General features: G+C 47.8%; 3 protein-coding genes across 4 annotated transcripts; 1 reads left to right on the top strand and 2 right to left on the bottom strand.

The window, feature by feature from the left end:
• Positions 1 to 12,856: 12,856 nt before the first annotated feature.
• On the bottom strand, positions 12,857 to 14,725 carry LOC123413306 (aurachin C monooxygenase/isomerase). Its single transcript, XM_045106249.1, has 4 exons — positions 14,393 to 14,725; positions 13,963 to 14,288; positions 13,592 to 13,802; positions 12,857 to 13,493 (listed from the first exon to the last, which is right to left on the bottom strand). Exons 1-4 carry the CDS (start codon positions 14,624 to 14,626, stop codon positions 12,957 to 12,959), a joined length of 1,308 nt encoding a protein of 435 aa, XP_044962184.1. The 5' UTR covers positions 14,627 to 14,725; the 3' UTR covers positions 12,857 to 12,956.
• A 44-nt stretch (positions 14,726 to 14,769) lies between these two features.
• Positions 14,770 to 16,542, top strand: LOC123413305 (pentatricopeptide repeat-containing protein At1g31430-like). The gene has a single exon (XM_045106248.1). It carries the CDS (start codon positions 14,770 to 14,772, stop codon positions 16,351 to 16,353), a length of 1,584 nt encoding a protein of 527 aa, XP_044962183.1. The 3' UTR covers positions 16,354 to 16,542.
• A 1,936-nt stretch (positions 16,543 to 18,478) lies between these two features.
• Positions 18,479 to 33,269, bottom strand: LOC123413304 (protein argonaute PNH1). Of its 2 annotated transcripts, XM_045106247.1 has the most exons (23): positions 33,119 to 33,269; positions 24,713 to 25,192; positions 24,414 to 24,625; positions 24,167 to 24,313; positions 23,888 to 24,021; positions 23,664 to 23,773; positions 23,431 to 23,537; positions 23,056 to 23,194; positions 22,803 to 22,919; positions 22,394 to 22,501; positions 22,231 to 22,302; positions 22,007 to 22,129; positions 21,729 to 21,888; positions 21,516 to 21,637; positions 21,271 to 21,408; positions 21,040 to 21,182; positions 20,895 to 20,957; positions 20,674 to 20,737; positions 20,461 to 20,596; positions 19,575 to 19,648; positions 19,102 to 19,196; positions 18,972 to 19,003; positions 18,479 to 18,860 (listed from the first exon to the last, which is right to left on the bottom strand). In XM_045106247.1, the coding sequence occupies exons 2-23, from the start codon at positions 25,112 to 25,114 to the stop codon at positions 18,691 to 18,693; spliced, it is 2,868 nt and encodes a 955-aa protein (XP_044962182.1). In that variant the 5' UTR covers positions 25,115 to 25,192; positions 33,119 to 33,269; the 3' UTR covers positions 18,479 to 18,690. The 2 variants fall into 2 exon arrangements, with proteins under 2 accessions (XP_044962182.1, XP_044962181.1); XM_045106246.1 differs by lacking the exon at positions 33,119 to 33,269 and having other exon boundaries at positions 24,713 to 25,484.
• Between the last annotated feature and the right edge of the window lie 38,332 nt (positions 33,270 to 71,601).

Below are 71,601 nucleotides of genomic sequence, written 5' to 3' on the forward strand. Positions count from 1 at the left end.
AACGGAGATGTGCAAATTGCTATTTAACCTCTCCAAGGACCGCCTCGGTCAAAACCAATTCAACTAAAGTTGAAGAAACCGACACCCTCCAGTACACTTTATGCAACGAGGTTGCATGTCAAGCGATGAAACTAGTCTTTCGTAAGCATACGAATAATGTCGGTCCGGGCCGCTTCAATCCAACAATACCGCCGAATCGAGAAAATACTAAGGAGGGCAGCAAATCGAACATCATCGTCCACACAAAACCCTTTGTGTTCTACTCGAGATTACATCTATGCATGAACCTAGCTCGTGATGCCACTGTTGGGGAATGTTGCATGGGAAACAAAAAATTTCCTACGTGCACGAAGACCTATCATGGTGACGTCCATCTACGAGAGGAGATTAGGATCTACGTACCCTTGTAGATCGCAAAGCAGGAAGCGTTAAGAAACGCACTTGATGTAGTGGAACGTCCTCACGTCCCTTGATCCGCCCCGCAAACCCTCCCACGAACCGTCCTGCGATCCGTCCCACAAACCGTCCCGCGATCCGTTGCATGAACCGTCTTGCGATCCGTCTCACGATCCGTTCCGATCTAGTGCCGAACGGACGGCACCTCCGCGTTCAACACACATACAGCTCGACGATGATCTCGGCCTTCTTGATCCAGCAAGCAAGACGGAGAAGTAGATGAGTTATCCGGAAGCGTGATGATGCTCCGGTGGTGGTGAAGGATCTACTCCTGCAGGGCTCCGCCCGAGCTCCGCGGAAATACGATCTAGAGGTAAAACTATAGTGTCTAGATCTGAGTTGCACGTGGCAAAAGTTGTCTCAAATGAGCCCTAAATCACCAGTATATACAGGAGGGAGGGGGAGGAGACTTTCCTTGAGGATCAAGTCCTCAAGGTGCGCCGGCCAAGAGGGAGAGTAGGACTCCTACTCCAATCCTACCCAAAATAGGATTGGAAAGTGGAGTCCTTCTCTTCCTTCCCACCTTTTCTTTTTTTCATTCTTTGGTTTTTCTCTTATGGCGCATAGGCCTTATTGGGCTGTCCCACCAGCCCACTAAGGGCTGGTGCGCCACCCATAAGTCCTTTTGGCTTCCCCCGGGAGGGTTGCCCCCCTCCCGGTGAACTTCCGGAACCGGTACATTCCCGGTAATGCCCGAAAACTTTCCGGTAACCAAATGAAGTCATCCTATATATCAATCTTCGTCTCCGGACCATTCCAGAAACCCTCGTGACGTTTGTGATCTCATCCGGGACTCCGAACAACATTTGGTAACCACGCATATAACTCAACTATAGTAAAACATCGTCGAACCTTAAGTGTGCAGACCCTGTGGGTTCGAGAACTATGTAGACATGCCCCGAGGTACTCCTCGGTCAATATCCAATAGCGGGACCTGGATGCCCATATTGGATCCTACATATTCTCCGAAGATCTTATCGGTTGAACCTCAGTGTCAAGGATTCATATAATCCCGTATGCCATTCCCTTTGTCCTTCGGTATGTTACTTGCCCGAGATTCTGTCGTCGGTGTCCGCATACCTATTTCAATCTCGTTACCGACAAGTCTCTTTACTTGTTCTGTAATACAAGATCCCGTGACTTACACTTAGTCCCATTGCTTGCAAGGCTTGTGTGTGATGTTGTATTACCGAGTGGGCCCCGAGATACCTGTCCGTCACATGGAGTGACAAATCCCAGTCTTGATCCATACTAACTCAACGGACACCTTCGGAGATACCTGTAGAGCACGTTTATAGTCACCCAGTTACGTTGTGACGTTTGATGCACACAAGGTATTCCTCCGGTGCCAGTGAGTTATATGATCTCATGGTCATAGGAACAAATACTTGACACGCAGGAAACAATAGCAATAAAACGACACGGTCAATATGCTACGTTCATAGTTTGGGTCTTGTCCATCACATGATTCTCCTAATGATGTGATCCCGTTATCAAGTGACAACACTTGCCTATGGTCAGGAAACCTTGACCATCTTTGATCGACGAACTAGTCAACTAGAGGCTCACTAGGGACAGTGTGTTGTCTATGTATCCACACATGTATTTGAGTTTCCAATCAATACAATTCTAGCATGGATAATAAACGATTATTATGAACAAGAAAATATAATAATAACTAATTTATTTTTGCCTCTAGGGCATATTTCCTACAAATTCACCATACTTGGTCCTAAAGGAATACATTTTGGAGTAATAAGTAGATGATGGGTTGCTAGAGTAACAGAAGCTTAAACCCTACTTTATGCATTATTTTGTAAGAGGCTGATTTGGATCCACATGTTTCATGCTATGGTTAGATTTTTCTTAAATTTTATTTCGTAGTTGTGGATGCTTTGGAGATGGGGTAATCATACGCGGGTTGCTTGTTCGAGTAAGAACATCTAGCACCCAAGCACCGGTCCACCCACATATCAAATTATCAAAGTAACGAACGTGAATCAACTCAACATGATCAACGTGACTAGATGCCAATTCCCATGTGTCCTTGAGAGCACCTTGCTTGACATAAGAGAACTTCCAGGCTTGTCCTTTGATATAAATAGGATTGGGCCACCTTGTTACATCTTCGTTACTATTGTTACTTGTTACGAATTATCTTGCTACAAAACTATCTATCATTGTTACTTACCGCACTTGCACAGAATACCTTGGTAAAAACCTCTTGTCATTTACTTCTGCTCCTTGTTGGGTTCGACACTCTTACTTATCAAAAGGACTACGATTGATACCCTATACTTGTCGGTCATCTAGACTCTTTTCTCGCACCGTTTTCAAGGAGTGAAGCGCCTTTTGTAAGTGAAATTTGGTAAGGAAACATTTTTCTTACGTGCTAAAATTTACTATTGCTTGTTACTATGGAAGATATTCCTTTGATGGGCTTGTTAGGGGTATCTTCACCTCAACCAGAAGTGGAAAACTATGCTCCTCAACCTAGTGAGCCTACTAAAAATATTTATTATAAGATTTGTTCGGATATGCTAGAGAAACTCCTAGCTGATCCTTATATATATAGGGTGGGTCTATTTTGACATCATCCCTTAAGACCTTATTCTAACACCAAAGCGTCTTATTTTGACACCACTTCTGTACTGCGAAAAACATCGAAACCAATCACCCACCCACCCCAAACCAAACCGTAGCAATCAAACAAAAAATGGGTTGGCTTCTTCCTCCCCACTCCGGCCCGCACGGACCCTAGCTCTCTCCACCTTCCCTCCTGATCCACTCCTAAGAGCATCTCCAGTCGCGTCCCCAACAAGCCGTGACGAGGCCAATTTTTTCTGTCGGTGGGCGAAAATGGCCTAGTCACGCCCCCATGAGGCCATTTTTCGCCGGTTATGGCCAAATTTGGCCCCGACGGTCCCAGCCCGAACCGAGCACGCTGGTTGTCGCCCGGGGGCGCTGACGGAAACTTTTTTGGCACAAAAAAAAACCTGGGCCCACCGAGTGAGCGACTCGGCGCGCGGTCGTCGTTCTCGCCGCCTAGTTTCCTGCGGGAATCAATGTGAAGGTTGCTTCGTCGGTCAGCCTTCCATTGATTCTTCACGGGGGCGCAGTGAAGGCGCGCGGCGATGCACGTCCCGTCGGTTCCTGCCACGTGTTCACACAGCGTGGCACCCCATGCCCGCCTGCCCGCGGCTATATAAGCTGCCCTCTCCCCGTTGTTGGCCGCACACACTTCTCTCGCCGACGCCTCTCCTCCCCTTCTTCGCCAACGCCTCTCCTCTCCATCTTCACCACCGGCGCCTCCTCCCCCTCTTCCCCAATGGTCGAACTCTACCCCGGTGATGGGGCAGCAGCCATTGGGTTCGGTCGCCGCCACCTCCACGAGGACGAGGTCTTCCTCCTCTACGAGGCGGACTACCCGGCGCCATCGGACATGCGAGTGTCAGGGTCCTGGAGGCTGAGTGCCGCCGGCATCCCGGTGCAGCCGCCACCCACTGGTGTTGAATGACGGGTGGAGATTGCGCGCATTCAGTCTGGGCTGCTGGAGAACGGGCGCAACCTCCCGTGCTACGCCCCCGACAGCAACACGCTATGGGAGACGTAGTTCGAACGCCGGCACGCCGACCAACTCGTCGCCACCAACAGGGTCGACCCACACGGACGCTTCATCTCCGAGGGCCGTCGGCAATGGTGGGGCACCCCTGGCCGCACATTGGATGCCGTCCTCGAGCACATCGAGGGCGGCAACTCCCCGAGGTACGAGTACCCGCCGCCACGAGCCTTCTCCCGTCGTCGCGGCAGCTCCTGGATGCCGAGGAGGATGGAATATATGTGTGCCCCCTTTAATCATGTAATATATGTGTGCAACTGAATCAACTTTTTTTCTGCCGTGTTCCCAACATGCATGTCCCCTTTAATCATGTAATATATGTGTGCAACTAAATCTGTTAGGTATAACAACTACTACTTATGTTTCTTGTGTTGTCACGGTACTAATGTTTGAAAGGGTATGGTTGCTCGTATCGTTCATGCGCTAGTCCGTAATGGGTTTTGAAATTCTTCTGCCATTTTTTAGCTTGTTCATGGGTTTTTTGGACGTGGCACTTGGTTCGAAACTCTAACAACCAAGTTGTGTACATTCTTGAACTTCTTATCTTCAGAACTCGGTAAACTGTGGACAGCTCACTAAGTCGATCTAGTATTTTTCAAAAGTATGAGGACGTAAAAGGATTATGGGCTTTGTGCAATTCTTGTTATGCGTATGTTTATCTTTACCTAATAATAAAGAAGCTAACGCTTCCGTCGGAAAACCCACCGAGATGATTTTACAAAAAAGCCCTTACTGTTTATGACATTAAACTCGTATTATATATTAAATATTTTTTTAAATACTCATATCTTTTAAACCGTAACTCTAAATTTAACATATTATACATGGAATTTGATTAGAAAAATATGTAGAATTTAAATATGATATTATTTTATCTGTTAAACGTTTAATAAAAATACTATCTAGGGTGCAATCTTAATAAATAAGTCATTATTCGTCTTTCTTTCATACCGGTACTCATCCGGGTTGGGAATGAACGCGTCAACAAAATCAGGATTAGAGATGAAACTGAAGGTCACTTGACTGATTCTTTGTCCGTATTAAATCTGCATGCAAGCCGTGTTAAAATAGAAGACCTGTGAAATTTTGAACTGCATTTTTGTAAAATACTATCTAGGGTGCAATCTTAATAAATAAGTCATTATTCGTCTTTCTTTCATACCGGTACTCATCCGGATTGGGGATGAACACGTCAACAAAATCAGGATTAGAGATGAAACTGAAGGTCACTTGACTGATTCTTTGTACGTATTAAATCTACATGCAAGCCGTGTTAAGATAGAAGACTTGTGAAATTTTGAACTGCATTTTTGTAGGATAAGACTATCTTTATTTGTGTCGTAACTATAAATTCTCATATTATAGACCATTTTTTATAAATTAAGAGCGTGTGGTATTTCTTTCTCCCGTTGGTGAAGGTCACTTGACTGATTCTTTGTACGTATTAAATCTACATGCAAGCCGTGTTAAAATAGAAGACCTGTGAAATTTTGAACTGCATTTTTGTACGATAAGACCATCTTTATTTGTATTGTAACTATAAATTCTCAAATTATAGACATTTTTTATAAATTAAGAGCGTGTGCCGTGTGGTATTTCTTTCTCCCGTTGCAACGCATGGGTCCTTTTGCTAGTATGGCAAGTACCTTGTAGTCTCGAGTTGGTGCGTCGTGCGATTTTCTACCGGAAAACTGTACATGGCAATTGTAGTTTATATCACATGACGTTTATAATGCACGACACATGGAAATTATAGGTCAAACACACATGGCAGGTTTACCTACTTGAATTCGGCAAATACAGTGATGTACAGTCCACATGGCAACTGCAACACTTTTGAAAACTTGGCAAACTTGCAACTGACCACATTCCATTTCTAAATATGACCGTGTTTTAATTATTGCGCACTTAACACATCAAGTATATTACTTCATACATTTGCAAATGTGGTTCCTCTCCCACGACAATTTCAGCGGTACACAGCTGTCAGTTATTTTTTCCAACGATTCGTACGTGGCCAGTACAATAGCACTCACATGGGAGATAGTAGCTATATGGTAAAAAAATTCAAGAATGCATGCACTACAAATGGAGTAGCTATCCCATGGTAGTTTTAGTAGTAGATACATGTCATTTTTTATTTTCTGAAATCCAACACCAGTATTGTTGACATTTTCTAACCCATCATCATCCCTGTCGCAAAATAGTCACTAACCGCAAATCTAGCATCCCCCAAAGTTGCCTACGGGATGCCACCTCCTTTGCTTGATTTCTTGTGGTTTGCTTGAATACCTAACCCTTGTATCTCACCTCTTTTTGACGCTCTTTCGTGAAGGAGCGCGGCGGGTTCCTGACCTGCGTTTGTGTGTTTCATGCTCCAAACCCTACTTCTGAGTTTCCAGATGATTGATACGTCTTCAACGTATCGATAATTTATGAAGTATTCATGTCATGTTTGTCTATGTTTACAATATTTTTATATGATTTTTCAGCACTTTGTATGATTTATTTAAAACTAACGCGTAGTCGCACTATTTTCAGCAGAATTACCGTGGTGTTGTGTTTTTTGTGCAGAAATAAAAGTTCTCGGAATTGGACGAAACTTTTTGACGGTTTTTTTGGAGGAAAAGAGAAGTACCGGAGCAAAGAACCACCAGAAGGGGGCTGCTGCCCACTAGACAGCAGGCCGCGCCAGCCCCCCCCCCCTCTATTGGGCTGATGTCTAGAGGGCACCTCGTGGCCCATCTTGGCGTGATTCCAACGCCCAAAAATTATATAAAAGTAGAAACCTCTAGAAATAACCATATACGAGAAGTTCCGCCGCCGCAGGCCTCTGTAGCCACGAAAAACCAATCTTGAGATGTTCCAGTACCCTACCGGAGAGGGAAAATCATCTCTAGTGGCCATCTTCATCATCACGGTGGCCACCATCATGAGGAGGGAGTAGTCCACCCTCGGGGCTGAGGGTTTGTACCAGTAGCTATGTGTTTAATCTCTCTCTCTCTCTCTCTCGTGTTCTTGAGAAGTCAAGAACTTGATATATCACGGGCCTTGTTAATATAGTTGGATCATATGGTGTTTGTCCCATGCTATTGTTGTGATGAATTGAATCTTTCACTTTTAGATCTCGTTGTGATTGGATCGAATATTTAGGTTTGAGACAATGTAATATATGTCTTGCATGCGGATACACGTAGTGACATTGGGGTATTCAAGTGATTCACTTGATATATGTCGTGGCATCAACTTGCGGATTCCCGAGGTGACAATGGGGTAATCTAGGCATAGGGGTTGATTGCACGTTTTCATACTATGTTCTCCGATAGAAATTTTGGTGTGCTCCTTGAAGTTCTTTGTGTTGGATTGAGTATTATGAATCTGAATTTGTTATGGTGTCATGAACTCTTGATAGATCGATCGAAAAGGATAACTTGTTATCTTAGTACGAACTCTTGGAGAGATTGATTGAAAGAATAACTTTGTGGTGGTTTCGTACCCTACAAACAATTTCTTCTTATGTTCTCCGCTAGATAGGAACTTTGGAGTGATTCTTTATCGCACGTTGAGGGATTTTTATATGGTCTAACTATGTTAGTATTGTTCAGAGATTGCACTAGCGAAAGTACAGACCCTAGGCCTCATTTCCAAGCATTGCAATACCGTTTATACTCACGTTTGTTACTTTCTACCTTGTTGTTTTTATATTTTCAGATTACAAAAATCAATACCTATTATAATTACTACACTTGTATCACCATCACTTCGCCGAACTAGTGCACCTATACAATTTACCATTGTATTTGGCGTGTTGGGGACACAAGAGACTTTTTATTATTTGGTTGTAGAGTTGTTTGAGAGAGACCATCTTCATCCTACGCCTCCCACGGATTGATAAATCTTAGGTCATAAAGTTGAGGGAAATTTGCTACTGTCCTACAAAACTCCATGCTTGGAGGCCAAACACGAATCTATAAGAACAAGTTGTGTAGTAGACATCAATGATCGCCCCATGGATGTAGGTGCACTAGAACTGCGTGGGAATTTGTGTAAGGCCTCCTCGACCTTCCTTTTTTGATCTCATCGAGCTCTCTTTTGAGGCTCTTTCTGTGTTTGTCTCCTACCCTTGACTCTTATCGCTCTTGCATGCGTCGTCTATTATTTTAGCATAGTTCTTAGTCAAGACCATGTGTCTCACGGAGTCCATGGTAACCTCCGGTCTGTCCTCATGCACAGCCAAGACCATATTCGATGTTTTTGGCCCTAACGCCTCGTCAGCATCCCAAGTCCATCGTAGGCATATGAAATGGAGGGGGAAATGCTTTACCGTGTGCACATCTATAATTTTGAGTATGTGGCAGCACACAATCTCGTCCCGTTAATACTTGCTGCATTCACAATAGTACTCACCATCATTTATGTTGGCCTTCACAAAGTAGTTTCTTCATTTGTACGGATCTTCGGGTACTGAATTGGACATGTCCCTCTGATTACACACCTCAAATGTCCATTCGTCAATATGATAAGCGGCATATGAGGAGGACCGCTTTATTTCTTCCTAACCTCCTTGTTTTGTGCTCATTAATTTCTCATTTCTTTCTAGTAGTATTTGATTGTTTTATAGTAGGCCACAAATACCAACCATACTAAATTGAACATGACAAACAAAGCATACTACACATGGCATGTTTGATTGTTCCGACATGGCAACTATAGTTCATTTCATATGGCAATCAAAGTGTGACACACACGGTAATCATTATGTTTTCTTGCATCTTCTGCACATGTGAATCTAGCAGGGAAAACATTGCACTTATAGTGCATTCAAGATGGCAAACAAAGTGTAATACACATGTCAATTATGGTTGTTTTAATATGGCAACTGCATCTACTTTTCCCATGGCAAACATATGTTCATCCTATATGAAAACTACCTTGGATTCTACATGGCAATTACACTAAATTTCACATGGAAACTACATTACATTCAAGATGGCGATCACATTTGCAAAACACACGGCAACTATATAGTTCATTCTACATGGAAACTTCATTCCATTACCCATGGCAAATATATTTGTTATTTGTTTGTTACTTTTGCAACACATAGCATGCACCATGGTTCTTGCTTTTTCATACCCATTTTTTTAATAAGGATGATGGTGAATGCATTCTGCCATACACGTCAAATAAGCCCATACGAGCATACACTTACTTGAAAAAGATTTTGTTGGTGTATATTTTGCTCAACTGCCTCTCCATTGGTAAGTATGTGAACAATTTAGGCTGCTTAAGTGTCGTGTTTGCTTCTTTCTACAGCTCCGCACCCAGTATTTTCTGCTGCAAAGTTGTATGTTGCTTGGCAAACTATAGCAATGTGTTGACAAGGATCGTGTAACGCTTCAAAACATCATTGAAACCCTCACTGCGTTGTGTAGTTTGCATAAATGGATAGAAGCACTGCATAAAGTAGGCTGGCACCTAGTACATTCGTTTTTCCCACAGGTTTTGAAGGGTCTCATTGTCCTGAACTTGGTATTTTTCAATCATAGTCATCTATCTCCGTTCAAACTCTTCCACTATCCAGATTTGGTCCACGCACAACTCAAATGCCTTATGTAGATCTTGACGGTTAACAAATAATGGCCCCAGAGTCTCTTCTACCTTCCTTATAATATGCCACATGCAGTGCATGTGCAGTGCCATGGGGAATACATCATTTATGCCTCCACACATGCTAAAGTCGTGGTCTATTATTATGTTCATTGGAGCAAGTCCATTCATGCACTCTAAGAAGGTCTTAAACAACCACGTGTAGACATCGATATCTTCATTCGGCACAAGGCCGCAACCGAACTGCAAGGACTGGTTGTGGTTATTTATGCCTAAAAATGGAGCACGTGTCATCTTGTACATATTTGTGAGATATGTTGCGTCAAAATAAATGCAGTCACGAAAATGCTTATAGGCTCTCCTTGCTACACCATCGACCAAGTACATGTTTCTGATACGGTCCTCATCGTCGAGTCTTATTCTGTAGAAAAATCATGATCTTCTTTTGCTTTCCCTTCGAAGTAGGCAATGGTGTCGTCTATGTCAGCTAACTTGCTTTCTCTGTGGTACTTAGCCTTTAGGTTTGTGATGTCTGCTGGTAGGTAGGGCATGCTACCCGGTTTCCCATTTTTGCTGTGGATGAGGGACAATATATGGACAATTCTTGAAGTATTGACACTACAATCATACATCAATTTTATAATTTCTTCTCGTGGGAACTGAATCCTCGTTGGGCGCTCAGAAATTTTTACCAGGTCAAACTTCTTGACCATATCGTGGTTGTGTTCGTCGATAAACTCTATGTCACCAAGATCCATTTACATTTAGCCTCATTCTGGCAGTGCATTGTGTCTTGAGAATGATACCTCTTCTCCGTTCTCGGACGACTGGCACAACACCTTTAACTTTCTTGTTCTTTCGTGCCTTGTAGCATCTCAGCTCACCTGTGATGTACTCTCTAGTTTTTTCTAGTTTCCTATGGTACTCTGTGTTCACACGAAGCCATGGAACAACGTGTAACTCCGATAGTATTTCTTGGCATCTTCAAATAAACTAAATCTCTGTCCAAGGTAAGGTGGTTGAGTTGGCATGAATTCTGACGGACCCTCTTCTTCTTCCTCATCATTTCGTCATCAATTTCCTCATTCACTTATGTATTGGTGGATGTTTCTTCTATTTGTACGTTGCTTGTGATAGTGAGCACATGTGTGTTTGTCATCGTTGCTGCAACGATGGCAAGTTCTGACACTGACTCTGCATTGTTGGTGATAGGCTAGCTGACCGACTCGTGGAGGGATCCCTCTGTGTGCTGCGAGGTGCCCGTAGCAGATGTAGGTGGGACGCGGTTGAATGTAGTCAAAACTCCTGTATTTTTTATCAAGTACGTATGTAATCAATATTTTTGAGTGGCAACTTTTTATGATCTATATGGCAACTGAAGTTGACCATGCATGGGTGATGTACTAAATTAAGGCGTGGCAACTTAGTTGTTCACATATGGAAAATGCATCTTATAAATTATGGCAACTGTAGTTGACTAGGCATGGCAACTGTAGTTGACCACATATGTCCATCACAGCTATTAAGACATGGAAGCGCAACTAATAAATCATGTCAATTGAAGTTGACCAAGCATGGCAACTGCCGGTGGACAGTCTTGACAATTGTGATTCAACCAAGATAGCAACTGCAGTTGTCCATAGATGGAAAATGCAATTGACCATGCATGGGAAGTGTAGTTGATCACAAAATGCTAAACTAGAACTACATATTTTGTAATTGCGATACTAGTTTTCGATGCAAATTTAAGTTATTTCATTTGTCAACCCATGGTAATTGCTACATGCTTTCTTAGTTTCCTTTGATACATTGTGCGTGTGAGCAATTTTTTTATGCCTTGCATGCGTAAGATGTTGATGGTGGGTCTACCATTGCCAGTTGTTGCCACGCGCTACATGGCGTTCATGCGTTACGAAAAATTGTAAGTTTGATAGCTCATTGTCTATGTTGCTCTTTTTACTGTTTGTTGATTTCAGATTTTTGTTGTCCTGCTTCTTATTGTCACATTACTTTATTCGCATGATTTTCCTATACACAATACCTTGATTTGCCGTATGTGCTCCTTGTAGTTGGTCTCCTGCATGTGTAGTATCGGTAGCTCCTTGTGGTGCAACTTGCCACGGGACTCCCAACGGTGTGGTTGTATCGTAAGACCCTGCAAACATGTCAACATAAACATAAAACATATGCCATCTTATTTCTACAAACATGGCAAATTGGACTTTTTGTCTTCGTGTATCCTACTCTTGTTTGTGTATTGTTGTAATGATGGTAGCAATGGACCTGCTCAAATGAGTTCATTGTATCCTAGCGCATTCCAAGGGGGAGCTTGTGGCTGTCCGAAAAACCAAGGATTAGACCCATCTCCGGGATCCATTTGCTTCTTCCCATGTTTTTCAACTTCTATAGAATAATCAACCACGGTATGCATGAGTATGCATTATTGATCCCATACTCTTTTGTTAGTTCAACTAAAAGAGACATGACAACCTTTGTTGCCATATAAAACAGAGGTCGTTTATCTAAAAGAGACATGGCAATCATGGTATGAATGATCAATCCCATGTTTTTAACTCTTGTAGAATGATCAATCTCGTTTAACTAAAAGAGACATGGCATGCATCCCTAGCATAGAATGGCAATTAAAACAGTAAAGTCATCCATCTTTTGACAATGCAACCTTCTGCATACATACATAATTTTGTGGATGACCAGCATTGGTAGAGTGTCATGGCAACTCACATGAAGTATTGACGGCAATTTTCACTGTAATTACATGGCAAGTATTATTTTTATGCACTTGGTGGCAAGAACTTCTATAACCGTGCGGCAACTAACAGCAAAGATGGGCGGCAATTTTTTCCACGATCCCCTAATGAAAAACTATGCGTTCACTTTTCCCTCCCCATTACCCCCCCCCCCCCCTCCCCCTTCCCGACCTTCCCTTGATTCTCACTGCATCCGACCTCCCCGGCAAGTCCAAAGTTCCAAAGATGCAGATCATATACTTTTGTGGCTTGTCATATACTTTAGGGTGTAAACGACATGAATTTAGACTTGAGGGTTTGATTCGCCGAACCTTTATGAATTCAGGGTTTAAAATGAACTTTTTCCATTTTTTAGCCACACTTTGTGTGTGGCCTATACTTTTGTGGCTTGTCACATTCAAAATTAGTCACAAACAGCCTCTTAAACTTGTCATCTGTAACTTGGTACGATGAAAATACACAAATGGGATACAGATTTATGTCCGTTCACCAGCAGTCCAGCATCACAATTCGCAATTCACAAAACTACCGTCGTCTACAGTTGGCGCGCCGCCAAAATACGGCATGCCCCTCTGCCGCAGCTGCAAGGCCTCCTCCGCCGTCGCCGCCCTCCCGTCGAAAGCCCCCGCGTCACCATCCTCCACCGGCAGGCCCTGTTTCAGCCGCCCAAGCCTGCGGGCGTGCAGCACCTGCGCCGCCACGACCGGCAGCCGCGCGGCCTCGTACTCGGCCAGAGCGCGCGGCGGCGGCGTGTCCCCCCACCTCCCGAGGCACTCCCCGAGCACGCGGGCGTCGTGGACGGACATGTTGGTGCTCCGCAGCCCGTGCGGGGTGGTCGGGTGCGCAGCGTCGCCGACCAGCGCCACGCTGCCGCCCGCCCACGACAGCCGCGGCAGCGGGTCCGCGTCGTAGATCACGTTCACGAACGGTTCTGCCGTTTCCCTGATCAGCCGCGCCAGCTCCGGCGACCAGACGCGCTCGGCGTCGTCCTGCATCCCTGCCAGCGTGGCGTCGCTCACCTTCATCGTCACGGAGCTCCCCTGTTGATTAGCCACACCCCGACCGATCGCTCAGCCCGTCAGAGAAACACATCATCAGTGGTTCGCAACTGGAGAAGCAGACAAGCGATCGCCATTACCGTGAGCTCTGGCTCTGGGCCGTTGATGTACCATAGCCAGTTGAGCCTATTCCCTGGCAACTCGTAGAGCACGGCGTGAGTCTTTTCGGCCAGATCGAAGTACAGGCAGCTGCCGAGCTCTGGGTACGCTCTTCGGATGCCGGCGACGATATCAGAGCTTTCCTTCCCGGTGAAATCGAACACCCCTCGCCATGCGCAGTACCCGGAGTACCTGCACATTGGCCGCAAAAACAAGAAATGGTGTCGTCCGTGATGAACCAATGTCCTAAAAACGAGCTGATCAACTAGTGGAAATGTTCGATGCAAATGCTCATATGTGAGACATGTAAGTAACTGTCAGATCATAAGTGTCGAAGAGGTCTGTAACTCACCTGAGCTTGAGGTCAGGGAGGAAGCGCCGGCGGATCGAGGACGTGCAGCCATCCGCCGCGACCAGCAAATCCCCGGCGACCTCCACCGTTTCGCCGGTGCCGAGCACGCGAGCCGTCGCGAGGACCCCGCCGCGTTTGCCGCCATCGCCGTCCGAGCCACAAACCTCGAACGAAAGGAACTGGTGGCCCCAGCGCACGGTCACCGCGGCCGGCAGGGCATCGTGAAGCCGCCGGTGCAGCTCGCCCCAGTGCGCCGCGCGGAAGTTGAAGCCCTCGTCCCTCGTCAGCGCCCGCGCCGCCTTCGTCTCGCTGTCCGTTGCCCTGTTCTGCGGCAGCAACAGGGGCACTCAACCCATGCCCACAATAAATAAAATAAAACAAAGGAAGAAGCCAAGCTTTGCGATTTACTGGGGAGGACGGACGGGCTTACCAGGTCGACGGCGAGCGGCAGCGTGGCCGCGTCGAGACCCCACCGGGGGATCCAGCGGGCGAGGGTCTCCATAGACTGCGCATCCAAGCCGAGCCCGGCGCCCGTGCCGCCTCCGGCCGCCGGCCCCGCCGCCTTCTCCAACACCACCGCCTTCCACCCCGCCCCCGCCGCCGCGTGCGCGCAGGCCAGGCCCGCCACGCTCCCTCCCACCACGACGGCCACCCGCTCACCCATCTCACTAAAGGAGAGCCACCGTTTCTCCCGACTCCGCGAGGCTTCTTTCTTATCGCTCACTGCTATCGGCACACGGCACCTGGCTAAAAAACTATTCCATCTTGGCCGGCCCACGCGTCCCGCGTCGCCGCCACACGCCCAGGATGGCGCCGGCGTGCCACCGCGGCATGCCGCTGCGCGAGTGCAACCTGCTGATCAGGACCCTCGCGAGGCGCAGCAGCCACGCCGACGTCATGGCGGTCTACTATGACCTCCGCGAGCGCGGCCTCGTCGCCGACAGCTTCACCTACCCATTCGTGCTCAGGGCCATCGGTGCCCTCCAGATATCGGTCGAGGGACGCAAGGCGCACGCGGCGACCCTCAAGACCGGTTTCCGGTGGGACGCCTACACCGCGAGCTCGCTCATGGACATGTACACGATGCTGGGCCGTCTGGAAGCCGCGCGGAAGGTGTTCGACGAAATGCCGCAGAGGGCGGTGGTGGTGTGGAATATGATGCTCAGGTGCTATGTCAGGTGCGGCCGAAACACAGAAGCGGTTGCTTTGGCTGAGGAGATGGAAAGGGGCCGTCTCACACCGGATAGGGTCACGTTGTTGACCGCACTGACCGCGTGCTCCAGAGCCGGTGACCTGAGCTTAGGAAGGAAGATTCATGCCTATATGGATGGAGTCACTGGGTTCAGCCTCCCAGTTGCAAATGCACTGCTGGACATGTACGTCAAGAATGGTTGCTTGGAAGAGGCGGTGAACCTGTTCGAGAAAATGCCGTCGAGGAACGTCGTTTCTTGGACTACACTTGTGTCGGGTTATGCCTTTGCCGGACAGGTGGACAAGGCCAGACTACTCTTCCACCAGTGCACAGAGAAGGATCTAATTATGTGGACTGCTATGATCAACGCGTATGCACAACACGGATGCTTCATCGAGGCATTGTCGTTGTTTCGAGACATGCAGATGCATCAAATTGAGCCGGACAGGTTCACTGTGGTCACTCTCCTAACATGCTGTGCTAATCTTGGCGCGCTTGATCAAGGTCAATTGATCCACCAGTTTGCTGAAGGTAGGAACATGAAGCTTGATGCAGTTCTTGGCACGGCGTTGATTGACATGTATGCCAAGTGTGGGCATGTAGAGAAGTCGGTGGAGGTCTTTGAACGAATGGAAGGCAGAGATACTAAAGCCTGGACTGCCATTATCTGCGGCCTGGCCACAAATGGTCAGGCAGGTAGAGCCCTCGAATTGTTTGAGGATATGGAGAGGAGCGAAGCCAAGCCTGACAGTGTTACCTTCATTGGGGTGCTGAGTGCATGTTGCCATGGTGGCTTGGTTGATGAAGGGCGGAAACAGTTTCGTGCTATGAAGGAGGTTTATCGGATACGTCCAAGAGTTGAACATTATAGTTGCCTTGTCAATCTTTTAGGTCGTGCTGGTCAACTTGATGAAGCTGAGAAGTTGATCAAGAGTATACCAATTAACAAGGACGCTATGCCACTGTTTGGTGCACTCATCACTGCTTGCAAGGCTCAAGGCAATGTCAAGATGAGCGAAAGACTGACGAAACGTATAGGCAAGCAAGGCTACCAAATTCCTGATGTGAATTTGCTCATGTCTAATGTGTATGCAACTGCAAGTCGATGGGAGGATGTAGTAAGAGTAAGGAGTAAGATGGCACACCCCAGTGTCAAGAAAAATGCAGGGTGCAGCTTGATCGAGGTGAAGGGATACTGAAAATGGCAGTTAGCACTTGCACATCTAGTGCTTCAACATAGGAATGGCTAAAACATCAATTAGTCTGAGTAATTTTTCCTAGAGTTGACCACATTGATATAACCAAAATATTCTGATCAATTCAGTTGTGGTCACTCAGTTCATTAACAATTAAAAAGGTGCCCAAAATTCCACCTGTTTTTCACCTCCTAGAGACCTCCAGACTAAAATTTTCCGAACTGAGGTATTCAAATGTACGGTCTTCTGCAGTTAGTTGGTTTGATCATCGATAACGATCACTACTTAGTTCCAGGAACCGATCGCAGGTATGGTCCACACTACACAGTTTCAGGTTAGTGGAGCTAGTTTCTTCCTAGTGTTTTGTTCGCGAGCTACCTCTTCTAGCTGTTATTAATTTGTTTGAACATGTTCAGCGAGACTTGTCAAATTACTATTTATTTAACTCCTACAGTGAAACAATATACATTTCTGAAAACAAATAAATGAAGGTTAGTTACCAAGTCATTAGTATCTTTCACCTATTTCTGTTGCAGATGAATATACCTATGAGCTAATATGCACCTTGACACTAATAATAATGTATCAAATTCTAGTGTGACCATTTGTAATCTTATCATGAGACCGTATAACACTGGCCGTTTAATCGACTAGCTAATACTTGGCTTGCACTAGTTGATGGATTTCAGCCCGAACTGACCAACACTCGGAATTTCAGTGACCATGATCCAGTACATTATCTTCAGAAGGTTGTTCAGGATGTCACATAAGTTGGCTGCCTCACAACATGTTAAAACACCTCTTGTAAGTCTAATATCAATTCAAGCCACTGTTTGGGTTCGGTGAATTAACTAAACAAGAATTTAGTTTACCATACAAGGCAAAATTCAAGGCTTGTAGCTGATGACAATATAGCAATTTTCTGTCTGTATTTGCATTTTCAGTTGCTTTGTTCATTTCATACTTTTGGTTGTACCTATGTGGAAGAAAATCAGAATGACACTCCATAAACTGATAGCTTTCTTTCTTTTTCATGAAGGTAACCTGCTAGTATTGCCTATTGCCTTCATTCTGTATGGATATTTCAGTTACGGATAACTTTAATTACGATACAATAAAGAAAGCCCTGTTAAGTCCGTTGATAACAACACCTAGGAAATATTATGGTTCCAGCCCCAAAAATAGCAGTACAAATAGCCATAAAAAGGGTATTGTTTTGTTTCCAAAATATTGATACAAAATCAACCTATCATAGAGTAACCCATAAACAAAAAATGCAAACGTATGTGCAAAATTTCAGAGCATTATACATTTACATGTATCATGCAGAAAAAAGACAAATACACATTTTTAAATGGGCCTTTTATTTTTGTTGTTGGGCCAGAATTGTTTTTTGTACAGCCTACAAATCGCAACATTTTTAGACGAAATTTAACACGTTCTTGCGGAATACATGTATGTTTTCATGATTTTTTCAGATTCTTTTTAAACTTTAAAATATGCTTATCGTTATAATCTCATTATTCAGAATGATATTTCAGGGGTACTTTATTTTATCATACTCCCTTCATCCCATAATATAAGAGCATTTTTTACACTACATCCTATAGAGTAGGGCGTTTTGGAGCTCGGGCTCCATGGCACCGTTTATTTTTGAGAAAATTCAAAATTCATTTTTTTTGTTTTAAAAACATCTGAAAAAAATACGCAAGTACACAAGGATGAAATGTATATGTGTGCAAAAATTTAAGATGAAATACCTTAAGATGCGATATGTGCAAAAAAAACAAATTTATGGACTTTTGGGATGAATAGTATGATGTGTTAAAAAGCGACAAATTTGTCTTTTTTGCACAGACGTCGTTTCAACTTATTTTGTTCTAAAAATTTGCACACATTTGTATTATGCTTCCATGTATACTCTTTTGGGGGTTTCAAAAACAGGGTGCCATGGACCCCAGCTCCGATAGGCATTTTTGCATCCTACATCTATACTCTTTGATTATGTTTTATGGAGATGTTCGGTATTATTGTCATGGGAAAGCATCAGAGCAACCATATCAGAAGCAGTGGTCAGAAGCATGCAAGCCAGTTATGCTGGCGAATTTAAACGTTACTACTCAGGAACTGGATGGCATCTGGCCCAAGCAAGAACTACTATTATACATGCTTTCTGAGTACTTTACAGAGGCAGTCGAGAGATAGTTCAGGGGTCCAAAATGCAGAAATGTTCTTCTCTTCTCTTCTCTTCCTTTCCAGGAGAAATCTAACCTAACCCTCTACTGCTAAATTCTACAGTGTTAGGCACATAACTGTGAGTAGTTAAAACTAGTCCCTCTGTCAACAGTAGAACATCACCCTCTTCACCTTCTCTTTCACAGCGGGCAAAGGCTTCACGGAGGTACCATTCGTCCCACTGGAGCTCTTCGACGTGTGGTTCTCCGACAGCTCCGGCTCCATGTAGAACCGCGCCCGGAATGCAGCCAGATGCGCGTAATATGCAGGTGGGACTGTTGAAGCAGCAAACACAAAGGCACCACGGTTCAGATTTGAACTTATAATGTTTGTACATAAATTATGAAGTTGGAGAATGCTTATAATGTCAGCACAGAAGAACATACCGACGGAAACAGAGCGCGTGCACCGTGCGTAACTGCAAAATCAGCATAAGAGAATCAGATCAGGCACTTCTTAGAAGATCCAAGGGTGAAGAGCAAGAGACAAACATAACACAAAGCAGCCATGCCGTACGTGTAGCAAAGGTTGTTTGTCAACGTCTGCATTTCGTCTGCTGAGAAGTTGTTCTCATCCCAGAGGACATGGTAGTGAGCTGGCCTACTTGTACCCTGGTGAGAGAACTCACACATCAGTCATTTCGTCAATTTTCGTCAATCACAAGAGGGTGCAGAATCTGGGGCAAATGTTCCCATACTTCCACTATAACACTTTTGCAGGTACAGTACAAGCTTTTCGAAAAGATGTGGGAGTTTTCATGTGTTTGTACATTCACAGGATCTAATTTTTATTTTTTTGGCATACTATCAGTTAGTTTATTCTTTTTACCATGTCTCCTCTGCTAGGTAACTATGCACAGTGAGAGCTTTGTTGAAAAGAGAACACCAAGTCTATTCAAATACTTGACCACACAAGGCACGGGACCAGAGCAACGACAAATTCAGCATGTATATGTCAGCCTTCAGCAAGGACCAGTACAATATTCTTACCTGGATTCCAGCGTGACTACAGAGGTAGAAATCAAACTCCGTTGGGTGGCATATCTTCGAATCAACAACAGTTCCTGTATTATTTTTTTCCAAACAATTAGTCCTTGTATTATCAAGACAATGGAATGACATACTCTCTCCATTTTTTTATACAAGACCACAATTAAAATTACAATTTGCAGCTATACAAGGCCACTAACATCAATCGAGGTGAATTGATGAGGTTTGCCTCATACTAGCAACCAAGGACATTAATATCCCATGTATGCATGCGGATGTGAGAAGGTTGGTTTAAAGGAACACATTAATCAATCAATGAGTGAAAGAGTTGCCTAGTTGTGTGTTGAAGAGTAAAATACACATTAATTAACACGTCAAGGCAACATTGGCTCAAGTAGCCATTAATTTCTACCTTGATACCTGTAAAATGGGTTTGTCGTCTTGTATACAAAAATGAAGGGAGTGCTATTACATGCAGTATCCTATACCCCCAGAAAATACAGTATCCTACAACAATGGCAGACCCAAATTTTCTTTCTGAAAACTATTCCCTCCATCCCATAATATAAGACGAAACATCTTATATTATGGGACTGAGTAGTACTCCCTCCGTCCCAAAATAACTGACTCAACTTTGCACTAACTTTAGTACAAAGTTGAGTCATTTTTAAGTCACTTATTTTGGGACGGAGGGATTATTTAGCTTACCCAAATTGTGTTTCAATAGTTTCAACAAGCTGTAGTTATGAATGCACAGCATGAAAAAATGTGGTATCATATAAAAAATCAGTTAAGCACTAAAAAGTTCAGAACATGTTAGTTGGCGTAATAATGTGCAGTACACCCCATGGCTTAAAACATATAGAGGTCATGGATAGATGATTACCAGGTAAAATGTTTCCACTTTTGTCCATGCTACTTCTGTCTTTGTGATTGTTTGCAAACAGTCTTGTATGGTGACGCTTTTGAACGACGACAAACGTTACAGGAGGTTGGTAATTTGGTTCTAGGGATGCACAAGCCTAGAAGAAAGCATTTGTTAGACAAGTCTGCTGAAATGGTTAGAAGATCTACATAAGAAAATACAAGTGTATCCTACCTTACGGATAGCATCCAACTCATAAAGGAGAACTTGGTAGAATTGGCCTTCACTAACGCCATCCCTGGATGAAAGATAGTGTTAGTTAATATTTAATAGAATTGCCATAAAAACAAGCCTTGGAAATGTTTTTTTTTACTCTGCTCTGCAAAATATGTCAAACCTAAACATTATTGTGTTTGACTATCTATTAGTATCTATTAACTTTTGCACTAGCTTACCGGTAGAAAATTATCCTCAATGGTTTCTGTCCCGTGGCCTTCCTAAAGGATATTAAGAGTTCCCTGCACAGCAAAATAAACACATCAAGTATCTCATTGAAAAAGTTATTTTACTAGTTTTCAAAAGGTGTATCTTGCTAAATACCTGACCATGCCTCCTGTTACTGTGCCTCTCTGAGGGTCATGCCATGTTTTGTAAAGGTCCTGAATGAGCTCTTGTCGATGTGCCTGTGCACACACCAATCCAGCATATTTTGTAACTTCCGGCCAGTCTTGAGAAGCCACAACCTGCAAGCCGCTAATTAGAAAAGGGCCAAAGAATATGTATATATATATAGTGAATGTGGAATAAGCAGAACAAGTCTCCAAGACTTACTGCAGCAATGGATGGACTAGAGTCCTCCCCAGTTTCAGGATGTGTTACATCTGCCCCAAATATAATAGTTGGTATGTCACTGACCAAGGGAATCCTCCAACTTAGCGCATCCACGAGCACGGTGTTCCTTCCTCCCATCTGAATTCAATCATATCAAGATGTAATAAATTAGCATCATAGCAAATTACTAGATTACCAATCTATAGTAAGTTAGATGTAGATAAGGTGATAAAGTAAATAAGTACCTTAACATTGATTTTAAGCGAGACATTTGCCAAATACTGCTTGCTGATCTTAAAAACATGTTTCGTTAAGCAACACTGCGATATCAAGCCCAAATCGGTTTCGCAGATACGTTTGATGTCACCTGCAAAAATAGAGTTATGATTCAACACAATATAAGAGAGTTCAGATGAAAACAAAATACACGGGATAATTAGCATTAATGTGGCACTTACCATATAAAGCTCCATTATTGTCTGGGAGGATGGCCAAAAGAAGCTCAAGTTCTTTACCCTTGAGTTTGTGTAGTGCTACATTATAGACATGCTTTAGTGCCTTCGCTACTTGATCTGGTCTAGCTGAATATATTGGAAGCACCGGTTCACTGTTGAATTCCTGCAATAACAGCAGAGATCAAACTAAACAACATGCTACACGTGAAAATTTACAAAGGCTTATCGGCTGTGTCAAAAAAAAAAAAAAAAAAAAAAAAGAGAAATGAGGGTTACACTACCATGCCCGAAATTTGACACATTTGTGCCAACTCTTGGCAGAATCCGCGTGCGGTGGTTTCTTGAACACTCCTTGAGAAGTTTATACAAGCCCAGTGACTTACTTTGCCCCCATTAATCACTTTCTGAAAAGGCAAATTTATTATTCTATTAGTAAACAAAGTATGATCAGCATCATGATAAAGAGAACATGAGGAGTGCAACTGCTGCAAAAATAGAACCTAACCTTGTTCACCATGTTCCATTGACCAACCTGTGGCAGGCACTCCTTTTCCTTTCCAGCATCATGATATTTCAGCTGTAATCCACACAAGAAACATGTCCACATTATTAGCAAAGAGTATCAGCTAACTATAGACAGGAATAACACTGTACAGTCGTAGTTGTACCCAAGGTGCAGGAAGGACGCGCGCTTCAACGGATGTTAGCTTCTCACTTATGTTGATCCCAAATTCCTTTGCGTAAGGATCTTGGTCATATCCGTTTTGATGAACTGTCTGAAAACAAATTTATTTAGACACCTGAGCTGATTTAACAACAGCATTGATCAACATTCAACAAAATCCTTCCATGAAGAAAACCCTAGTAGCATGTATTGCATGGGAAGTTTGGACCACAGGCAAATAAAAACAAACACTTGAGGATAGCACAATTAATGAGCATGAGCATGCTGCATGCATGACCAGCAATGCACATGACTTGTTTAACAAGACCATCACTTCCGTTGGAACAAAAACCTAGCACAAACATGTAAATATGTATGCATAAATTCATGTGATTAGGAGAAAAAGTCTGGACCTGTAGAATATCCATTTCCTTTTCTCTAGGCCTTTGGCATGTAACCTTTAGCAGTGATGTGATCTGCTTTTCATTCAACCTCTTTGTGTATCTCTGACCCTCAACAATCTTGCAGGCCTGGCAAGAAAAGTCACAAAAACACAATCAATCTATTTACCACTGATACTAGCATTACAATTTGTACAGAGGAAGTAAAAAACATTACAATATACAAATTGGCCAGCTAACAGGATTTGTGATTTGCCGAGCTTACCTCCATCGGTAGATAGTTTGCCTTCTTTTGGTTTCCAACCATAAGGCAAGGAAGATGTGATTGCTGAATGGTAAACCCATACATTTCCTTGAAATATTCCACGACAGACTTCATATTCATTTGATCGTCAATTGGGAAGCTGTCAAAACAAGGAACAGTTGGGCACATTTTTAGCAATCAGACTCCCATGTATAGACATTTAGGTTCACCCTATTTACTGATTAGATCCAATCAATATACTGAGGTAGGCTTAGACTACGAATCAAGAGGGTGCGTTCTATTAGGTCTTTGTGTTTGCTGAAAAGCTTAGTGTAGGAATCTGCAAAACAATGGTACATTGGAGCAACGGAGTGAAGCGGTACAATCTAGACTTACATGAGTTCATGAGTTGGTTGCGCAGTCACCCCCGAAATGCGGTACTTCCGCCTTACATTTTCCCGGTGAGTAACTTCAACTTTCACCCCACGCAGCGCTTTCTTGATCTGCTTGGTATATTTAGGCAATTTCCTTCGTTAGCAGCTACCAATAACAAAGCAAATAGCAGCTGGTACATGGGCGCTGCAACAGTGTTATGCCAGATTCCTTGTTCCCCCACAGCGACAATTTACCTTGATCCTGTTTGCATCCGACAATGGCCTTGACATGACATCCTTCCCCAATATCTGGGCCACGAAGTCGATCACCGGCAGCGCCTCGATGAACGCGGTGGACGACATATCTGGCATCAACGTCAATCACCATGTAAGCAAGCAAGCGGCAAGCACAGGACAAGGGCAGGAGATCACATGCATGGGGGAGTCCGGGCACAAGATATTCGAGCATCTCGTCTCACCGATGTTGAGCGACAGGCCCATCTGTGTCGGCCGGAGGCTCTGGTAGAACCCGCACCACGACTGCAGGCCGTCGCCGAGCCGCTGCGGCTTCCTTATGTCCGGCGAGTAGAACGACCGCCCTATCGCCACGTACCTGCCATTCATTGCACGGGAGGCTCAGCTCCATCAAACACGGCGAGAACGGAGAAGGCCAAGCTTGGATGAAGGTGCAGCAATGGGTGATGCGTTGCGTGCGTCCTAATTTGAATGAATGCAGGAGGCGCCGAGTGAGTGGATACCTCTGGCTGGCGAGCTCCCGGAGGACGATGTCGAGGACCTGGACTGCCTCCTGCGGCGCGTCGGCCTGCCGCCCGGCGATGAACTGCCGGAGGTGGTGGAGGTCGGCGCGCGCGGCGAACTTGATGGCGACCCTGTACTCCCTCTCGCTGCAGGAACGTGGTCGGCCAGGCAAACAGTAAGACATGAGCTGCCATCAAGGAGGGGGCGGGCGTAGTAGGAGAGGGAATGTCGAATGCTGGTGCGTACCGTGGTGGGACGCCGGTGCCGCTGTCGTCGTCGGTGAGGCGCACGACGAACTCGCGCGCGTCGAACGGGAGTGCGCCGGCGGTGTAGAGGCTCTTGCGGCCGTCGTAGGCCGGGAGGCGCATGCCGAGGTCGGACTCCCGGTAGAGGCGCACCAGCTCGGCGATGATGGCCCGGTTCACGCACCGGGAGGTGACCTCCGGCGTGATCTTGACCTGCAAAAGGCGCCACGAAAGCCAGCATTTTTAGTCGTCTTTCATCTCGACTGTGCTCTTGGAGCGGGAACGCCGAGCAACACTTACGTCGTACTGGGTGAGGTCCTTGTCGGGAATCTCGGCGAGGAAGTGGTTGGCCTTGACGACGCAGCGCGCGCCCACGGTCCCGAACCCCGGCCGCCGGCAGAAGGAGAGCCCCTTGCCGGGCACGGGCGGGCCAATGACGGCGCGGTTCGTCGCCGCCGCGGCCGGCACGGGAGGCCCTGTCGCCGGCCGCGGCCCCTCCGCGGGCCTGGCGCGGCCGCGGCCGCCGCGCCGCTTCCCGCCGCACCTCTTGCCTCCTCCCTCGGGCGTCGTCGGCGGCTCCGCCTTGGGCTGCGCGACGCTGCTCTGCAGCGGCTGCTTCCTCCCCCCGCCGCCTCCCCTAGGCTGGCGCCGTGGCTGCGGCGGCGGCGGCGGAGGCGGCGTCATCTCGAGGACCTCCAGCATGTGAGCGAGCGGCTGGCGACGAGTCCGTTACCCGACAAGGCGGTCGCTGGCAGGACCGGGCGGCCCCCTGCACGCTCCCTGCACGGCGCCTTATAATGTTACCACGGCACGATCAGCAGCAGCAGCAAGGTGGCGAAGCAAAGCCAAAGACTGTAAAAACGGCGACGCCGGCCCAAGGTGAAGCAGCAGCGGTAGAAAAGAGAGGCGAGCGTGGCGAGGAGCTAGAGAAGGAAGGGAGAGAGGATGGATGGATGGATGGATTAATGGGGGGGCGCGGGACAGAAAGGCATTAGAACCGGCACGGCACTGATGCAGCAACAGCAGCAGGTTTGACCTCTTGCGCTCCTCTCCTCTCACTCACTCTCTCTCTCTCTCTCTCTCTCTCGTGGGAGGCTGCACCACAGTCGCAGCTCGCAGGCTGGGGTGGGTGATAAATACATCCGCTGCGGTGCGGCGCACGGCGGGCCGGTGGCTCCAATTAATCCCACCTTCCTTCCTCCGGGATTTACCAAAGGTGGCAGGCGTCGTAGAAACATTACAAACGGCGGAGGGCGGGAGGTGAGGAAAAAGAACGGTATGGGGCGTGTGGATTAATCGGGGGAGGGTAGGATCTAGGATGGGGGGTATCGAAGGGAGGGGGGGAAGGATGGGGATTTTCATTGAAAAGTGTATCGCATGTTCGTGCGCCTGGCCGCTAGTGCGTTGTACTCCACTATTATTGTCCATCACACCCAGGACAGGAGGTCGTAGATTGTTTCTTTAAAAAAAGAAAAAAGAGTAGCTGCTACTAGCTTGCTTCTTTATCATATAGTAATAGTCCTTCAAATAGAGACCATGTGTGCTTCATGTTTTCTTCGACAGCCTGTGCTGATACTCCCTCTGTATCAAAATACAAAGGGAGTAGATGATAGGTTCTAGTACTCATCTTGTGGATGTGTTTTTTTAGGAACATTGTCAAAGCTAAAAAAACTGCTGCTACTTCAGAATGAAATGAAACTCCTCTTCCTTTGCGAACGTGGTATATATATTGGCAATGCGGTGAGGTCCGGTGACTAGTGCCGTGAACCTGACGCGTAGGCTGCGCCTAAACAAACCAAACCAAACCAGCGAAACCCCTACAAAGCACGGCCGGCAAACGTCCTCCAACACCAACAGCCTCGGCGGCCGCGCGAGCCGCTTTGGCAGCGTGCCACCAGAGACCGACAGCAAGGAAGCCGCTCCGCTGTTCCAGAATAGAACCCCCTCCATCCTTCCTTCCTGCCCCGAGACCTCCCTCAAGCCCCAAATCCTCCTCATGGCCCAAACGCTTTCTATATTCCTTCATCCTTGGCACGCGCACGGCCCGAAACACTGGCGCGCGCGCAGCATGCAGCGCCAGCCAAGCCGGGGAATGAGCGCGAGCTTCGAGCTTGTAGGAGTACTAGCATACACAGACACGGCAGGGCCCCCCACGTAGAGTACAAGAAGAACATAGGCATGGCATGGCATGGTATGCATCCCGGCTCGGGCGGTTCGCGTCGTGGGCGCGGTCACCGCGGCGACGGCGCGCTGGCCGAGGCGGCGGGTGTCGCTGTTCCGCTCCCGGGGCGACAAAGCGGAGCGTTCGCGCAGCGCCACTAGGAGGCTACAGCTACAGGCTCCGTGAGGCAGCGGGAGCAGCGGCCTGCGGCACGAGGGCCACAGTCCTGCGAGAGCCGAGAGCGCGGCACGCACCAACTAGGCTAGCGCCCACCCACCGTACCGCACCAGCCTGCCTGCCGTCGCCGCTGTGCGCGCTGTGTGGGAGTGGGGTTAAATGCCTGTGCGCGCATGGCATGGCACTGCCAGCGGCCTGCGCGTGCTGCTTGCCATTGCTACTGCTGTCCGTGCAGAGTTTTGTTTTGTTTTGCTTTTGCTTTGGGCCGGCCCGTCGCCTCCTCCATTGCATTGCTTGCTAAAAAGGCGCCATCATGCCGGGCGGGCATTTCTTTTTCTTGCGAAAAAGGATCTGATCGGCTTCCCTGATGCATGCACGCGTTGGCGTCAAGCGGCTATTAGGGGCTCGTACGGAATGAATGATCGGCGACTTGACGGGCGTTTGGAACGTCGGAATGTCTCATGGAAATGGCGCGTATACGTGTACTTACCTGATTAATTAATTAATTAATGTCGAACATCACCGTCGTCGTGTCGTCGTCGTCACCTTGTCCTAGCCCTACCTCCATTCCCTGATACTATTATCCTAATCCAGGTCAAGTGCTGAGGCGTCCGTGCGAGATTCCAAATCACTGTCACGCACTTCTTGGCGCGCAGACTAGTCTTCCTCATCCTCCTGCTCCTTTTGTGGGCTGTGGAGAGGCCTGTTCTGGTCAATAAAGCTGCAGTGTATGTATCGCACGGAGAGATGCCGGCATGGCGCAAGGCTGAAACGCAACACAAGAGGTGGTGCCTGGTGATCGCACCCATAATCTGCGTGGTGCGGTGCCAGATTGTGCGGCGTGGGGACGCAGGAGCAGGACCATACCGCAGCCCAGCCCGGCCCGGCCGAGAGCAACGCCCACAACGGCAACGGCGTCACCCGGTCGATCGGAGTTGACCAACGGCAACGGGGAGGAGGTGGAGGAGATACGATGCGATATCCACGCCGTGCGTACGAAAGGGGAGGGGAGAAAAGCCATGACTGACGCTGCAGGCTGGCTGCGGCCGATGGAGAGGTTTATCTATCTATCAATCATGGCACCGTTGAAGCCAGAAAAGGGCCATGATGCCCGGCCCTGCATGCATGCATGCACGCACACATGCTTTCATAGCCGATCCGAGAGACCAGAAGGGGGAGGGAACGATTTGATTTTTAGGCGAGGAGCGCGCTCGCGCGCACGTGAAGAGCAGGGTGCGGGCGCTACTGTGCAATGGCATTCTTGTTACTATCACGAGAAGGGAAGGGAGATGGGCTGGATCGAGCGAGCAGGCAGAGTAGAGGTACCAACGCACGACGGACAGGCCGCACGGCGCCGTCCCGATCTCCGGCGTCTTTCGCCCGGGGCTGATAGCGACGCAGCGTGCGAGCCGCACCGGAGCCGAGCGTCGTGGGCTCTCGACTGGAGATGGAGAGGCCATGCCACCACAAAGAAGCACGGGGAAAAGGCAGCAGATGAAAGCGAGACAGACAGCCCATGCAGTGCGTGCGTGCGCTCCCGGGGGTCGGCGTCCGGGGCCGGGGCCCCGTCGGCGTGCGCGCCGCGCGTACGGGCGTAAACGGTACAGACTAGGAAGAGGCTGGCGGCACGCGCGCGTTGGCGTTGGCGTTGGCGTGGCGTCGTCGGCGTGCCACGCGCGGTAGCACCGCACGCGGGATGGTAGTAGGTGCTGGTCCCGATCGGGACGGGGGAATGAAGGGAAGGGGGAGCCATGCACGCGCGTGGAGTGGGGGGGGAATGGAAAATGGTCCGGTTTTTTCTTTTTGTCCCTCTTTTTTGGAGCAATGGTTTCTTTCGCTCGCACTATACTCCAAATCCAAAAAGGAAGAAAAAATACATTGTGCGTTTTGTTGTTGCCGGGAATGTTGCTCGTTTGTGACTACATTGACGACCAAGCGTCTACGATAAACTCGTAATTTCTAAACAATATGTTGGCTAAGCCTTTCAAAGATGCTTGTAAAACTAGAATGTGCGTGTAAGTGTTTATAAAGATGTTGCATGTTTATTTGAGCGTTTGTGATTGTACTACGTTAAAAAAACATATATCTATGGCATGTCATCCATGGAAGTTACATGCACATGCCGTTGATTTTTGTGTTAAATACGTGTATACTTCCTGCGAGAAAAAAGAGTGTGTACAACTGCGGTTGATTTTATTTTTTACTCAACAACGGTTGAATTTGTACAAGCATGCCTGTAAACAAATTAGTGTTTGCAACGAGGCATGCTACTATATACACGATGTCTAATCCAAAATAGACTAAAGCTCTCCGGAATTGCCCACCCGATGCTCCTCGGTCATAAGGTCGTCAGACATGCGCAATCCGCGTGAGCGCTTGAATGGATGTGGTGTGGGGTGCCCGACGTGTCGAGGAAGACATCTCCTCTCTCGATGATGTCCGCACCTACCTATGCTGCTAACTCCGCCTCCTCTCTCGCTGTCGATGACGGCACATCTTACGGGCGGCGTTCTCCAGATTGCAAGACAAAGCGGAGGAACGAAAGCCAACACATGAGGCGGAGTGCGTCCCCATCGCAGCGTCCGGCGATGTCATCCATGGAAGTTACATGCACATGCCATTGATTTTTGTGTTAAGTACGTGTATACTTCCCGCGAGAAAAAAGAGTGTGTGTACAACTGTGGATGATTTTATTTTTTACTCAACAACGGTTGAATTTGTACAAGCATACCCATGAGAAAAAAAAAATTATACAAGCATGCTTGTAAACAAATTAGTGTTTGCAATGAGGGAGGCTAGTGTATACACGATGTCTAATCCAAAATAGACTAAAGCTCTCCGGAATTGCCCAACCGATGCTCCTCGGTCTTAAGGTTGTCAGACATGCACAATCCGCGTCAGCGGCTAAACGCTTGGATGGATGTGGTGTGGGGTGCCCGGCGGGGAGACATCTCCTCGATGATGTTTGCACCTACCTATGCTGTCAACTTCGCCTCCTCTCTCGCTGTCGACGATGGCGCATCTTATGGGCGGGGTTCTCCGGATTGCAAGACGAAGCGGAGGAAGGAAAGCCAACACAAGAGGCGGATTGCGTCCCCATCGCGGCGGCCGGGGACTGCTAGGAGACACCACGCCGGCGGGTCGGAACAGGTGGTGAGCTTGGAGAGCAAGGGCGAGTGTCGATGGCTCGGAAGCGGAAAATGTTGAAGGGAGCCGGAAGGAGGAGGAAGTGTTTGAAGAATTTGAGGCAATTTACGGTGGGGCAGGGTTGTCGGGTCCGAGGTGGTAGGCGTGTCCGGACACGTCCGGGCTACTCCATATCCTCCTCATATTTCGGCTGGATATGAGAGGTGCCGGTCAGCCCGGATGCTTAAGGTCCATTTGAGGGGTTTGACTCGGTCAAAATCTTATGGCCGGTCAATGACCGAACGGCCTATCCGGACGTTTGAGACGGGTATGAAAGGTCCGGTTGTAGATGCTCTTACTCCTTGCACTAATCTTTATCTCTTATAATTGTCCGTAAGAGCAGAAAACATAGTGTTTTTTCATGTGTAATATGGGTAGCATTGCACAGAAATTCCCTTTTTTCATTGGCTGTATATACACTTAATATGGGATGTTTTTGTAAATTTAGAAGATGTCAGGAAGGTTTAGTTTTTTGTTGGAAAAACGTGATTTTCTTTTGCACTATATATTTTCATAAATAAAAAACCATTTTTTACTTCAAGGAAAAAAATTACCATTATAAGTCAATATTCATACTATTTTGATCGAAAATGTTGATTTTCCGAAAAGAGTCAACGCGGTTTTTCCTTTTGTGGAATCTTTTTTCAACTATAATAAAAGTTCAAGTTTATTTCAAAATATTTTCTAATAGACTACATTCATTGGGTATGAAATAACTGGCCTTCTGCTTGGTAAGGCCATTACAAGGGTCATGCCAAGGCTTGCACTGTCATACTTGAGGTCGTGACCTCTCAAGATCTCTGAATCTGACATTGTTTCTTTAGCATGACCGGATCGCACAATAATATCAACGTGCTTCAACGATCGCCGGTGTTTGCAAAGCTTGCCGAAGGCAACAGCCTGCCGGTCAATGTTAACATTAACTGTCACAACTAGAACAAATGATACTATCTAGCTGACGAAATCTATCGACAGTGGACCACTATTGTGAGGATAATCTTCAAACCTGTTGGAGAAGAGGAAAAGATTTTCCCAAGAGCAAGAGAGTGCAAGGAAGGATGTCGAGTGTGCCTTCGTTGTTCTGCAATCTCGATGGGGCATAGTTCGGTATCCTGCTAGAACTTAGAGCACCAATATGTTGTGGCAAGTGATGACTATTTGTGTGATCATGCACAATATGATCGTAGAGGATGAGCGCCTAGAACGTGTGCACGATCAAGGGTTTGAATTTCAGGGTGACAATGTGGTGCCTTAGCATGGCGGAGAAGCGGCATGGTTTGCACAGTTCACCCAATTTTAACATGAAATTGATGATATAAAAACCCATATTCAGTTTGCAAGATAATTTGGTTGAGCATATGTGAAATCATGTTGGCAATCAATAGGTGTATTTTGTAGATAATTTATTTTTTATTGAGCTTGTAAACTTTGTTATATTTTATTTTCAATTTATGAAACCCCGCTGGTGCAACGCCCCGTTTGGGGTAAAAAGGTACCCCCACGAACACCGAGCTTGCACGCATAAAAGTGGGAGGCGTGTAGCAGCGGCGCGCACAAGCCCGGCGGCAGAGCAGCGGGCACGCGCGTCTTTGATGCCAAGCAGAGTGGCTGACGCACGCGGTGGGGCCGGCAGCCGCGCCTGCCTGCCGCGGCCGTACGGGCAGCACGCCCCGTGCACGTAAAATCCGCCCGTCACGTCGGTCGCCCGGCGGGGCGCCACCGCCACCCCGCCCTCTTCCCTTCCCTGCCGGAGTCATCGGATCGAACGTACCGCGCCGGTGAGGTGACACCGGCGTCCTCCCTCCCTACACACGGACGGACGGACGGATGGATGGACGGGCGACGTGCAGGGCCACCCGCTGAGTCACTCTACAGACCTGCTGGCTACCCCGTCTATCTATCTATCTATCTAGGAGTATCCTTTTTACCCCTGGTCGATGGGTGAAAAGAAAAGAAAAGGTGGCATATGCTCTGCCTCTGCCGAAAGAGGCTTTCGGCACGGACCCATGAAAGTTAGTAGATGTTCTATTTTTTTACTGCCGTCGTCGATAAAAGTGAGATGGAAGAGACTTGTTTGCTTTAACACTTCATTTATCTTTCTTTCTAAACGGTGATAGATGCTGTTCATCTATGCTGTCGCCCACTCGCCCCCCGTAAACTTGCGTTGTTTTTGCAGCAAAACGAAAAAATGACCTCACGTGAGCTGGAGTTGGTAAACTGAAGAAAGTATAAGTGGTAGTAGTACTAGAACAAATAATGAGAGATACGGCGTCCACTCATTATCCTACGTGGTGTCCACTCAGTAGCTAGCTAGCCACATGTAACATGCCAGGCTCGAAGATTATTTTTCGTCGATGGTACGGTGTGTTATCATGGCAGGACAAGTAGATGAAGACTGCTTCCATGTGGAAGCGAAAGGACTAGAGAATCAGCCTAGGGTGCCCTATCGCGGAGGCAAGAAGTAGAAGGGCAGGCCGGAGAAGACGACGAGCAGGATGCCTACAAGCGACGCAATCATGAGTTGTTCTACCCAAGTTTGAAGAAGAGGCTCGCAATCGCATGCATGCATGCATCCATTTAATGGCCGGCCGGCACAGAGAGAGAGAGAGAAAGAGAGACTGAAGAGAGAGAGGGAGAGAGAGAGCATGCAGAAGAGACGTGCGACTGCGAGCGTACATGGCGGTGATGTGTGACTGGGATCTCCACAGTGCAAAGCTCTGTGCGTTTTGGCTTCACGCCATGGCCGCGCAGCTAGGCGGCGACGGCAAAGCCGGTTTCCCCTCTCTTGCTGTTGCAGGCCATGCATGCATGCATGCGGCCGGACGCGCTCGATCGCTCCGCCTCAAAAGCGCCGCCGACGGACCCGGCCGAGACCGCAAGGCATCAAAAGGAAGGGAACGCAAGGGGCCCGACGGAAATCAACCAGCGTCCAAGCGAATCCCCGGCAAAATGTGATGTGCGCGGATGCATGCTGGATGAATGGATGAATGAATGTGCAGCTGCAGATCAGTGTACCATGCACAGTGCCACTCCACTATGGATCTTTGCTGGCTACGCCACTCTCTACTACCAGTATCTGGTGTAGTACAGCACAGTACATTATAGCTTGAAGGAGCGTACACACAATAAGACGTAAAGTAAGATCAGAAGATGTGAGCAGCAGCCACCGGAAGATAGCGTACCTGAGCCTGATGAGAGAAGCCTGAGGGAAGCGTGCTCGAAATCCCAACGGCGCCTAGCTATCCAAGCTTCCTCCCTTGGCAAGAGCGGTACTAGTCGTGGTAGCAACGGCTAAGTAAGCAGAGGATAAGCAGCAGGCCAAGATCTCGTCCAAAGGTGGCATGGAGCGCCCGAGGAGTGGCGAGCTTATATAAAGCCGGGGAAAAGCAAAACTAAAAAGCAAAGCCGGGGCCATGCAACGCACGCAGCCTGGCCTAGCCCAAACTAAAGCGGAGCTCCCTCCGACGCCAGTGCAGTGCTCGCGCACGCACAGCACAAAGCGGCGGCCGTCTTTTCACGCACACCGGACCGGCCGCCTCTTTTTACCCCTGCCCTGCCAAATTAATCTGTTTCGCTCTCTCTCTCTCTCTCTCTTTTCGCTCTCGTCTTTAGGCAAGGCCTTTGGGCTTTGGTGAACGTACGTACGTACGGTCAGTTTACCGTTTCTACACACGGTGAAGATACGGGAGACAATTGCGAATGTTTTTTTCTTTTTTACCCGGACAGATATGTGTTGCTGTTGGGCAACCATTCGATCGCCGGCCTGTGACCTCGAGGTCAAAAAAAAAATTCTAACCTTTAATGCAAAGAAAACGTATATCTGATCCTAGTTTAAAAATACGTTTAAAATTGACCTCTTTACGTGACGCCAACGTCTCTGTCGTCTCGGTTGCACTGGAGACGCCAGGGTCCCTGACGTCTAGCTGGGCCCAGTCGATCAGCCTGCCGTTGACCAGATGACGTGGCGAAGGGGTCAGACGTCAGGGTCCCTGGCGGCTGGCCCAGGACCAGACGTCAGGGTCCCTGACGTCTGGCCCAGGACCACACGTCAGGGTCCCTGACGTGTCATAAGTCCAATTTAGTGCAAACCTACTGGTGTCTGTTGTGCGCACCCAGACGCGAGGGTCTCTGGCGTCTCATATGTCCAATTTAGTGCAAACCTGCTGGTTTCTTTTGTGCGCACCCAGACGCCAGGGTCCATGTCGTCCGGCTCCTGAACCCAACTAGACTATGTGGAGGACTATTGGTGTGGGTCCCACCACACTCACTTTTCCCTACCATTGTTGCTTCATTTCTGCTCTCCTCCTATCTCCTTCCCCTCAAGACCCCATCGAATCCGAGCAAGAAGGTGATTCCCTAACATAAATATGTCCATAAACATTGTTCCTTGTAGTATTCTTCTCCGATTCATTCAATTTTTTTTGTTGAACATCCTTATTATGATACATTTTGTACATCTTACATTTTTTTACATCTTAGAGAAACCCTAACTAAATTTAGTGTGTATTGAGTAGTTAGTGTATATTGAGTAGTCATTTTTTGAAATACAGGATGAGACCGTTCATTTACGTTGAGGCTTCTGCTGAGGCGGCGACGAAGCGTGAACGCGAATTTATTGAGAAAAAAATGACCTACTGGGTGGCAGTCGTTGATGCGTTGAATGCGGCGTGTAGAGCCTTTTCAAACTACTGTTCACTAAAGACGTTGTCAAAAGAATAATCGATAAAAAAAGAGCGAGATCAAGAAGCTGAAGAAGAGGGAAAAAGATTATCGGCGTGATCTTGCAATGCAAGTTGCATTGTGTGCAACAAGGGAAGAACATCAACAGTTTAACATTCATAACCATGGCCAGGTCATTGATTGGTTAGTGAGGCAATCTTTTTCGCCACTGCCGAAGCAGGCTTCTCATCGGGCATGGGTCAAAGAAAAAAATGATGTCATTTGCTGCAATTCTGGACCTAACGACAATTAGCCTATGTAATCTTTGTCATTTGGAACTACAATGACATGTATCCATCAGCCTGTTATGTAATCTTTATCATTTGAACTATGCAATCTTTATCATTTGAACTATGCAATCTTTATCATTTCAAATATGTAATCTTTATCATTTGAACTATGCAATCTTTATCATTTCAACTATGCAATCTTTATCATTCCAACTATGTAATCTTTATCATTTGAACTATGCAATCTTTATCATTCCAACTATGTAATCTTTATCATTCATAACAAGTACACAAATTAAAGTTAACATAACAGGTGCACTTCATTTCATTTCATGACATGTTTACGAATTTAAGATAACACAAGGTGTTCACTACATGACAACTTCAAGAATTCAAGATAACATAGGTGTTCACTACACGACAAGTTCACTTCACGACAGGTTCACAAATTAAAGATAGCATATCAAGTGCACTTCACTTCACTTCCTTCTTCCTCTCTTCGTGGTTTTGCCCTTTCTCGTAGGCACTTCCTCCTCCTCTTCTTTGATAGACTCCTCTTCTCCCTCTGCCTCTTCCTCTTCTATATCTTCCTCCTCTTCCTCTTCCTCGTCTTCCTCTTCTTCAATATACCGCATCCCCTTAGGCAAATTCTTACGATTATACTCCGGACTACGAAATCGAAAATTTAATCTCTTCTTTCTTGCCGCACGTGGCGTCTTCTTCTTCCTGGACTGTGACAGCTGTGACGGTTGTGGAGCATCAATATCTACCTCATGCTCCTGTGTCGTCTCTTCTTCTTCCTCTTCTTCTATGTCATCGATGGTTAGCTGACGACGTCGAGCTCTAGTGGAGCGGCTTGTACCACCTGTAAACACGTCCACAGACTGAGCACTGTGGCAAGAAAGCATAGCTGCCCACTTGTGGAACCTTGACTTAAACTTCTGAGAAACACACGAAACACTATGTTAGACGCAAATAAGTAATTCATTAAGACAAACATTTGTAAACATGATCATACCTCCAGCGTGGTCCTAAGAGTTCTCTCAGATGATGCACCTCCCGGGGGATGACTAAGTGCTACATTGGCATCGTTCACGCACATAAGGAACTCTCTACCCTTCAATTCATTAACACAACAAACATTCAGAATTGAAGAAGACAATGTAATGCTGACTGGTTCTGATTCATTCACTTACCAGTTCGTCATGCATGGGTGCATAGTCCACTTGACTCTCTCCGGTCTCTCGCACAACCATGTTGAAGGAATGATACCCTTCTGCAGTAGATGGATCTTCTCACACCAACTCAGACCACTCTTCCCTAGTCCAACCGGGCTTAAGCTTCAACCGGTAACGATCCGCATACCACACAAGATATTTCTGGTAGGCAGAATCATTGTGGGGTCTATTCTCTTTGTGAATTAACGTCTCTCTCTGATTCCACATTGCTATCCAGTGATGGTGTTTGACAGCCCAATCCGATATATCCTGATTGTTCCTTCGACTGAACCTAAAACGATGCACGATGGTTTAAACGATTATCAAACATAAACTTTCACAATGTTATAGTGCAAAATCTCATGAATCATTTTAGCTTACCCATGCGCACTTGTGATTACACTCCTGGTCTCCTCAGTTGGAATACCTTGGCGTTTCCCAAATTGCGTGGCAACACGATCTACAAAGTGGAACTCGACAGCATAAAAGCATATCATTGGACACCTAGACCTCCAAATATTACTATCACGCGTGCACATCTGGTTGAGGTCGTACTCACGATCTTCCTCATAAGGCCGCCAGAAAACCTAGAACAATAGGACGAGTTGATATGTTAGGTACACGTTCTAATATTGTCGTCAGAAAAACCTACAATACAAGGAACTGAAATGTTGGTACCTGCTCAGCAGTCAAGGTGTCCAGCTCGTTCACATAACACTTGTATCACACATGAGAGCTTCCTGTGTAAACAGACACTTGATCCCAATGATAGGCAACTATCGGGCGACGATATGGATCTTCATCATGAAGCCCTTCATCTGGATTGGAGTTTGGGTTAACCGCTTCCACATCCACACAGAGAGGCTCCACACAAACCCACACAATGAAGATGATTCTCTTGTCCTCATTGACGCCTGATCCAACTGCAATTAAACATAAATGTTAGCAATGTGTGACGCATGACAAATTAAAAACAAAATGTCTACAAATAGCTCTTACCTGACGATACAATTATGATAGTGCTGATGAACCAAGCTAAACGGAATATCCCAGTTCCTTAGGTGCTCCAAATACATCCGGAGTGCTGAGTTACCGGTTGCGTCTGTGAAGACTACTTTGGTTAGTATATACAATGATAAGTCCGAGCATATTGCTGAACGACATTATCATCGGCATCCGCAAGGCATGGCGCTCCTCTCACTTATTTTAACCAGGGATGCTTCACTTTTGAGGCATCAGGCTTGCCTGACAGAGGGGGAGGGGGTTCAACACCAATTAAGATGCCAACCCGCTGTCGTCACTTAACAACACTGACATGACCCGTAACGGCATCGCCGTTGAGAGGAAGGCCACTTATCATGGCCATGTCCTCTAAGGTCATCGTCATCTCCCCACAAGGAAGGTGGAAAGAGTGTGTCTCGGGCCTCCAAGGATCAGTCAGTGCGGTGAGCGCTGCATGGTTCACCGGTGGTGGGTTCCTCTTGAATTGCAAAACAAATGGCAGCAGACCCAACCTTGCAATGTAGGGTTCGTATCGCACGTTGTAGGAAAAGTCATTTGCAGCATGACCCCTCATGCGCATAGCTACTACATTCTGCAAAGAATGTGAGCTTCATGTCAGGACGACAAACAAACATAAAAAACACAAATAATCGACAAGTCTTCGATTAATCCATCATACCTTACGATTCTCAATTGCACGGCCACGGTGCACTCTGTCAAACTCTTCTACTAATCCATCATACCAAGGGCCATTATCATCCGCCATCCTACGAATAAATAACATATATCGTATTTCATCATCTCTCTTTTGCAACCAAAAAAAAAACCAAAGGAAAATACATAAGCCTACACATACATATCTTAAAAAAATATATATGCCTAACTATGTGTAACATATATCATCCAACTATATAATCTAACATATGCCTAACATATATCATCCACTATGCTATACAAAAAAATATCATCATCCAAATAAACTATGCCTAACATATATCATCTAACATATCTAACACCTATACATACATATCATCATCTAACATATTTAACTACACAACATATTCAACTATATAATCTACCTAAAACTAAGACCTACATAATCTAATCTACACATACTTATATGCCTAACTATATAATCTACACATACATATTCAACTATACACATATTCAACATATTCAACATACAACTACATAAAATCTACCTAAACATATTCAACTATATAATCTAACAACTATCAAACAATCCCTAAAACTAAGAGAACAATCATCTAATCTAACATAACCTAATATACCAAAATACTATCAAAATATTATGTTAAAATAAGAAATAATTAGATAGTTTGAAAAAGATTACCTCAATGAAGCTTGGGGGGGGGGTCTGATCTGTTAGTTTTGGTGAAGGAGGGAGTAGATCAAGGGGGAGGGGGATGGTGAGGAGGAAGGTAGAGGCGAGAGAGAGACATAGAACATAACAGAGAAAGGGAGGGGTGAGGAGGAAGAAGGGGGTGGGTGTGCGATAGTTATCGGGGCCAGAAGCCAAGATGCGCGGCGTTTGGGTCTGGTCGGGGTCCAGACGCCATGGCCCCTGGCGTGTGGCCCCTTTGCCACGTCAGCCGGTCAACAGAAGGGGGAATGGAGCGGGCCCCGTGCAAGACGTCGCGATGCGTGGAGTCTTCTAGGCAACCCAAACGCCGTGATGGGTGGCGTCACGTAAAGAGGTTATATTTGAGCTTATTTTCAAACTGAAGTCGGATCTGTAATTTGTTTGGGCTTTAGGTTAGAACAGAAAAATTGGCCTGACCTCGATACAAGGCGTGCATCGGCCGGCGATGGCGGTCCGAGGCGTGGTCTTTGTCTTCCTCGTCGTGGTACGTCGGTCCGAGCAAAGCGATGGAGGAAAGAAAAAAAAAGCAATGCATGCACGCGACCGCGACGGAGCGAGAGAAAGCGACTTGCTCGCCGGCCGCTGCCTGAGAATCCGTACTACCACTGCTCAGCTTGCGCTAAGCCTGATTTTCAAAAAGTTGCGCTGAGCTTACGTCTTTTGTTTTCTTTGAGAGGGGGAAAGAAAGTTGGCGCTGGCTTTGCGCGCGTTTTACATGACCGGCCGAACGGGCGCGGTCACCGAGCCCTGTGTTTTCTCTGTTGTTGTTCCGGTGGAGTGGGCCGGGCGAGCAGTAGAGCCTCGGCCCTCAGGAAGCTGTTGATGCGTAGCCTAGGGTAATTACTGGACCACTGGAAGCTGTAGCTTGGGGTCGGGGAATTTCGTTTGGACCTGAGGTGATAATGTACAGTTTTGATTTTCATTTTTCGTGCGGAACGATGCGGGGGAAGGCACAGCGATGCTGTTTCATGGATACAGTTAAGTCCACTTTGTACTCTCTGCGCTCTGCGGTACTGTTCGCAACATGTGCTCTACAACTTGATTTGTTTGTTTTGGAGTTGAGAGAAATTCGGCTTTAGAACTCGGTCTTGAGTAAAACATTTGTCTTTTTGTGTGCATCATTATATAAAATAAAACTGATGAAGCTTATACTCCGGCTTCGGTTTGCTCCCCCCCCTTATATTTTGACAGTCGAACTTAAAAGTCAAAAATATATAGAATATATAAAGGGGCAGCTATGCGTTCGGTGGATGATGTTTAAAAAACATCCGTTACCTTGATAGCCGTAAGATCGTGAGCTCGCCAACCGTCCAATCTTCTTTCAATGAGCGTGCGTTAACCTTTGCAGCAAAGTTTGTGTTGCGCTCGACGCTTTGCAATACAAAGCCTTGTTACGCTCGCGTCGAACCCTTTTTTCTGAAACAAGGCCTATATTTTGGAAACAAGATCTTTGTTATAGAAACAAAAACTTTGCTCTTGCCCCGTTGCAACAAACGTAGTGTTGTGCGCTCGTTTCCTTGGCAACAAGAGGCTTGTTGGTTGTAGAATTTTCTGCAACACACAACATATTACAGAAACGTTTGTATATTTTTTCGCAACAGAGTTTGTTATAGAATATTTTTTGCAATAAAGATCATAGGTGATGCTGCAGAAATATTTGCAACACAGATATTATTGTAGAAAAAATTGTAACAGAAGTTGTGTTGCGGAAAACATTTGTAATATATGTCATGTTGCAGAAATAATTTTTGGGCTTCGTTTTTTTGCAACATAGGTGATGTTGCGGAAAATCTTTTGCAACATAGGTAATGTTACATAATTTTTTGCAACTAGGCCTATGTTTCAGAAACAAGACTTGTGTTGCAGAAAAAAACTTCATTGTTGGCCTCTTTGCAACAAACCTAATGGTCTGCTTGTTCCCTCTGCAACAAGAGGCTTGTTGCAGGAACAAAAAATCCCCATGCAATTAGTGGTCGTTTGTCGCCCCCATTTACAACAACGTCGTTGTTACAGAAATTTGTCTCGCAACAACACCGCCGTTAAAGATGGCAACGGAAGAAGGTTCCACTAGAGGTCATGGCTTCAAGAGCTAGATCTGGTTGAGGAAGGGATGAGGGGCGTGGGAGGAACAAAAAAGAGGAGGAAGGAATGACGGCAAGGTAGGCCTACCTTGCCGGCGAACTACGACCGATGGCGCAGACCGGCCGCGAGCAGAGCGCATGCATGGCACGGCGAGCGACTCACGTTGGTGGAGCTGAGAGGCAAACTAAAGAAAAGAGTGGAAATTGATATGAGCTCCGGGAAATTCCTAGAAAAGGGTGTGTGTTGTGCGGGACCATGGGGACACATGTCAACTCGTGGAGAAGGTCGACCTAAAAATAGGATCCACCGGTTGAACACAATCCTTTCCCCATACATACCTTGTTTGAGAGAAAACATCCATATCCTCCTAACGGGCTTGACAGCTTGTTCGGCCTTAGAACTCGGTCTTGATCGAAATATTTGTCCTTTTGTATGCATCATTGCCGAACAGAAATATTGATGAAGTTTATACTCCGGTATGGTTTGCCTTCCCCGACTTTATATATTTTGATAGTCAAACTTTGTTTTATGGGAAAAGCTAACCATCAGTCGACGGATTATAATGACCGCATCAGCCACCTCCCCCGTAAGACACGCGTCCAAGTGACTATGTGGTTCTGCAACAAAGACTATGTTTGTAAAACATATACGATGTTGCAGTGGTCTACTATAGATTTATGTTCTGACCATCCGGCCGCAGCCAGCCGCCCATGAACGTTGCAAAAAATTTCCGCAACTTGACCTTTGTTGTAAAATTTCCTAAAACATGACCTTTGTTGCAAAAAATTCTCCCGCAAAAGTACCTATGTTGCAGAAAGACGAAGAAAAAAAAATCCTGCAACAAGCAAATTGTTTCTGAAACTCGACCGTTGTTTCAGGAATTAACGGGTCCAAAGTTTATTTCTTGCAACAAAGCAAAAGTTTCTGCAACTCAGCCATCGTTTCAGGAATTATGGGGTGCCTGACCGGAGCAGATCCGACGACTACGTGTAGATCGGACGGCCCTCCATGTGGTGGATGTTTAGTAAACATCCACCGGTGGATGCGTAGCAGGCCCCTTGTTTTATAGAAAACTTTATCAGAGGTTTTTTTAGATTCACAGTAGCAAACTACTGTGCTGGAGCCACACATTCAGCAGACCAAATCGGACGAAGACAGTCTGGGACATCGACAATCCTCTCGTGATCCTCCAAATTCTTGGCTAGCGCTACAAGCCCATGAGCAAGGGCATTGCAAGATCGCCCCATGCTGTTGAAGCTGTGAGCTGAGAAGGATGTGAGTGTTTCCTCTATGTCTATCAGTATTCCAAAGCAAGGGGATCGGGACTGGTCCCTGACGTGAGTTCCTTAACCAAAGATTGGCAATCCAGTTCCAAAATCACTAGGCTATTGTAGATCCTCGAGAGTGGGCGTAGCCCGATAAGTGCTGCTTTCGCCTCAGCCTCATCAACACAACTATTAGGTGACAACTTCTTGCATATAGAGGTGAGGACAGGTCCTCTGTTATCCCTCGCGACTGCAAGTGCAGTCGATTCGCGTGGGTCCGCCAAATATGAGCCACCAATATTTAGTTTTACAGACCACAAGGGCGGCTCCGTCCAGTTCAAACACTATAAGAGCATCTCTAGTAGAGCCCTCAAACCCTCAAATCTTTAAAAATAATAGTTTTTTTTACCGTTTTCATCGAAAAAACGGCGTAGACTAGAACCCTTAAACCCTTAAAACCGTAAAAAAAATTAGAGGTCCAACCCTCAAACCCCTTCCCAGCCTGTAGAAGTGAGGGTTGGGAGGGAAAACTGCCCCCAACCCGCACTCATTTTCCCACCTCGCGCGGGAGGCAGTTGGTTCCTGCGCGCGGGAGGAATCCACCTCGGCCGCCGCCACCCCCCGCGCTCCGGCCGCCGCCCGGCTGCTCCTCCGCGCCCCGGCCATCGCCCCGCCGCCCCTCCATGCCCCGACCGCCGCCCCTCCGCGCCCCGCCGCCCTCCGCATCTCGGTCGCCGCCCCGCCGCCCCTCCGCGCCCCGGCTGTCGCCCCGCCGCCCCTCCACGCCCCGGCCGCCGCCCCGCCGCCCCTCCGCGCTGTTGGGGAACGTCGCATGGGAAACAAAAATTTTCCTACGCGCACGAAGACCTAACATGGTGATGTCCATCTACGAGAGGGGATGAGTGATCTACGTACCCTTGTAGACCGTACAGCAGAAGCGTTAGTGAACGCGGTTGATGTAGTGGAACGTCCTCACGTCCCTCGATCCGCCCCGCGAACAATCCCGCGATCAGTCCCACGATCTAGTACCGAACGGACGGCACCTCCGCGTTCAGCACACGTACAACTCGACGATGATCTCGGCCTTCTTGATCCAGCAAGAGAGACGGAGAGGTAGAAGAGTTCTCCGGCAGCGTGACGGCGCTCTGGAGGTTGGTGATGACCTTGTCTCAGCAAGGCTCCGCCCGAGCTCCGCACAAACGCGATCTAGAGGAAAAACCGTGGAGGTATGTGGTCGGGCTGCCGTGGAAAAGTCGTCTCAAATCAGCCCTAAAACCTCTGTATATATAGGTGGGAGAGGGAGGACCTTGCCTTGGGGCTCAAGGAGCCCCAAGGGGGTTGGCCGAGCCAAGGGGGGAAGGTCTCCCCCCCAAACCGAGTTGGACTTGGTTTGGTGGGTGGGAGTCCTTCCTTCCCTTCCCACCTCCTCTTTTTTTTTCTTTCTCTTTGATTTTTCTTCCAATGCGCATAGGGCCCTTTTGGGCTGTCCCACCAGCCCACTAAGGGCTGGTGCGCCACCCTCAAGGCCTATGGGCTTCCCCGGGGTGGGTTGCCCCCCCGGTGAACTCCCGGAACCCATTCGTCATTCCCGGTAACTCCGAAAACCTTCCGGTAATCAAATGAGGTCATCCTATATATCAATCTTCGTTTCCGGAGCATTCCGGAAACCCTCGTGACGTCCGTGATCTCATCCGGGACTCCGAACAACATTCGGTAACCAACCATATAACTCAAATACGCATAAAACAACGTCGAACCTTAAGTGTGCAGACCCTGCGGGTTCGAGAACTATGTAGACATGACCCGAGAGACTCCTCGGTCAATATCCAATAGCGGGACCTGGATGCCCATATTGGATCCTACATATTCTACGAAGATCTTATCGTTTGAACCTCAGTGCCAAGGATTCATATAATCCCGTATGTCATTCCCTTTGTCCTTCGGTATGTTACTTGCCCGAGATTCGATCGTCAGTATCCGCATACCTATTTCAATCTCGTTTACCGGCAAGTCTCTTTACTCGTTCCGTAATACAAGATCCCGCAACTTACACTAAGTCACATTGCTTGCAAGGCTTGTGTGCGATGTTGTATTACCGAGTGGGCCCCGAGATACCTCTCCGTCACACGGAGTGACAAATCCCAGTCTTGATCCATACTAACTCAACTAACACCTTCGGAGATACCTGTAGAGCATCTTTATAGTCACCCAGTTACGTTGCAACGTTTGATACACACAAAGTATTCCTCCGGTGTCAGTGAGTTATATGATCTCATGGTCATAGGAACAAATACTTGACACGCAGAAAACAGTAGCAACAAAATGACACGATCAACATGCTACGTCTGTTAGTTTGGGTCTAGTCCGTCACGTGATTCTCCTAATGACGTGATCCAGTTATCAAGCAACAACACCTTGTTCATAATCAGAAGACACTGACTATCTTTGATCAACTGGCTAGCCAACTAGAGGCTTGCTAGGGACATGTTTTGTCTATGTATCCATACATGTAAATGAGTCTTCATTCAATACAATTATAGCATGGATAATAAACGATTATCTTGATACAGGAACTATAATAATAACTATATTTATTATTGCCTCTAGGGCATAATTCCAATAGTCTCACACTTGCACTAGAGTCAATAATCTATCCCTCATGTCATCATGCGAATTACGTTGTAATAAACCTAACACCCATACAGTTCTGGTGTTGATCATGCTTTGCCCGTGGAAGAGGTTTAGTCAGCGGGTCTGCTACATTCAGATCCGTGTGCACTTTGCATATATTTACGTCCTCCCCTTCGACGTAGTCGCGGATGAGGTTTAAGCGTCGTTTGAGGTGTCTGGACTTCTTGTGAAACCGTGGTTTCTTTGCTAAGGCAATGGCACCCGTGTTATCACAGAACAAGGTTATTGGATTCAATGCGCTTGGCACCACTCCAAGATCCGTCATGAATTGCTTCATCCAGACACCCTCCTTAGCCGCCTCCGAGGCAGCCATGTACTCCGCTTCACATGTAGAATCTGCTACGACGCTTTGCTTGAACTGCACCAGCTTACCGCACCCCCATTAAGAATAAATACGTATCCGGTTTGCGACTTAGAGTCGTCCGGATCTGTGTCAAAGCTTGCATCAACGTAAACTTTTACGGCGAGATCTTCGTCACCTCCATACACGAGAAACATCTCCTTAGTCCTTTTCAGGTACTTCAGGATATTCTTGACCGCCGTCCAGTGATCCACTCCTCGATTACTCTAGAACCTACCTGCCATACTTATGGCCAGGCTAACGTCCGGTCTAGTGCACAACATTGCATACATGATAGAGCCTATGGCTGAAGCATAGGGGACGGAGCGCATATGCTCTATATCCTCATCAGTTGCTGGGCACTGAGTCTTACTCAATCTCGTACCTTGTAAAACTGGCAAGAACCCCTTCTTGGACTGTTCCATTTTGAACCTCTTCAAAACTTTATCAAGGTATGTGCTTTGTGAAAGTCTTATGAGGCGTTTTGATCTATCCCTATAGATCTTAATGCCTAGAATGTAAGCAGCTTCTCCTAGGTCCTTCATAGAGAAACTTTTATTCAAGTAATCATTTATGCTCTCCAAAAACTCCACGTTGTTTCCAATCAACAATATGTCATCCACATATAATATTAGAAACGCCACAGAGCTCCCACTCACTTTCTTGTAAATACAAGATTCTCCAACCACTTGTATAAACCCAAATGCTTTGATCACCTCATCAAAGCGTTTGTTCCAACTCCGAGATGCTTGCACCAGTCCATAAATGGATCGCTGGAGCTTGCACACCTTGTTAGCATTCTTAGGATCGACAAAACCTTCGGGTTGCATCATATACAATTCTTCCTTAAGGTAACCGTTAAGGAACGCCGTTTTGACATCCATCTGCCAGATTTCATAATCGAAAAATGCAGCTATTGCTAACATGATTCTGACGGACTTAAGCATCGCTACGGGTGAGAATGTCTCATCGTAGTCAACTCCTTGAACTTGTGAAAAACCCTTTGCCACAAGTCGAGCTTTATAAACGGTCACATTGCCGTCAGCGTCCGTCTTCCTCTTAAAGATCCATTTGTTCTGAATAGCCTTGCGGCCCTCAGGCAGTACCTCCAAAGTCCACACTTTGTTCTCATACATGGATCCTATCTCGGACTTCATGGCTTCTAGCCATTTGTTGGAATCTGGGCCCACCATTGCTTCTTCATAATTTGCAGGTTCATTGTTGTCCAACAACATGATTGATAAGACGGGATTACCGTACCACTCTAGAGCAGCACGTGGTCTCGTCGACCTGAGTGGTTCGACAGAAACTTGAACCGGAGTTTCATGATCGTCATCATTAACTTCCTCCTCAACCGGCGTCGCAACGACAGAGGTTTCCCCTTGCCCTACGCCACCATCCAGAGGGATGAGAGGTTCGACAACCTCGTCAAGTTCTATCTTCCTCCCACTCAATTCTCTCGAGAGAAACTCCTTCTCGAGAAAAGCTCTGTTTTTAGCAACAAACACTCTGCCCTCGGATTTGAGATAGAAGGTGTACCCAATTGTCTCTTTTGGGTAACCTATGAAGACGCACCTTTCCGCTTTGGGTTCCAGTTTTTCAGGCTGAAGCTTTTTGACATAAGCATCAGATCCCCAAACTTTAAGAAACGACAACTTTGGCATTTTGCCATACCACAGTTCATATGGTGTCGTCTCAACGGATTTTGATGGTGCCCTATTTAAAGTGAATGCAGCTGTTTCTAATGCATAACCCCAAAACGATAACGACAAATCAGTAAGAGACATCATAGATCGCACCATCTCTAATAAAGTACGATTACGACGTTCGGACACACCATTACGTTGTGGTGTTCCAAGCGGTGTCAACTGTGAAACAATTCCACATTGTCTTAAGTGAGCACCAAACTCGAAACTCAGATATTCACCCCCACGATCAGACCGTAGGAACTTGATCTTCTTGTTACGATGAAATTCAACTTCACTCTGAAATTGCTTGAACTTTTCAAATGTTTCAGACTTGTGCTTCATTAAGTAGACATAACCATATCTACTCAAATCGTCAGTGAAGGTGAGAAAATAACGATATCCGCCGCGTGCCTCTACGCTCATCGGACCACACACATCGGTATGTATGATTTCCAACAAGTCACTTGCACGCTCCATTGTTCCGGAGAACGAAGTTTTAGTCATCTTTCCCATGAGGCATGGTTCGCACGTGTCAAGTGAATCAAAGTCAAGTGACTCCAAAAGTCCATCGGCATGGAGTTTCTTCATGCTGCTTTACACCAATATGACCTAAGCGGCAGTGCCACAAAAATATGGCGCTATCATTGTTAACTCTAACTCTTTTGGTCTCAATGTTACGTATGTGTGTATCGCTATCAAGATTCAATAAGAACAATCCTCTCACATTTGGTGCATGACCATAAAAGATGTTACTCATAGAAATAGAACAACCATTATTCTCTAACTTAAAAGAGTAACCGTCTCGCAATAAACAAGATCCAGATATAATGTTCATGCTCAACGCAGGCACTAAATAACAATGATTTAAGTTCATAACTAATCCTGATGGTAACTGAAGTGAAACTATGCCGACGGCGATTGCATCAACCTTGGAACCATTTCCTACGCGCATCGTCACTTCATCTTTCGCCAACCTTCGTCTATTCCGCAGTTCCTGTTTCGAGTTGCTAATATGAGCAACAGAACCGGTATCGAATACCCAGGCACTACTACGAGAGCCGGTTAAGTACACATCAATAACATGTATATCAAATATACCTGATTTTTCTTTGGTCGCCTTCTTATCTGCCAGATACTTGGGGCAATTGCACTTCCAGTGACCCATACCCTTGCAATAGTAACACTCTGTTTCAGGCTTAGGTCCAGCTTTGGGTTTCTTCGTCGGATTGGCAACAGGCTTGCCGCACTTCTTTGAATTACCCTTCTTGCCTTTGTCGTTTCTCTTGAAACTAGTGGTCTTATTCACCATCAACACTTGATGTTCTTTACGGAGTTCAGACTCTGCGACTTTCAGCATCGCAAACAACTCACCGGGTGACTTGTTCATCCCTTGCATGTTGTAGTTCAACACAAAGCTTTTATAGCTTGGTGGCAGTGATTGAAGGATTATATCAGTGATAGCCTCTTGTGGGAGTTCAATCCCCAGCTCAGCTAGATGGTTTGAGTACCCATACATTTTGAGCACATGTTCACTGACAGACGAGTTCTCCTCCATCTTGCAAGCATAGAATTTATCGGAGGTCTCATACCTCTCGATCCGGGCGTTCTTCTGAAAGATAAACTTCAACTCTTGGAACATCTCAAATGCTCCATGACGCTCAAAGTGACGTTGAAGTCCCGGTTCTAAGCCATACAAGACTGCACATTGAACTACTGAGTAGTCCTCCTTACGTGCTAACCAAGCGTTCTTAACATCCTGATCAGCCGTAGCGGGTGGTTCATCTCCTAGCGCAGCATTAAGGACATAATCCTTCTTCCCAGCTTGTAAGATTAGCTTAAGATTACGAGCCCAGTCTACAAAGTTGCTTCCATCATCTTTCAACTTAGCTTTCCCTAGGAACGTATTAAAATTCAGGGTGACTGTCGCGTGAGCCATGATCTACAACACAAATATATTCAAAGTGGACTTAGACTATGTTCAAGATAATTAGAGTTTAATTTAATCAAATTATTCGCTAAACTCCCACTCAAAAAGTACATCTCTCTAGTCATTTGAGTGGTTCATGATCCACTTACACTAGCTCAAGTCCGATCATCACGTGAGTTGAGTATAGTTTTAGTGGTTAGCATCCCTATGCTAATCATATCATCTATATGATTCATGATAGACCTTTCGGTCTCATGTGTTCCGAGGCCATGTCTGCACATGCTAGGCTCGTCAAGCTTAACCCGAGTGTTCCGCGTGCGCAACTGTTTTGCACCCGTTGTATGTGAACGTTGAGTCTATCACACCCGATCATCACATGGTGTCTCGAAACGACGAACTGTAGCAACGGTGCACAGTCAGGGAGAACACAATTTCGTCTTGCAATTTTAGTGAGAGATCACCTCATAATGCTACCATCGTTCTAAGTAAAATAAGGTGCATAAAAGGATTAACATCACATGCAATTCATAAGTGACATGATATGGCCATCATCACGTGCTTCTTGATTTCCATCACCAAAGCACCGACACGATCTTCTTGTCACCGGCGCTGCACCATGATCTCCATCAACGTGTCGCCATCGGGGTTGTCGTGCTACTCATGCTATTACTACTAAAGCTACATCCTAGCAAAATAGTAAACGCATCTGCAAGCACAAACATTAGTATAAAGACAACCCTATGGCTCCTGCCGGTTGCCGTACCATCGACGTGCAAGTCGATATTATCTATTACAACATGATCATCTCATACATCCAATATATCACATCACATCGTTGGCCATATCACATCACAAGCATACCCTGCAAAAACAAGTTAGACGTCCTCTAATTTTGTTGTTGCATGTTTTACGTGGTGACCATGGGTATCTAGTAGGATCGCATCTTACTTACGCAAACACCACAATGGAGATATATGAGTTGCTATTTAACCTCATCCAAGGACCTCCTCGGTCAAATCTGATTCAACTAAAGTTGGAGAAACCGACACTTGCCAGTCATCTTTGAGCAACGGGGTTACTCGTAGCGATGAAATGAGTCTCTCGTAAGCGTACGAGTAATGTCGGTCCAAGCCGCTTCAATCCAACAATACCGCGGAATCAAGAAAAGACTAAGGAGGGCAGCAAAACGCACATCACCACCCACAAAATTTTTTGGGTTCTACTCGAGAAGACATCTACGCATGAACCTAGCTCTGATTCCACTGTTGGGGAACGTCGCATGGGAAACAAAAAATTTCCTACGCGCACGAAGACCTATCATGGTGATGTCCATCTACGAGAGGGGATGAGTGATCTACGTACCCTTGTAGACCGTAGAGCAGAAGCGTTAGTGAACGCGGTTGATGTAGTGGAACGTCCTCACGTCCCTCGATCCGCCCCGCGTACAATCCCGCGATCAGTCCCACGATCTAGTACCGAACGGACGGCACCTCCGCGTTCAGCACACGTACAACTCGACGATGATCTCGGCCTTCTTGATCCAGCAAGAGAGACAGAGAGGTAGAAGAGTTCTCCGGCAGCGTGATGGCGCTCCGGAGGTTGGTGATGACCTTGTCTCAGCAGGGCTCCGCCCGAGCTCCGCAGAAACGCGATCTAGAGGAAAAACCGTGGAGGTATGTGGTCGGGCTGCCGTGGAAAAGTCGTCTCAAATCAGCCCTAAAACCTCCGTATATATAGGTGGGAGAGGGGGGACCTTGCCTTGGGGATCAAGGAGCCCCAAGGGGGTCGGCCGAGCCAAGGGGGGAAGGTCTCCCCCCCCAAACCGAGTTGGACTTGGTTTGATGGGTGGGAGTCCTTCCTTCCCTTCCCACCTCCTCTTTTTTTCTTTCTCTTTGATTTTTCTTCCAATGCGCATAGGTCCCTTTTGGGCTGTCCCACCATCCCACTAAGGGCTGGTGCGCCACCCTCAAGGCCTATGGGCTTCCCCGGGGTGGGTTGCCCCCCCGGTGAACTCCCGGAACCCATTCGTCATTCCCGGTAATTCCGAAAACCTTCCGGTAATCAAATGAGGTCATCCTATATATCAATCTCCGTTTCCGGACCATTCCGGAAACCCTCATGACGTCCGTGATGTCATCCGGGACTCCGAACAACATTCGGTAACCAACCATATAACTCAAATACGCATAAAACAACGTCGAACCTTAAGTGTGCAGACCCTGCGGGTTCGAGAACTATGTAGACATGACCCGAGAGACTCCTCGGTCAATATCCAATAGCGGGACCTGGATGCCCATATTGGATCCTACATATTCTACGAAGATCTTATCGTTTGAACCTCAGTGCCAAGGATTCATATAATCCCGTATGTCATTCCCTTTGTCCTTCGGTATGTTACTTGCCCGAGATTCGATCGTCAGTATCCGCATACCTATTTCAATCTCGTTTATCAGCAAGTCTCTTTACTCGTTCCGTAATACAAGATCCCGCAACTTACACTAAGTCACATTGCTTGCAAGGCTTGTGTGCGATGTTGTATTACCGAGTGGGCCCCGAGATACCTCTTCGTCACACGGAGTGACAAATCCCAGTCTTGATCCATACTAACTCAACTAACACCTTCGGAGATACCTGTAGAGCATCTTTATAGTCACCCAGTTACGTTGCAACGTTTGATACACACAAAGTATTCCTCCGGTGTCAGTGAGTTATATGATCTCATGGTCATAGGAACAAATACTTGACACGCAGAAAACAGTAGCAACAAAATGACACGATCAACATGCTACGTCTGTTAGTTTGGGTCTAGTCCGTCACGTGATTCTCCTAATGACGTGATCCAGTTATCAAGCAACAACACCTTGTTCATAATCAGAAGACACTGACTATCTTTGATCAACTGGCTAGCCAACTAGAGGCTTGCTAGGGACAGTGTTTTGTCTATGTATCCATATATGTAAATGAGTCTTCATTCAATACAATTATATCATGGATAATAAACGATTATCTTGATACAGGAACTATAATAATAACTATATTTATTATTGCCTCTAGGGTATAATTCCAACACATCGATGCCTAGCTAAGGGCGTTAAACAATAGCGCTTGTTGGGAGGCAACCGCCACCCCTCCGCGCCCCGGCCGCCGCCCCGCCGCCCCTCCGCATCTCGGCCGCCGCCTCCCGCGCTCCGGCCGCCGCCCCGCCGAACCACCGCGCCCCGGCCGGCGCCCCGCCGCCCCTCCGCACCCCGACCGCGTCCCTGCCCCGCCCCAGACGCCGCCCGCCCGCGCCCCGCCTCGGCCGGCCGTCCCCGCCCTGTCCTGGTCAGTTTTAAGGGTTGGGGTTGGGGCAAAGACTAGAACCCTCAAACCCAACCCTTATACCGGAATATTCCGTTACAAGGGTTGGGTTTGAGGGTTCTAGTCTTTGCCCCTGTTTTTCAACCCTTAAAAGTGTCAAAAATGGTCAATTCTCAACCCTTAAAACTCGTTTTAGATTTAAGGGTTTTAGGGTTCTACTAGAGATGCTCTAAGAACAAGTCTAGAAGACCCCTCAAACCCTCAAACGCCTAAAAATAACTCCTTTTTTACAGTTTTCGTTGAAAAAAACCGTAGACTAGAACCCCTAAACCCGTAAAAAAAAATTAGAGGCCCAACCCTCAAACATTTTCCCAACCTGTAGAAGTGAGGGTTAGCAGGAAAAACTCGCCCCAACCCGCACTCCTCTTCCAACCTCGCACGGGAGGGAAGTTTCATCCCCGCGCCGCGCCCTCCCCCGATCCCGCCGCCGCCGCCAGCCCGCCGCCCCTCCGCGCCGTGCCCGCCGCCACTCGGCGCACCCGACGCCCACCGCCCGCCCACCGCTCCTCCGCGCCCCGCCCCTCCGCATCGACGCTGCCCACCCGCCGCCCCTCCACACCCCGCCCCGGCCGCCCGCCCGCCGCCCCTCCGCGCCCCGCCTCGACCGCCCGCCCACGTCCCCGCCCCGCTCGACGCCGGCCCCCGACGCGTCCCCGCCCCGCTCGACGCCGACCCCCGACACCGTCCCCGCCACGCTCGACGTCGGCCCCCGACGCCGTCCCCGCCCCGCTCGACGCTGGCCCCCCTCCCGAAGGTGAGATTTTTTTTTTATTTTCCAGTGTTTAATTTTTTGCTTCATTGGCACTCACAATTGTTGCCACTCGGTATGTATATGGAGGTCAACAACGACGACAAGGACTCATTGTCTGATTCGTCGGATTGGTCGTCATCCGACGATTTGGACATTGACGAGTTGTTGCAAGACAACGACGTCGAGATGATGAGCCTCCTTTTCGACGTGCAAGCGTTTGAAGACCGCGTGAAGCTTATGGATCAGAGGAGAGGGTCGAAGATGGGGCTACTCACCATCTACCGGAACTGCGCTCTCGGACACGAGCATTTGATGCAAGACTACTTCGCGGAGGTACCTACATACCCTCCTCGTCTCTTCCGCAGAAGGTACCGAATGCGTCGTAGTTTGTTTTTGAAGATTGTCACCGATTGTGAGGCCGCCTCCTATTACTTGAAACGCCGTAGATCCGCCGACGGTATCATGGGGTTTAGTGCATATCAAAAGATATCGGCGGCAATGCGGGTACTCTATTATGGCGTACCCGCGGATTATACGAACGAGTATCTTCGCATTGGGCAAGATACAACCACGGAGTCCATCCGTAGGTTTGCCAAGTTGGTCATCCGGTTGTATGGTGAGCACTATCTTCGGGCACCAAACGAGGAAGATACAAAGAGATTAATGGAAATAAATGAAAAAAGGGGATGGCCAGGGATGCTTGCTAGTCTTGATTGCATGCATTGGAGGTGGAAAAATTGCCCAAACGCATGGAAGAGAATGTATTGCGGTAAAAGCCGTGATGCTACCATTGTGCTTGAGGTCGTAGCATCGGAGGACACATGGATTTGGCATGCATTCTTTGGGTTGCCGGGAACACTCAATGATATCAATGTCCTCAATAGATCTCCTTTGTTCAAAAGATTAATTTCTGGGGATGCTCCAGCTTGCAACTACAAAATCAAGGACAATGAGTACTCAATGGGATACTATCTCACCGATGGCATCTATCCCGAATGGGCAACTCTTGTGAAGCCCATCAAGGAGAAAAGTGGGGTGCCCTTAACAAGAAAAGAGGCTCATTTCACCAAGGCACAAGAGGCAGCCCGCAAGGATATTGAGAGAGCTTTCGGTGTTTTGCAAGCAAGGTTTGCCATAGTTCGGGGTCCAGCTCGGTTTTGGGACAAAAAAACCTTGGTGAACATCATGAAATGTTGTGTGATTGTACACAACATGATCCTAGAGGATGAGAGAGGGTTAAACCTCCCTTGTTTCAATGACAATGTTGGTACCCGTGTGCAACCGGAAAGAAACCCTTCTCGCATTCACGCTTTTCTTCAAGCACATCGTGAGATTGAGGATGCAACCACTCATGGTCGGCTCCGGGATGATCTAGTAGAGCACCACTGGATGGGCGGCGCATTGGCCCATGATGTATCTTTGTTTTACTTTCCTATGTCCTAATTGATTCAAACAATTATTGTAATTTGCTCAAACATTGTTGTAATAATTTGAATGATTATTGTTTTATTCGGTGGTGTAATAATAACTAGAATGATTATTGTTTTATGTCAAATGTGATGGAATTTGTCATATGTCATATGATGAAATGTGATGAAATGTGTGATATATGAAATGACAGTTTTAAAGGTTGGGGTTGAGGCAAAGACTAGAACCCTCAAATCCAACCCTTAAAGTAGTTTAAGGGTTGGGTTTGAGGGTTCTAGTCTTTGCCCCTGTTTTTCAACCCTTAAAAGTGCCAAAAACTGGCACTTCTCAACCCTTAAAACTGCTTTAAGGGTTTGAGGGTTTGAGGGTTCTACTAGACATGCTCTAAGGCGGGGCAGCGAGGCTTCTGCAATGCAATGGCTTGTGTACCTTTGTCATCTTCATTCCCTCCTTTTGTTGCCAAAGTTCTGTGCTGTGCTGAGTATCGAAGGAGGAACAAATTAGATCCCAAGATAGTTTCTTTGCCCGAGCTGTGAATGCAATCCTCACGCAAATGCCAACATGTTCATAGCAGGAGTAAAATATTTGCACGTGTTTCTGTAGACTGGGTGTCTAGGAGTACCTGCAGCCAATCCTTGTCGGTGTACCTGAAGGCTCTCTCATCACGAACCAACCATTCTTTTCTCATAGCTGCTCCGAGGGCTCTGCTCTTGGTGCAAGGAACAACTGCATGGTACTTGTCATCTTCATTATTACGACATATAGTATAGATAGATTCATGCTCAATAGTCCTTATGTACATATTTTCCTTCGTGCCCAAAGTGTTAGTAGCAATTCTCCATCCAAAAATCCGCACTTTTTATGGTACTTTGGCTTTCCGTATCAAATCCCAAATGGATCTATCATCCGCCTCTCTAGACAAACTAGACGAGATGGCGCGTTTGGCTGCGAATTTATGAGCACTTCTAACCGAGCACATCCCATTCTTCTCATGGTGCCAAGCAATGCAGTCCTTTGCCTCCACACTTGGGATGAGGATTTTGCAAATCTCTTCCGCATCAAACTCATGGAATATTTGGCGTACCAAGTGCACATTTCCCTCCTTCCTTCCCGGTTCCATTAGTTGATTGACCCATCGGAGTCTAGATCTTATGAATGTTGTAGCTGATGGGGTGATAGTCCTAGGGTAGGGTCATAGGCCTGCCCTATAGGTCCTACCCAAGGACTACCCTTCATAGAGGGCAAGGCCCTTAGACAGTTCCGACTGAACTAAGGACCCCCCATCATCCAGTCGGTGACGAGCATTCGGAGCATATTTATCGTATCGACTGAATTCCACTCTGTACATCGTAACCTCCCAGGAGGGCAACGGTCATACGTTTTCATACACCATTATTAGCATTTAAGGCATACGTTACCTGTAACGTAGGCATTTATTCGCCACTATTCCACCCCTGTCCACCGGGCCGTTGTGGAGGGCAGCGCACTCTATATAAGCCACTCTTCCCCACTGGTGCAGGGGTTGGCATTTACTGTAATCCTATATTCCACTCGACACTAAGCTCCCAAGAGCACTGAGACGTAGGGCTTTTACCTCCACCGTAGAGGGGCCTGAACTCATACAACCTCGCCGTAGCTAAGGCTTTGCCCATCCTTTCGTACCCTACACATCTACTGTCAGACTTATACCCACGACAGTTGGCGCCCACCTTGGGGCAGGCGTCTAAGCGACTTCCGGCGAGTTTGCAACTTCATCTTGTCATCATGTCGTCCGACGGAGATTTATGCATGGGTCGTGAGATCCTCTTCGGCGCACTCTCCTTCATCGTCGACGATTCGCCATGGCTTCAGGATGCGTCTCTCGACGTCGAGGCGCTCCCCAGTCGCAGGGCTACGCACTTCCTTGACGGTGCCCGCGGCGTCCTTCTTCTCCAGCAATCGGCCCCGGTGTCGATCTTCGCCCCCGTCACGTGCCGCAACAAGCAGTCCCGCCATCCGCGGCTTCAGCGTTGGGTGCGACACGCCCAGGCGCGACAGAGCGCATCTTCTCAAGTGGCGGTCCTTGAGTCGGTTGTGGCCGCGCCGCCGTCCCAGTGCTTGGACTAAGTTCCGACTGAGTTACCTTCCGAGTACTTGGGCCGCGGGCCTGCAGCCGAAGTTCTCATGGCCAATTCCCATGAAAGTCCCCACCGGACTGGTCGGAACGAGCACGAGGTCGGCGAATCATCCGGCGCTCGCCGTCAACACCACCGTTCTGCCAGTCGACGCACTCGTCAGAGCAACGTCGAGGTGTTCCGCACACCCGTCCTCAACCTGGCTGCCGCTGCCAAGATAGCCGATTCCCTCCAACCGACTGATTCAGAGGCTTGTAGAGGGATCGAGCAGATCTGTGCCCTGTTGCACACGGCGCAGCAGCAGAATTCGGCGGTCTCCCACTCGCACAACAGGATCCACAACAGTTCTGTTCACGCGAACACGCATCGGTTGGTTTTCAGCCCCGACTCTCTTCAGCGACGCAGAGGGGGCAACCGTTCCATGAATCCCGAAGATCGTCGCCGTTCACGCACCCCTCCGCGGGGTGGGCCTTACGGGCCCCGACATCACGATGATCGGCATTCAGTCGGTGACATGTATGATCCAAGGCCCGACGCAAGAGGGTACATCGCCCAGAGGAAGGTCGACAGGAGTCGAGCCCACCGTGATGGTCACGATAGAGACCGTCCGAGTGGAAGCAGGACCATTGTCTCTGGCCCCGAGTGCTTCAGTCGGGCCATCCGTTCAGCTGACATCCCTCCCAACTTCCGATTGGCGACGGGGATCAACAAGTTCACAGGAGAATCCAAGCCAGAAACATGGCTGGACGACTACCGAGTGGCGGTCAAGATCGGTGGCGGAGATGACCAGGTCGCCATGAAACATCTCCCCCTGATGCTCGACGGCTCGGCACAAGCGTGGCTGAACCAGTTGGCTCCATCAAGCATCTACAGCTGGGCAGATCTGTCCTGAGTGTTCATCAGGACCTTCGAGGGCACGTGCAAACGCCCTGCTGGTCTCGTGGAGCTCCAGCACTGTGTCCAGAAGCAGAATGAGCCCGTGTGTGATTTCATTGAGCGATGGACGACCTTCTACCACACGGTGGAGAACGTCACAAAGCATCAAGCAGTTTGCGCCTTCAAGGCAGGCGTGCGGTACAGAGATCTGTACCTGAAGTTCGATCGGACAGGCGACATCTCCATGAGCAAGATGATGGAGATAGCCGCACGCTATGCAAATGGCGAAGAAGAGGACCACATACGTAGCGGCAAGCATAAGACAGTCGCCGATGGAGATGGGAACAACAATCGGAAGCAGAAGCAGAAAGCTCCGACCACTCCGCAGGCAGAGGCAGCTGCCGTTACAAATGCCAAGTTCAAGGGCAAGGGGAAAGCTCAGTACACCCCCAAGAAGAAGCAGTTCAGGAATTCCATCCTGGATCAGCCATGTCCAATCCACACGAAGATGGACGAAGAAGGCAACGCCATATTCCCAAAGCACACCACTCGGCAATGTCGCCTCCTGATCCAAGGGTTCGGCGAAGGGCAACCGAGTGAAAAGGATAACGAGCAGGATGATGAGGACAAGGAGGATCCGTTCCCCCAAGTCCATGCAACATTGATGATTTTTGCTGACGTGGAAAGCAAGAGTCGACTGAAGCTGGTGAACAGGGAGGTGAACATGACCATCCCAACCAACACCACGTTCCTCAAATGGTCTCAGACTGCGATCACCTTTGATCAGTCGGATCATCCAGCACACGTGCCCACCCCAGGGAGGCAGGCTCTGGTAGTCGACCCGATGGTGCAAGGAGCCCGACTGCGCAAAGTCCTCATGGATGGCGGCAGCGGCTTGAACATCATGTACGCTGACACTCTCAAGGGGATGGGCATTCCGATGTCCAAACTTAGCGAGAGCAGTATGGAGTTCCACGGAGTCGTCCCAGGACGAAAGGCCAAGTCACTCGGCCAGATCGTGTGGGACGTCATTTTCGGCTCGGACAAGAACTTCCGCAAGGAAAGGTTGACATTCGAGGTGGTGGACTTGCAGAGCGCATACCATGTGATTCTGGGCCGTCCGGCGTATGCGCGTTTCATGGCCTGTCCATGTTATGTGTATTTGAAGCTGAAGATACCGGGTCCCAAAGGCGTGATCACGATCACAGGCAATCGGCAGCGGGCCGAGGAGTGTCTGCAACAGGGGTCGAGGATTGCCGATCAGCAAATGGCTATCCTCGAGCTGGATGAGTACAAGAAGACAGTCGACCCTGCTGACTTTATGTGTTCGAAGAAGCCAGCTTGAGAGTCCGCATTCCAGTCGGCGGGCGACACGAAGAAAGTCAGCATCCACCCGACGGACGACACCGCCGCCCCAACGAACATCTCCACCACCCTTGATCCAAAATAGGAAGCCGAGCTTATCTAATTCCTCCGTGAGAACTGGGACATTTTCGCATGGAAGCCCGCTGACATACCAGGTGTACCCAGGGAGTTGGCTGAGCACCGACTACATGTGGATCCGACCGCTCGGCCCGTCCGAGAACGCCTGCGCCGGTCCGCCGCGCACAAAAGGAAGGCAATCGGAGTGGAGGTGGCTAAACTTTTGGCAGCCAACTTCATTCGTGAGGTACACCACTCCAAGTGGCTCGCTAATGTTGTCATGGTGCCCAAGAAGGACAAGTCTCTCCGTATGTGCATCGACTTCAAGCATCTCAATAAGGTCTGCCCAAAAGATCATTTCCCGCTCCCCCGCATTGATCAAATTGTTGATTCGACTGCGGGCTGCGAGCGTTTATCATTCCTTGATGCCTATTCGGGCTATCATCAGATCCGTTTGTATGGTCCGGATGAATTAAAAACAACCTTCATCACCCCATTCGGGTGTTTCTGCTACATCACTATGCCATTCGGTTTGAAGAATGCAGGAGCAACTTTTATGCGCATGATCCAAAAATGCCTCCTTGACCAGATCGGTCGAAATGTGGAGGCATATATGGACGATATCGTAGTCAAGTCACGCAAAGGTTCCGACCCGCTGACTGACTTGGCAGAAACATTCGCCAACCTTCGTAGGTACGATATCGAGCTTAACCCTGCCAAGTGTTCATTCGGTGTTCCCAGCGGAAAGTTACTCGGTTTCTTCGTTTCCGAACGAGGGATCGATGTCAACCCCGAAAAGATCGGGACCATCGTCCGAATGGAGCAGCCGGTCAGAATACATGATGTTCAAAGGCTCACAGGTTGCCCAGCAGCTTTGAGCAGGTTTATCGCTCGACTCGGCGAGAAGGCGTTACCTTTGTACCGACTCATGAAGAAATCAGATACTTTTGAGTGGACAGACGAAGCCCAAATTGCATTCGACGACCTCAAAGCCTTGCTTTCCACCCAGCCGGTTCTTACTGCCCCGCTCAGTAAAGAACCCCTTCTTCTGTACATCGTGGCTACAAATCAAGTCGTCAGCACTGTTCTCATAGTCGAACGCGAAGAAGAAGGCAAAGCGTACAAGGTTCAGCGGCCAGTATATTATGTCTCCGAAGTCCTGACTCCTTCCAAGCAGAGGTATCCCCATTATCAAAAGCTTATTTATGGGATCTACACGACTGCAAAGAAGGTGGCTCATTATTTCCAAGACCACTCGGTGTCTGTCATTTCTGATGCTCCGTTGTCGGAAATCCTCCACAATCGAGACGCATCAGGCCGAGTGGCGAAGTGGGCTATGGAGATGTTATACTGCGACATCAAGTTCGAAGCCAAGAAGGCTATAAAGTCTCAAGCTCTGGCTGACTTCATAGCAGAATGGGTAGAACAACAACAACCGACTCACATCTACTTGGCTCATTGGACTATGTTCTTCGATGGGTCCAAGATGTTGAATGGCTCCGGCGCTGGCATAGTGATCATATCGCCAAAAGGTGATAAACTTAAGTATGTGTTGCAGATACATTTCGATTCTTCCAACAACGAGGCAGAGTATGAAGCTCTCCTTTATGGATTGCGCATGACCATCACACTCGGCGTCCGTCGCCTGATGGTCTATGGCGATTCAGATTTGGTGGTTAATCAAGTGAGGAAGGAGTGGGATGTAAGGAACCCCACCATGACTGCATACTGCAACACAGTAAGGAAGCTCGAGAAGAAGTTTGAAGGTCTGGAACTTCACCATGTTCCGCGACTGAAAAACCAAGCAGCTGATGAGTTGGCAAAACTCGGATCCACTCGGAGACCAGTCCCGAGTGATGTCTGCCTCGAGCACCTACATCTCCCTTCGGTGAAAGAAGATCCTTTTACAGAGGAACCGGTACAACCGAAGAGCTCAACAGACCCGACTGAAGTCGAAGTCCCCGCTGTGGTGGATTTGATCATGGAGATTCTTGCTCTCATCCCCGATTGGACTGTGCCGTTCATTGCATACATCCTGAGGCAAGAATTACGAGAAGATGAAGTCCAAGCGAGGCAGATCGTCCGCAGGTCGAAGTCCTTCACCGTCATTGATGGCCACTTGTACAAGGAAAATGTTTCAGGAGTCCTTGAGCGATGCATCTCCCCTAAGGAGGGACAGTTAATCCTGGAAGAAATTCACTCGGTGTCACATCCCAGTTTTTGGCTTTCCTAACTAACTAACGTATTTCAAAATTTAGGACCAATTAAATTTTTTGTGAATGCTTGTGATGCCTGAAGTGACTATTGTTTGCCTTGCTTGTTGCATGACTGTGTTTATACCTAATGGATCCTGTCACTCTCCTAATCACCTCCTTACTCCATGATCTCCTGCCTAATGATCATGCCATGTGTTTAGAACAAATATCTATTTTTACCAAATATTATTTTCACCAAAAAGCTTTTCTTTGAATTAAACTTTCAAACCCTTGAGATGAGGTTTGCACTACAAGTCCTCAAATTAGGGAGTTTCTTTTGCACCAATTGTTTTATTTAAAACCAATATCAAAATGACTTTCAAAAACCACCATATTATTATTTTAAAAGTTATTTTTTTATTTTATTTAAAAGCCCTTCCGTGAGGCGAGAAATGGTCTCCTATGAAGGAAAGTTATTTTTATTGCTTTCACAATATTTAAGAAAATTTAGGGAAACTCACTGGATATATTTATTCCATATTTATGAGTTTCAACACATGGTCATGTTCAAAATATTGGGCAAATCCCATCAAAACCATTCCTGCCTATTTCAAGCTTTTGGAATATTTCTATAAGAAATATTCTCAATAAATTCCAGTAAAATTCTAGCATGTCATCTATGATATTCTTGATGATCTTGCCAAGTTTCATTCAATCCATGTTGATTTGGCTCCCCTAATCACTCTAAAACCCTATCTGTCCAGAATCAAATTTGAGCAACTCTACATTGTGAAGTGTCTCCAATTGTGCTCAAATTTGGTGGACATGTTCCAGTACTCCAATGAGGCAACCACACCAAGTGGTACATCAAGGAGAATAGAGGAACTTGTCCTAAGACCCTCAAAACCCTCTCTGTTGATTTCTGACTTTGACAAACTTTACATTATAAAGTTTGTCCATTTGACCTCAAACTTTTTGTGCATGCTTTAATGCTCAAATAATGCACCTACACCAAATATTGGATTTGTGGGAACTTATTTGAATAGGGTTCTAAGCAGAAACCCATTTCTGCCCCTTTCTAGGGTTTTTCAAGTCTACATTGGAAAACTCCTCCAGCAAATCCCAAATTTGGTGTGCAAGCCTATTTTCATATATTATTTGATCCTGTTAAGTTTCATAGCCATTGGAATCCATCTGGTAGCCTAACCACAGATGAAACACCTTGTGTGCACTCACTAATTTGGCTTCTATTGCCCCTTCTACTTTATTCCTTGAGCTCAACTTGCTACCACAGCCTCACATAGTTACATTTCACCTCCAGTAACATTCCCATGGCCACTGGTCAATTATTGGAGAAGGTTCCTTTGTAACTCTCTCTCATTTTTACCCTTGGCAGCACTGTTTTACCCTTCTTCCCATTCTCCTGCTTAAGCTATCATCCCCAACTCTTTCCAGAGTATCTAATATATGCCAAGGCTTCATTTAGAACCAAGATATGGCATGCTCATGTAGGAATAATGAGCAACACTTCTTCAAATAGATATCTGGCTGAATCATGGCTTTGAACAGCAAGTAGTAGCTACCCTCCTTTGTTTGATCTGAAACTTTGCAGTATTAAAGTCCTTCCATGCCTAGCACTTCCAGACATAATTTCTCTCCAAGGATCCCCACCTAAGACCCACTTTTATCATCTATAAGTTTGCTGTTAGAAACTTAACAACAGTCAAACCAAGTTCAAACCAGCCTCAAATGCTTCCAAACTCCAGAGTCCCCTTCCAGATACCATGCCCCACCTCCGAGACAGCTTTGTCTGGTCATTTGAATCCTGTGGGCACGAGATGCCGTGGTGACCACCACCCTGGCCTGCAGTATGGGTGCTCTGCGCCTTGTCTTCCTCCTCCCGACCACACCAAGCCGAGCCAGTGTGCCCCAGAGTGTCTCAGACGCTTCCCTTGACCCTTCCAAGCACCTCCATCCACCAGCTAGCCTCCAAAGCCCTCCTGTGGTGCGTGGCATCCATGCACCAGAGAGCTCCAAGAGCTCCCGAGCTCTCTCTTCTCTTCCCCCTCTCCATATGGCCTCCCCGAGCACCCAGAGCCTCGGAATCCACTCCCCTCTCTCACTAGGAATCTCCTGGACCTCCCCAATCCCCCTCTCGAGCTCTCCTTCATTTCAATGGTCGTTGAATGCCACCTCGGCCTCACCAAAATCCCAGCTCCCCTGAGCCCTTTCCCTCTGTTCGACAGCCCTGTGGCGTTCCCCTCGTTTCCCCGAAGCTCCCCCTCATCATAGCTCCCTCTCTCCCCTCCCCTTGCGGCCTGCCCACGCTCGCCGTCGCCGGCCACCATCGCAGCCAGAAGCTCCTCTCCTTGGCGCTCCACTGCAGGGGGGCTGGCCCCTGGTCGGACGCAGGAAGACCACCCGCGCACACCGGCGGCCGGGGCGCCGCCAGGGCTGGCCAGAGCCGCTAGGAAGAGCGCCGGCGTGCCCCCGAGATCGGGCCCCTGCTCCTCCCTGGCCGAGCAGAGGTTGAAGAAGGACCTGCCATGAGGGACCCTCCTGTCAGCCTCCCAGAGGCCGGGCCCGCATGGAGTAAGTGGAGGCGCACCCCTGCTGTCTCTGCTTTCATGTGGGGAAAGCGCACCCCAGGAAAGGCGCCATCGGTGTGGCTCTTCTTCCCCCGCAGCCTTGCATCCGGGCCGGCCCTGTGCGCCGTAGCACTATGCAGCGCCCAGTACGAGGCCGAGGCCCATTGGTTGCTCCCTTCTCCTTTTTATTTTTATTCCTATCTTATAAATTCCATATTAAAATCATTCTAACTCCAAATCTGATGATTCAAATTTCTACAGGTTCCTAAAATCAAGCTCTATCCACCTATGTGCCTTGCACATTTTTCCAAGACATTTTTCTGTGGTGTGATAATTAAAATCCACCTCTGGATATTATTAGCCCCACCTTTCAAAAATCCCATAGGCTTCATATCAACTCCAAATGGAGTGATTCAAACTTCCAGAGACTTCTAAAATCACTCTCCATTTTTAGAACCCTGGTCAACATTTTTGTGTGACTTATTTCTGTTGCTTATAATAAATAGCTCCCTATTGCTATTTATCCCACATTAGAAATTCCTAGTAAATTCATTTCAACTCCAAATCCAGTGAAACCACTTCCTAAATATTTCTAAAATCATTCTCTGTTAAATGGGTGCCTCCACTCATTTTTAACAGAATGTTTCCTGTTGACCTCTTCAAAGGTCACCTACCCCTCCTTTCCTTCCATCTAGACACCCCTGATGATTCAAACCCCTTGGCAAGGATTCAGGTATTTTTCTTATGACCAGAGAGGTCCAAGAAAAATAAAACTTCTATTTATAGAACACTTTTATTCTGCTTGCTATATGGCTTACTATGGTTATTTCCGACGTTAGTTGACGGTAGACGGAGTATTCGGGGACGGAGCGGAAGACCTCGAAGACCCCGAGGACTTACGTGAGCAAGGCAAGCAGCCCTTTTGCCATGACTTAAGTATATAAAATGATGCATGCTAGTATAGCAAGTATTTTCCGTTGCATGTGATCACGATGCCGGTTCATCATTGATGTGATGGTACCGAAGGCTTCTTCGAAGCACTTGCATTGATAGTATTGATATTCACATGGCTCCTCGGAGCACAAACATGATGAGCTGACCCTATCACTCATGAGGATCATGCTACTGTCATGTTGATTAGTAAAGTTATAAGATCATTGCATTGAGCTTGACCCTACCCGTGAGGGTCATGGTAATACCATGTTGACAAGTAAAGATAGAGCATATTATCACAAGCATGATGATGAGTTAAATAAAGAGTTTATGAAAACCCCGCCGGGTGCCACTAATGCCCGAGGGTGATGATGAGTTGGTGATCACTTTTGGTGAAGTGATGCACCGGTGTTTTGTGTGAGTATGGTTTCGGAAATGGGATTAGATTTATGATGTGTCGACCGTACCAACCTTACCAGTACGACCACGATACCCCTTTATGGGACGGGGCTTTGTTGATTACTCTGGTCGGTACTAGCAAAGAGCCACATTACTAGTGGCGGGAGTGATCGGTGTCACTCTCGTGATGGGGTCGTGCCAGGTAGGACGACTATGCCATTATTATGAGTTCCAGGCCCACCGTTGGTCCCTGCATGGTTGATACGGTCCAGAGTCGGTGCTCGTAAGACGTACAACATGTGGGCTGGGTACTAATCGAGTGGACCTCTTTGTCTAGTATCGTCAGGGGAAAGATGATGATCGGGTACTTACCTCGGGTATATGTGATATACCGCGAGTAGTGGATGACACGGAAGTTTCCCGTTTTTCGTGGGTCCAGCGTACTACCTCTGCAGAGTGTAAACTATTCGAATAGCCGTGTCCACGGTCAAGGATAGTTGGGTGGTGCTGCTTAAACTACGTCCAGCGTTTCCACATAAACCAAGTGTGTGTGTGTGTGGTGTTAAAAATGTGTTGTTATGATAATCACAATAATGTGACCAAGTTCGGTGACTTGGCATATAGGGTGAACCCGGATGGTTTAACCCTCAGCTGATACATTGAGGTTATGACAAGTCCGATGACTTGGCATATAGGGTGAACCAGGAAGGTTCAGCCCTTAGCAGATATGTTGATATCTGTAACCTATTCTTCAAAAGTAATTCTTTAACCTGATGCATATACATGATCATTCCACCCAGATGAGTTACACTAAAGATGCATGATACTGTTATCCTTCACTTTCATTGTTCGTATCATGGGCTGTTTGCGAGTACATTAAAATTACTCATTGGCTTGCCACTGGTTATTTCATTGACCAGGTGTGAAAGACAGGATATGGTGAAGATTAACTCAGTGACGTTCTTGCGAGCTAGGATACTTACCAGTCAGAATGCCTGTAGGTTAAGGCTGATGGCATGGGTTCACGCTTTCAACCAATAACTCCGCTATTGGTCTAGTTTTTCTGGCCTTTAAGGCCCTATATATGTAAGACTCGACCGAAGTGGTCATTTATTGTATCAAACGGTATGTATGGATGTAAGACTCTATTATTCAGTATCTGTGTTCAGTGAGCATTTATCCTGGGGATCACTGGGCACGGCGATCTCGACTTCCCAGTCGGGGTCCCCACACTCAGGAACCTGCGGCCATCATGCCTCCTCAAGAGCAATCGTCGCCAAAGCATTCAGAGCTGGCTTCTTCTGGTTGCAGGCGAATGAAATGGCAAAGGATATGGTCGACCGATGTGAAGGCTGTCAGTTCTATTCGAACAAGTCCCACAAGCCAACATCTGCGCTGAAGACAATCCCTCTTGTTTGGCCGTTCGCAGTGTGGGGATTAGATACAGTCGGTCCATTCAGAATAGGCCAAGGGGGATTCACTCATCTATTGGTAGCAGTCGACAAGTTCACCAAGTGGATTGAAGCCAAGCCCATCAAGAAGCTCGACGCCCTTACGACCATCAAGTTTGTCACAGACATCATCGCTAGATTCGGGGTTACGCACAGCATAATCACTGACAATGGCACAAACTTTGACTTGGACAGATTCAAAGGTTTTTGCACATGCCAAGGTATCCTAGTGGATTTTGCATCTGTGGCGCACCCCCAAACAAACGGGCAAGCAGAGCGGGCGAATGGACTTATTCTTCAAGGGTTGAAGCCTCGACTCCTGCGAGAAGTTGGACATGCCGCCGGTGCATGGGTCACCGAGCTGCCTTCGATGTTGTGGGGCCTCCGCACAACTCCGAATAGATCTACAGGGCGATCCCCGTTCTTCCTCGTTTATGGAGCAGAGTCGGTCCTTCCGAGTGACTTGCTTCACAACTCTGCATGAGTCGAACTCTTCTCCAAAGCCGAAGCAGAGCAAGCCAGGCAAGACAGAGTGGATCTACTAGAAGAAGAGCGCGAGATGGCACTCACTCGCTCAACAATTTATCAACAAGATCTGCGGCGATTTCACGCGCGGCACGTCAGGAGTCGCACATTCCAAGCAGGCGACCTGGTGCTCCGAGTGGACCAGCAGAGGCCTCACAAGTTGGCTCCCGCCTGGGAAGGACCCTTCATCATCTCTAAGGTGCTGAACAACGGAGCATATCGACTCTACAACCTCGACAGGGAAACGGATGAGCCGCGAGCATGGAACGGAGATCTCCTGAAGCGCTTCTACACGTGACCGCCGACTGAGGCAATGTAAAGAACAAGTACCATTGAAGTAATACAAAGCAGACTGATTTTTGCAGGTCCAAAATTCTTCCGCGTTCGCAGACTCCGGTCTAAAAAAAAACTCTCTCCGAGTGTGCACTAAAAGTCGCACTCGGGGACTTAGCTGCGACCCAGAGTCGCCTAAGTAAAAAACTCTCTCCGAGTGTGCACTAAAAGTCGCACTCGGGGACTTAGCTGCGACCCAGAGTCGCCTAAGTAACAAACTCTCTCCGAGTGTGCACTAAAAGTCGCACTCGGAGACTTAGCTGCGACCCAGAGTCGCCTAAGTAAAAAACTCGCTCCGAGTGCACACCAAAAGCCGCACTCGGGGACTTAGCTGCGACCCATAATCGCCTAAGTACAAACTCGCTCTGAGTGCACACCAAAAGCAGCACTCGGGGACTTAGCTGCGACTCAGAGTCGCCTAAGTAAAAACTCTCTCCGAGTGTGCACTAAAAGTCGCACTCAGGGACTTAGTTGCGACCCAGAATCGCCTAAGTACAAACTCTCTCCGAGTGTGCACTAAAAGTCGCACTCGGAGACTTAGCTGCCACCCAGAATCGCCTAAGTAAAAAACTCGCTCCGAGTGCGCATTAAAAGCCGCACTCGGGGACTTAGCTGCGACCCAGAATCGCCTAAGTACAAACTCGCTCTGAGTGCGCACGAAAAGCCGCACTCGGAGACTTAGTTGCGATCCAGAATCGCCTAAGTAAAAAGCTTCCTTCGAGTGTATCCTCGAGATTCACTCGGAGGCTTAGCAGACCCTCATTGAGGCTCATGTGGATGTGAAGACAACTGACAATTACATGCTCCGCATGTTTGCCATTGGCTTCACCAAGAAACGCCAAACAAAAACCACGAGCCAAAATCATGTAAAAAAAACTTGGCAAAAGAAGAGCAAAATATTCGACTCGAATTCAAAGTTGGATCGGCTCGGTGTGGATCAAGCTTATCCACACCGAACCACAAATGTGACGGCCAACAGCAGTGGCCGAAGTTTGATACAGATAACACTCGGCATTCCAAGGCAAAAGTGCGTTCACCATAAAGTTTTTCAAGCGTCACCAGGACTGGCAGGCTCCACAAAGGTGTCAAGGTCAATCCCGTCTGCGATGCGAGTGGCTGTGTCGATGAAGGTCTCCATGAAATCTTCGAATCGAAGCTTCTTGGTGTTGGTGACCTGCAACGCCTTCAGCTTTTCTTCGCGAGCTTCTTTGCAGTGCACTCGGACCAGAGATAGCGCTACGTCCGCACCACAACGAGCAGCAGACTTCTTCCATGCCTGCACTCGGTTTCGGGACGTCCTCCAGCCGAGTCATCAACCCTTCTATTTCTTGCCTGGAATCGTCTTCGGGCCACAGCTCCTTGTCGATTCGGCTGATGACTTCTCTCAAGCGGCCAATGATAGGTCCCACTCTGCCAAGGCGAATATGCGCTCGGAGCATGTCCCAGTTGGCTTCGTCGCCGAGTGGAACGTTCAGAACAACCGACCGCTCAATGTCAGCTGCTTCAGCTTCAACGTCCAGACGAAAATCTGCAAAGAAAAGACGAGTAGAAATTAAGCGCAGAATGAACTGCAAAGTCAAGAAGCACTCGGCAAAAAGCTTACCACCGAGCAGTGCAATCATCTTCCTCGCCCAGTCGCTGATGTACTTCTCCTGCGAAATGCACCGACTGTTCATCAACTTCATCTGACCCATCAGTTCAGTTCTTTGCTTGCCCATTTTCTCAATTTTGGCCACCAATGCCTTGTTGGTCTCCCGGGACTCCTCCAAAGACTTCTCTCGGTCAGCAAGAGCCCCCTTAACACCAGCCAAGTCATTCACAACCACCTCCAATTCTGCAGCAAGCTGAATCTTTTCAGCCTTCAGAGCATTGTACGCGGATCCCATTTCGCAAGTCTTCTGCCAAATCACCGCAAAGGGAAGATCAGGCACATTCAACAAGGAAAACAAACAAAGCTCAAAGTTCTTCAGACCCCTGCCGATGCAAGCAATCGACAGCGGTCTCGGGGACTACACCTAGTGGGTTCACTAAGAGTGACCCCACTGGCATGAAGCTCGAACAGGCCGGCCCTATTGAGCTACATGACAAACAGAGAAATCTATGACACCACTATCACCCGACCTGAGTAACACTACTCTCGGGGACTACACCCAGTGGGTGCACTCGGAGTGCCCCCACTGGAAACATTCGGGCAGATCAGCTCTGATCCACTCGGGTAACGGAAAATACATATAAAGACAACTGCCGGTGCAAGCACTCGACAGAAGTCTCGGGGACTACACCCACTGGGTTCACTCGGAGTGAACCCACTGCAAACTAATCCTACCGTATCCGAGTATATCACTTAAACCCCCAGTGGGTAACAAGAGGAAAGTAAACACTTACTAGCGCACTTACTCGGATATCGTCCCGGAGTTCCAAGCTTCTCTTGTACAAAGACGTGATGGAGTCATACGCTCCCTTGGCATCACCCACCATCAGCTCCACCTGCACCATGGCCTCCTTGGCGGCCCCCACTTGGTCTTCCGGGAGGTGTCGGGCGTCGTACTGTACGGTCGACGGACCCGTCACGACAGAAGACTCCTTGGGCATCCCAAGTTCCGCTCCAGTCGGTTTCGCCGCGAGGGACACCGTCTCAGTCGGCGACATCGTCTCGGTCGGCGGCACATCCATGGTGGGAGCAGCAGCAGATGGGACAACTTCAAGGACAAGCGCCAAAGCTGGCCCTGACCCTCTTTGGTCGTCGTCCTCCAGGTGAATCACCTCCGAAGGAACCCCGACTGAACAACATGAAATTACAGAAAAAGGACAAGATTAAAGACAGCGCTCGCGAAACAATAATACAAACTCTCGGAGTCGTGACGGCGTACCTTGCTGGGATGTGGCAGCGTTATCCGTGTCCATGGGATCATCGCCTTGGCGCGACAGAGAGGTGGCGGAGGTAGCAGCTCTGTCGAGTGAAAGCCACTCGACGGATAAGCATGAGTTCAACTAGATACTGAAGCAAGATGGGAGAACAGGACACTTATGCTGAGACGACTGGAACAACGATCCTCATCCGAGGCAAAGCTTTCCAAGGCTTGGGCCCGCTGGGTTTTGCCACCTTGGATGGCTGTTCCGTGGGCTCGGCAGCAGCGTCCCGAGTGCTTTTCACGCTTCGAGCACTCGGAGCCACGGGAGAGGCTGGCGGAGCACTTGGGGCCGCTGGAGGAGCCGGCGGAGCCGCAGGTTCGTGACGGCGCTTAGTTCGAGGTTCTGATGGTGGAGGTGGCGAGCTCTGCTCCCCAACCTCTCCCTCCTCCTCCTCAGTCTCCTCCTCCGTCTCCCCACTGTCAGAGACGTACTCGGCGCTATCCACGCTGCCCTCCTGGCTGCCCTCCTCTTCCTCAGCGGGATTCCCGTTCGAGACGGGAGAATGCCAGTTGGTCCACTCCTGCGCAAAATACAGTCGACAACGTCAGACATCAGGCGGCCACACAAGAAAAGCGATAAATCTAAGAAGATTGAAAGCACTCGACAAGAGGTGCTCACCTCATTCGGAGGAGGATTGTGACACGGAAGGGCTTCACGCGACGGGCTCCTCTAGGTTGTCGCATGCGCCTGTGATGCCGCGGACCCACGCTGTCACAACCTCCCCGGTCACGCATTCTGGATGAGTCCGAGTGGAATCCTCAGGCCCCGCGTAGTGCCACATGGCGTGATGTCGGGCTTGCAGCGGCTGGATGCGCCGACCTAGAAAAGTCTCCAGCAAATTTGTGCCGGTGACTCCCTTGCGGACGATAGCTATCAGCGCGTCAACCAGAGGTTGGATCTGGATCTTTTCCACCTTTGAGAGCGCAAGCTGCCTGGGAGGGGCCGGACGGTCTGGGCTAAAGGGTGGCAAACCAGTCGCGGCATTCGGACAAGCGATGTCCTAGCAATAGAACCAGGTCGACTGCCAGTTCCTAACTGACTCGGACAACTGGAGAGGAGGGTCGCTACTCTTCATTTTCTTCTGGAAGCCTAAGCCCCCGCAGAGCTGGAGGAGATGGGTTTTATCGTCCGACTGGCTGAGTTTTTTGATAGTCTAGGACCTAGCGAAGAAGATGTACTTGAAGAGCCCCCAGTGGGGGGGGGGCATCCGATAAAGCACTCGCAAAGGGTGACGAATGGGCGAGATGGGCTATCGCGTTGGGAGGAAAATGATGGAGCTGCGCCCCGAAGTGATTCATAATACCTCTAAAGAAGGGGTGGGGAGGCAAGGAGAAGCCCCTGAACACGTGGCTGAGCAGCAAGACGCGCTCCCCCACCTGCGGCGCCGGCTCCATCTCGCCCTCTGCCGGCAGCCTCCACGACTTGTTGGCGATCATGCCGTGCTCCACCAGCTCCACCAAGTCATCCGCCGTCACCGTGGAAGGGAGGAAATCTCCCTGGATCCAACCCACCGGCAGTGCCCGCTGTCGCCGCTGAGCAGGGGCCGCCCCCTTCTTCTTCTTCTTCTGCGACTCGAGCTTGCTGGTCTGTCCCTTCGTTATGGTGAAGGCGACAGATCCAGCGAGGAAGAGAGGAAGGAGGAGGCTTGGAGCGTGCAGGGAGCTATGGGAAGAGCGGACTGAATGTGAGTAACAAGGGCAGCGCAACAAGAAACCCCTGCCGGAGAGGCTTAAATAAGCTTCCGACTGGGTCACTAACAGGTGGCCCCGAAATCTTATCCCTCGACCGGCTGCTGCGATGTTCGTGGAGAAGATAACGACACCGTAATCGAG

The sequence above is a fragment of the Hordeum vulgare genome, chromosome 7H (assembly GCF_904849725.1).
Source record: "Hordeum vulgare subsp. vulgare chromosome 7H, MorexV3_pseudomolecules_assembly, whole genome shotgun sequence".
Lineage (NCBI taxonomy): Eukaryota > Viridiplantae > Streptophyta > Magnoliopsida > Poales > Poaceae > Hordeum > Hordeum vulgare.

Bases quoted from the DNA above. Each gene is read 5' to 3' on its own strand.
- LOC123413304 (XM_045106247.1), bottom strand. From the start codon at position 25,114: ATGCTGGAGGTCCTCGAGATGACGCCGCCTCCGCCGCCGCCGCCGCAG. The intron at 22,502-22,802 runs GTCCAGACTTTT...ATTTGTTTTCAG, and splicing joins AGGAAATGGATATTCTACAG to ACAGTTCATCAAAACGGATA. The intron at 18,861-18,971 runs GTATGTTCTTCT...CTGCTTCAACAG, and splicing joins CACGCGCTCTGTTTCCGTCG to TCCCACCTGCATATTACGCG.
- LOC123413306 (XM_045106249.1), bottom strand. From the start codon at position 14,626: ATGGGTGAGCGGGTGGCCGTCGTGGTGGGAGGGAGCGTGGCGGGCCTG. The intron at 14,289-14,392 runs GTAAGCCCGTCC...TTGCTGCCGCAG, and splicing joins TGCCGCTCGCCGTCGACCTG to AACAGGGCAACGGACAGCGA. The intron at 13,494-13,591 runs GTAATGGCGATC...GCTAATCAACAG, and splicing joins GCCCAGAGCCAGAGCTCACG to GGGAGCTCCGTGACGATGAA.
- LOC123413305 (XM_045106248.1), top strand. From the start codon at position 14,770: ATGGCGCCGGCGTGCCACCGCGGCATGCCGCTGCGCGAGTGCAACCTG.